Source organism: Lepidochelys kempii, chromosome 1, assembly GCF_965140265.1.
Source record: "Lepidochelys kempii isolate rLepKem1 chromosome 1, rLepKem1.hap2, whole genome shotgun sequence".
Lineage (NCBI taxonomy): Eukaryota > Metazoa > Chordata > Testudines > Cheloniidae > Lepidochelys > Lepidochelys kempii.
The window spans coordinates 22,810,394-22,882,482 of NC_133256.1; the positions used below are offsets into that span (position 1 = coordinate 22,810,394).

The following is a 72,089-nucleotide window of genomic DNA, read 5'->3' on the forward strand; positions in this document are numbered from 1 at the left end:
TTTTTCCACATCCTCTGTCACTAGGTTGCCTCGCTTATTCAGTAAGGGGCCCACACTTTCCTTGACTTTCTTCTTGTTGCCAACATACCTGAAGAAACCCTTCTTGTTACTCTTGACATCTCTTGCTAGCTGCAGCTCCAGGTGCGATTTGGCCCTCCTGATTTCATTCCTACATGCCCGAGCAATATTTTTACACTCTTTCCTGGTCATATGTCCAACCTTCCACTTCTTGTCAGCTTCTTTTTTATGTTTAAGATCCACTAGGATTTCACCGTTAAGCCAAGCTGGTCGCTTGCCATATTTACTATTCTTTCGACACATCGGGATGGTTTGTCCCTGTAACCTCAACAAGGATTCCTTGAAATACAGCCAGCTCTCCTGGACTCCTTTCCCCTTCATGTTAGTCCCCCAGGGGATCCTACCCATCCGTTCCCTGAGGGAGTCGAAGTCTGCTTTCCTGCTTTTCTCTCTTTGGAGTCTGTTTTTGAAGGTTTTTTGTTGAAGAATTGCCACTTTTAGGTCTGTAATCGAGTGACCAGAGGGATTGAAGTGTTCTCTGACTGGTTTTTGACTGGTTTTTGAAAGTTGGCCAATGAACATGACAGAGGGGCATTGCTGGCACATGATGGCATATATCACATTGGTAGATGTGCAGGTGAACGAGCCTCTGATAGTGTGGCTGATGTGATTAGGCCCCATGATGGTGTCCCCTGAATAGATATGTGGACACATTTGGCAACGGGCTTTGTTGCAAGGATAGGTTCCTGGGTTAGTGGTTCTGTTGTGTGGTTGCTGGTGAGTATTTGCTTAAGGTTGGGGGGCTGTCTGTAAGCAAGGACTGGCCTGTCTCCCAAGATCTGTGAGAGTGACGGGTCGTCCTTCAGAATAGGTTGTAGATCCTTGATGATGCGTTGGAGAGGTTTTAGTTGGGGGCTGAAGGTGACGGCTAGTGGCGTTCTGTTATTTTCTTTGTTAGGCCTGTCCTGTAGTAGGTGACTTCTGGGAACTCTTCTGGCTCTATCAATCTGTTTCTTCACTTCAGCAGGTGGGTATTGTAGTTGTAAGAATGCTTGATAGAGATCTTGTAGGTGTTTGCCTCTGTCTGAGGGGTTGGAGCAAATGCGGTTGTATCGCAGAGCTTGGCTGTAGACGATGGATCATGTGGTGTGGTCTGGATGAAAGCTGGAGGCATGTAGGTAAGTATAGTGGTCAGTAGGTTTCCGGTATAGGGTGGTGTTTATGTGACCATCGCTTATTAGCACCGTAGTGTCCAGGAAGTGGATCTCTTGTGTGGACTGGTCCAGGCTGAGGTTGATGGTGGGATGGAAATTGTTGAAATCATGGTGGAATTCCTCAAGGGCTTCTTTTCCATGGGTCCAGATGATGAAGATGTCGTCAATGTAGCACAAGTAGAGTAGGGGCATTAGGGGACGAGAGCTGAGGAAGCATTGTTCTAAGTCAGCCATAAAAATGTTGGCATACTGTGGGGCCATGCGGGTACCCATAGCAATGCCACTGATTTGAAGGTATACATTGTCCCCAAATATGAAATATTTATGGGTGAGGACAAAGTCACGAAGTTCAGCCACCAGGTTTGCCGTGACATTATCGGGGATATTGTTCCTGATGGCTTTTTTTGTAGTCCATCTTTGTGTGGAATGTTGGTGTAGAGGGCTTCTACATCCATAGTGGCTAGGATGGTGTTTTCAAGAAGATCACAGATGGATTGTAGTTTCCTCAGGAAGTCAGTGGTGTCTTGAAGATAGCTGGGAGTGCTGGGAGTGTAGGGCCTGAGGAGGGAGTCTACATAGCTAGACAATCCTGCTGTCAGGGTGCCAATGCCTGAGATGATGGGGTGCCCAGGATTTCCAGGTTTATGGATCTTGGGTAGAAGACCCCTGGTCGGGGTTCTAGGGGTGTGTCTGTGTGATTTGTTCTTGTGCTTTTTCAGTGAGTTTCTTGAGCAAATGCTGTAGTTTCTTTTGGTAACCCTCAATGGGATCAGAGGGTAATGGCTTGTAGAAAGTGGCACTGGAGAGCTGCCAAGCAGCCTCTTGTTCATATTCCGACCTAGTCATGATGACAACAGCACCTCCTTTGTCAGCCTTTTTCATTATGATGTCAGAGTTGTTTCTGAGGCCGTGGATGGCATTGTGTTCTGTACAGCTGAGGTTATGGGGCAAGTGATGCTGCTTTTCCACAGTTTCAGTCCGTGCACGTTGGCGGAAGCACTCTGTATAGAAGTCCAGTCTGTTGTTTCAACCTTCAGGAGGAGTCCACACAGAATCCTTCTTTTTGTAGTGTTGGTAGGAAGGTCTCTGTGGGTTAGTATGTTGTTCAGAGGTGTGCTGGAAATATTCCTATTCCTAAAACTATTTCCCCCATGTTTATTCCGCTGTTCCTCACACGTTCTTGTCAACTGCTGGAAATGACCCACCTTGATTATCACTACAAAAGGGTTTTTTTTTCTCCTGCTGGTAATAGCTCACCTTACCTGATCACTCTCATTACAGTGTGTATGGTAACACCCATTGGTTCATGTTCTCTGTGTATATAAAATCTCTCCACTGCATGCATCCAATGAAGTGAGCTGTAGCTCACGAAAGCTTATGCTCAAATAAATTTGTTAGTCTCTAAGGTGCCACAAGTACTCCTTTTCTTTTTGCACATACTGTTTTGTACTGCACACAGGAGGTCTATATTCACTGACATTCTACACTGGAAAAGATATCTGCAATAAATTCTATCAAAACATTAAATTGTAACAAAAGACAGTTTTGATTAGCATGTTGCTTATTTTGGCACAATGCTCAGGTGAGATGTCGCCTCAACTCATGCAGGAGAGGAATGGAGCCAAGAAAAAAGTATCTTATTTTTTTAAAAGTCACCTTTCCTACAAAAAATAAATAGATCGGATGAGTTATATGTGCACTTGATAAAAAAATTCCCATATCATGTAACCTTTCTTCCTAACCCCTATTTTAATTTTTGTTCCAATATTTTTTATTGGGATAAGAAGTGACCCATCCTCCAAAATATAAAAAGAGGCAACCATTTATATATAGAGGATTTAGAGTTCTCTCTCCAAATGGAAAATGACACAACACCAAGCATAGTGAATTAAGTCACTTAAGTCAAAACTTTCAAATGTAGATGTCTAAAGCTGGACACAATCCATATCTAGACTCCTGAATAAAATGGATTTCCAGAAGTGCTGAGCAATGTAACCTCTATGTTGCCCTTTCATAAGACACCACATCCACTAGTGCTCACATCCATTCTCATTAGTGTGAGGGAGTTTTACAGATATAAGAGTAGTGGAATGTAGCCCTGATTAATTAATGAGCAAAACAAATGCACCTCCACCAAAGGATGCATAAATCCTTCCAGTATGTGAGACTTGTTTTTTACTCCCCCTAAATGTTCACTGGTTCATTAGACACACAGGGCTAGATCCACAAAGACACTTAGGGGCACAGCGACACCGAGCATAACTTTTAACAGGTAATGGGCAGAATGAACTTCCCATCCTGTGCTGATCCCCCTCACAAAGGAAGTGGCAAGTTCCTTTCCACTGGACAGGATGTGGAGTCTCCACACTGGGGCCTAGACCTGCACTGCCAGTCCAGCACCTAGCCCAGCCGGCATCCCCACACCTTTCCAGATGAGCTCCTCCCTGTTAGACTCATAACCCACTCAACTGTGGCACCTCCAAAGCCTGGGCATGGTGGAGTTGGAGTAGTGGCTTCCTGGGCGCACTGCTGAGGTAGTCAGGCGGATCACTGCACTTGTGGTCAAAGCCCTGGTGCCGGCAGGTGCAGCCCGAAGCTGCAGCCATAATCTTACCCATACCAGGCATGGAAATGCTTCGCTGGCAGCCCACTCCTTGGATGGCACCAGCCTCATCCCCCATCACCACCAACCTGCCACCTTAGGCAGCTGCCTGTCTTCCTATAGCTAGAGCAACCTCTGCCTGCACTGTTTATGCAAGAGGCTGGGTGCGGAGCATGGCCTCCCTCATAACTTTAATCAGGGATGAAAGTAACGTAAAGAACTTACCGGTACGTGGGAGTCCTGAGCAGGGGGTGGGGCCTCAACCAGAAGGGGGCAGGGCTTCAACTGGAAGAGGCGGTGCCTTTAAATCCCCAGGCCCTTTAAATCTAGATTTAAAGGGCCTGGGGCTTCGGCTGCGATAGCAGCGGCTGGGAGCCCCGGGCCCTTTAAATCACCATGGGAGCCCCATGATAGCGGTAGGGCTCCGGCAGTGGGGCTCTGATAGTGATTTAAAGGGCCAGGGGCTCCACTGCGGTAGAGGTGGCCGGGAGCCCCAGGCCCCTTAAATCACCACCGGAGCCCCAGGGCTCCCAGCCGCTGCCGCTATCGGGCCCCAGGCCCTTTAAATTGCTGGCCTGGGAAAGCTGCCCCCTGCGGGTACGGTCGGTTGTGTACCAGCTCTTGCCAGTACGCCGTATACCATACCAGCTTACTTTCACCTCTGACTTTAATGTTCTGTGAGGTGTGGCTGAGGTTAGCTTAAATAAGAACTCACACAGTGCCACCTACTGGCTGAAGTGTAATACTGTTTAGCATTCCTCTACAAGGCCTGTAGTTACAATGCTTACCTGGGACGTGGGAAACCTCCAGTTCAAGTCCCCCCTCCACCTGATGGGGAGACGGGTTCTGAAGAGGGATGAGTGCCCTAGCCACTGGCTATGGTATACACTGATGTGGGGCTCCCCCAGCCTCTTCTGCTGAATCTGATGACCCAGGGGGTCCCTGCCTGTCCTTCTATGGTTTGATTCATGAACATTCTTGGTCAACAAACAGGACTGCATCAAAGAACTACCTGCCTCTGTGGCCCATTTCTCCTCCTAATGGGAACAACCCACAAAGCCCTGAGTACTGATTAACTGGTCAGACTGAAAAGCGGTAACATTATTGCCAGCCCCACAATTCCTGAAATCATGAGTCAGGCTTCCAAAAATCATGAGATTGGCTTAAAACTAGCAGCTTGTTTTAAATAATTAACTTTGGAGTCGTTTTATTTGCCTTCCAGTTTCTGCGCCTTTTCGGATTCACTTGCTTCAATTTTCAGGCTGGAAGGAGGGTTGCAGAGGCACAAGACACCCCCCAATTCCCACTGACCCTGGGTGCCGGAGCTGAGTAGCACAGCACCAAGATAGGATGGTGCAGATGGGGCCAGGGTGAACAAGCTGTGTGCTGATCTCTCACAATCATGATGCAGCTTCCATACGCTGGGCTGCCATTAAGATTCCTGTGCAGTTTAAGCTTTCCACAATGGGGCAATCCTTTGCGATGATGTAGAGTTGCCTAGAGTCTGAGGCTAGAACATTACCAGGTTTGTGATCCCTCTAGGAACTGGGCGGGGAGGGAGGGAGGATTTGTTCCCATCGTTTTCTTGAAATGAGGGATATTTTGTGTAAGGGCAAGTGCTTTTTTTTATCCCTTATTCCTTATCCTTTTCCTTATCAGCCTTCCCCCACAACTAAATTCAGTTAAGAGGTCCTGTCAGTGCTATGCGTCTAGTCCACCAGACTAGAAGCAAATACCTTTTGTCACAGGAAAGTATGCAAAGTAAAAGATCCTTTGTGTAGATACACTGTGTTGTCCAGCCTACCCCTTTCATCCTCATTCCAAAATTGCAACGCTGGAGCAAATAGTGCTTAAACTCGATTTCATAGTTGCCTGTTTTCAGACCCATGTCTGCTTTTCAGCATCCCTTGCAGTTGCTCAAAATAAGCTGAAGAGAGACAGCAAGAAGAGCGGGTGAGGGAGGAAAACAAGGATGGGAGGAGGTGAGAGTTGTCAGTGGTGATTGTCAGACAGAAGCATTTTTTCAACATCCCACTGATTAGCCATATCATGTCTATGCATCATTCAGGCCTAATTTTCCACCAGCTCAATGATTTGAAAAGAGAAACCATCCTGCGCATGCAGGTAAATAAACGTTGATGTATGAAATTGCATGTCTGCACAGGAACCTTTGAAAAGTTAGGCCTATGAGATTTGTCCCATGAGTCAGTGGCAGGACCAGGAATAGAACCCAGGAATCCTAATTCTCTCAGTCTCTGTTCAAATTAATGGGGAGTTTTCCCATTTACTTTAATGGAGACAAGATTTCATCCTCAGTCATCTGCTATAACCATGAGAAAATGCACTTGATTCTTAAACATCTATAAAATATAGCAAACACTGGCTAAATCCAACAAAGGAAACCAATTCTTATTGCTTAGAATGTGAAACAACCTGTTTATAGACAATGAGAGAACACCTCCATTCACAGTTTAATGTGGACAGAGGAAAACTTGTTAGACTAATGAATTTGATGGATATTCTAATGAGAAGGTTTGTAAAAACTTCTATTACGTTTCCTGCAATGAAGACACTGTGGGATTTAAAACCATTATGATTCTAATGTAACTTCGAATTGTTAATATTTCTTTGTATGCACTTAGCACCTGCTTCTGCTAACATGAGTTTCATCTTATTGAGGGAGGAATCTATTATATTTTACAACTGTAGGTTAGATTGTAGGCTTACTCGAGTGTAGAAATATTGCCATACAGACGTTTCCTAATTCTTCTTGGTTCACTACACACAAGACATGCACAGAGCAATTTTATTAGTAAAAAATACACTGAGCTAACATTTCAATGCCATTCTTAAGCTTTCATCGGAAGAATAGAGCAGCTGAATAATTTGTCTAGGGAGTTATCCACAGTAACTTCAAAAACATCCTGTCCCTGAGGGAAGAATCAAAAACTCTTTTCAGGTAACGGATACTGAATAGTTTGCCTTTTCTCTCACATCCCTCCTTAAGATTCACTGCGTCCATGAAAGCAACAATAATTATTATTTTAAAGAAGCGTTCTTAGAACTGAGACATGCAAGTAATTCACATGCCTATGATAAGAAACCATGTGATCCTAATGCTGTAACACTTGTCCTTCCCCACACTCTGTTTGTTACTCTCATTCATCATGCCACATCTGTAAGCTCTTTGAGGCAGGGCCCATAACTGTTCATTCATTTTGGAGTTACTTTCATTGCATGTATTTAGCATAGGGTTTACCATACTGGAGCAGACCGTTGTGTGCAGCATTGTGCCTCTAACAAAAGCCCACACATACCTAATGGATTGGCTAATGGTGTGCCATCAGTGCGAGAACTACTGACTTCCGGCAGGCAGAGATCTTCCGAGAGAATGACATATATTTGACAAAGCCCTGGCTGGGATTATTTAACTAGGAATTGGTCCTGCTTTGAGCAGGGGGTTGGACTAGATGACCTTCTGGGGTCCCTTCCAACCCTGATATTCTATGATTCTATGTGCTGCCCACGTGGGCTCACCGTGCATAAGCAGTGATTCATTTAAGTCCTTCTCCAGCCAGATCCTTAAAAACATCTACTGTTAAATAACGCATCACTTTGTCTATCTGCTTCTTGCCTCAGTCAGAATACTTGATGATTACTTTGTGTCTTCTGTCCAAAGTACCATATGGCTTATGCAAAGACAGCTCCATTGAAAGGCAGGCATCTCTGGAGTCAAGAGCAAAAAACCAACCACTTATATGCAATAGTCCAGAGAGGAAGGACAATTTTGATAATGGATACCCACCTAAACACCTACTTTTACCAAACATGTTATGGCAAAATTAGGGCCTGATCTGTGCATTTAGAGAGAGATTCATTCATATGCAGCTAGACAGAATAAGACTTATGAGCTTAATGAAGCTTAATTAAGCTCTTAATGAAGAGCTTAAGGGGTGCAAAGACCTTGTGTTTCACCCCTAATTTGCATATACAGTTACCACAATCATCTATGCCAGCAGGTCTCAAACTGGGGTCTGTGGACTCCAAGGGGTCCACGAGTCATGTCCGGCTCCAGCTGGTCATGTCTGGAGCTCCCACTGATCAGCTCCTCCCCCTCCCTCCCAGGGCCACCTGTTCAGCAGTGTGCAAAAGGCACTGGGAGGGAGTGGGAGGAGCAGGGACAGGGCACGCTTGGGGGCAGGGGCAGAAAGAGATGAGGAAGAGCATGGGCAGGTGTGGAGTGGGTCGGGAATAGGTAGGGTGAGTGTGGGTCTTGGGGGAAGGGGTGGAGTGGGGGTGGGGCCTGGGGCTGAGCAGCGGTTGAGCACCCCTGGGGAAAATTAGAAGCTGGCTTGGTGTGTCCTTGGAAATTTTGCTAGAGTTTGAGAACCACTGATCTATGCAAATCCAGTATTTGCATGCACATTTGTGCATCTAACTCAGAGGTGGGCAAACTACAGTCCTCGGGCCACATCCGACCCGTGGGACCATCCTGCCCGGCCCTTGAGCTCCCAGCCGGGGAGACTAGCTCCCGGCTCCTCCCCTGCTGTCCCTCCTCCCCCGCAGTGATGCCGCCGCACGGGCCGCGCTCTGGCCCGCTGCTCCTGCCAGACAGTGCGGCAGCGGCGTGGCTGGCTCTGGCTGAGTGGCGGGGCTAAGAGCTCCCGCCGCACTGAGTGGCACGGTAAGGGAGTGGGGCAGGGGGGTTGGATAAGGGGTGGGTGTCCCTTGGGGGTGCTGTCAGGGGCCGATGGTGTGGATAGGGTCAGGGCAGTCAGGGGACAGTGAGCAGGGGGGGTTAGATAGGGGGTGAGGTCCCGGGGGGCCTGTTAGGTGGTGGGGCTGTGGATAGGGCAGTCAGGGAGCGGGGTGGGGGTTGGATACGGGACAGAACTGCAGTAACTGTACCTACAAATTAGGTGTAAGAGTTTACAAAGTGAGAACTTTAAAGATCCTTGTAGAAGGCACTAGAAACAATAAACCAGGTAATCTGACCTGCTTTGTCCTCACTCAGGCTATTGGTATTACATCTAAAACACAGCATGAGATTATGAGAGGAAAAGATTGAGGAGTGAGCACCTTTGTTTCATGTTGATGATTATCAGTATTGCAGTTCATTATTGGAGAAAATTAAGGATGAGAATGCTCTTTGAACTTGAATGCTGTAGGTAAATTCACTGGATTCTGAAAACTTACAATTCACATTCATTGAAGGATATGATGCTCATCCTATCCCCTTCCCCTTAAATGAGCATTGTTTGGATATGAATTAGGTGTATAATTTGGCTTTCACCTGATGAAGAAAAATGGCTATGTCATTTTAAATTAGGAAGCTGATTTATAAAGAAAATACATTGATTTTAGTGGCTGAGGTTTTAAATGAACTGATTATTCAAAGGGGATTAATATGTGAACATAATTTGCTAGAGGATTTCCCTGAGGGAAAATATGAGAAAATGAGTCAGATGTGTTATGTTGATTAATGCAGCTGTTGGGTCATCATAATTCAGGCAATCAATTAAAGCAATGTAAAGGGGTCAACAGCAACTTCACAAACTTTACAGAATATAAATGGGAAAGTGAGACAGGAAGGAATAAATAAAATGCATTCACAGGAGGAACACATGCAAAGGTTTTATCACTGATTGGACCAGTAGCTTCTACTTTTATTGTAGACTGACAAGCCAAACAACTACTGATGTATTTCACAAACTTAACACACATAAGGTTGTTCAGAAGTGCTTATACTTCATAATGTGGGTCTTGGCCTGCAGGGGAATATTCATTGCAGTGTGTGATTATTGGCTATAACCTTTCTTCTAAGAAAGAAAGAAAGAAAGAAAGATTCCTAGCTATCAGCCATTATTGACTTTTATACAAGATGAAAGACATTATGATAAATGACATCTAAGCATCTATTACACACACACACACACCTCTGCCTTCAGTTTGTAAAATGGCCTCAAACCAGATACAATGGCAGAGTAAATTAAGAACAAACCGACATGGGAATGGAAATCAGCACTAATTTATTTAGAGGGGAAAAATGTAGTTCTCAGAGATTAAAGATAAGTTTTCAAGATAAAAAATCATATTGAAAAAACACCCTTATAACAGTTACTATTAACCTTAGATTAAAACTGAAAGGATTTCTCATATTGAATCTACTTTTCCACATTTACAACAATATTTGGCATTTTACTCAATCTGGACAATGAAACTAGACGGGGAGCTTCAACTTGATTTGTAGAGAGCATCTCTTCACATCAGCAGGGCACACCACGTCAGACACTTAGGTGTCCTCATTCCTCCCATCTCCTTGGCATTTCATTCCCGGCTAGTTTAGGTGGCTTCCCAATCAACTTCCTGGTTTCTGAGGATCGCTTTCTTAGGTACCTAACTCTGCCTATACATTATATGGGAAGCCTGGCTACCTAACTCGGCCTGAGTATTCTAGTAGATGGCAGATGGCCTGGTCGGTAGGTGTCACAATAGCAAGGGGTACATGTGAGGATCTGGGCCTAAGCGTCTAAGTCACTTTTGAAAATTAGCTGTCCAAGTCATTTAGGCCTTGCAGTACGGAGCCGGAGCTGCATCAAAGTGCTTCTAAAAATCTGGCCTAGGTGCCTCAAGTTTGGCACCCAAAATTTGTGTCTTTTAAAATCAGTTGCCACTTTGAAAACATCAGGCTTAAATTGCCATTTAAAACTCGTGATTTTCAGATTAATAGATTTTAAGGCCACCATGATCACTAGTCTGACCTCCTGCACAACACCAGCAATGGAATTCCTCCAAGGGATTCCTGCATCTCAACCTGTGGGTGAACTAGAGTCTCTCTCTCTCTCTCTCTCTCTCTCTGTCTCAATGGGCGAATCACTTTTCTGAGTAATGTTTTTCTAGCTAAAGGGGAGTGTATGCTTATAATTTGTGGCCAAAATATCAATCCTAAATGCTTATGTGAGGGATCAAAATCCCTGTTACACCTATGCGGAAGCCCAGATTTTCAGAAGGACAGAGCTCCTATTGAGTTCAGTGGATGTCCTGCACTTTTGAAAATCAGTCTATTTTTGTGTAAGTACCTAAATATGGATTTAGATCATTAATCCTAAGAAATGCTGGCCTGTGTCTCTTGAAATAACCTGCATTAAGCATAGGTTTTAGGCCTGATCCAAAGCACAATTATTTCAACTGAGTTTGGATCAGGCTTCTAGCTTCTCCTCTCACAAATACCACAAGTCTATATTAATCTTCTTCTTTTTTAGTACTGTTGATATGCCTTTACTCATTGCCTTACAATAAGAGCTCCAGAAACTTCTCTTTGTGTCCCTTATAATTATGCAGTGTGGTCTTTTCCCCATTTAAATAGAAATAATTTTTATCATGTCATTTTTCACTTTCCTCAAGGCCCTAATCTTTTCTTTATTCATTGTGACACATAGCTCCACTATGCTCCTGCTGACAACCCCATCTGTTTGACATATGCACGTATTCACACTTGAAATTGTTTTCTTAATAAGATTAGCTGTGTATGAATCTCCATTCTAAGATAATCTCTTATGTGTTCCCTAACATTTGAGAGACATTTTGCAATGAATTTGTCCTCATTTACCTTTTCTAATTTCCATTTTTTAAATCTTTTCCCCCTCATTTGCCTTATTAGGTGCTAAATCATATCCTAAATAGAGTTATTGTGAGCAGAGTAGGAGGCCAGCATGTGGTATAGTCATGATAGACTCCACTGATTTTGTGCTTGCAAATTGCTAGTGCAAAAATTGAGCAAAATTACATACGTGCAATCACTTGTGTGCGTGCAATTTAGGCGATTTATACACCAAGTATCTGATTTGCAGGTGCAATATGGTACCCAGATGTCTGTAACTTAAGTGCAAATAATTGTGAGCAAAATTGCATTCATACATTGAATACATACATACATGTGTAGTAAACATTAGTGCATTGTTGTATGTGTAAGTGCACATGTGTAAATATAGATCAAACATTAGTGCAATGTTGTATGTATATGTGTATTTATATATAGCAAACATTATATCATTAATCTAATATTAAATAAAACCTCAAAACACTCGTTGGCTTTCTCCTTCCATTTTAGTTTCTTCACTCCAATCTTTTACTGCACTTATTTCCTGTCTTTTTTTCAACCTGATTTCCTCTCTCTCTCTCTCTCTCTCGCTTTCTCTCTCTCTCTCTCATCATTCCCTCATTCTTTCTCTGTATGGGTTATCTCTCCTTCTTCTTTCGTGGGCTACAGCCTACTTCATCAGATGCATAGAATGGAACACATAGTAAGACTATATATATACATACAGAGAACATGAAAAGGTGGAAGTTGCCATACCAACTCAAAGAGGCTAATTAATTAAGATGAGCCATTATCAGCAGGAGGGAAAAAAAAACTTTTGTAGTGATAATCAAGATGGTCCATTTCAGACAGTTGACAAGAAGGCGTGAGGATACATAACATAGGGAAATAGATTCAATTTGTGTAATGACCCAGCCACTCCCAGTCACTATTCAAGCACAAGTTAATGGGGTATCTAGTTTGCAAATTAATTCCAGTTCAATTTGAAACTAGATACCATTAATTTGGGCTTGAATAGAGACTGGAACTGTCTGGGTCATTACACTCATTGAATCTATTTCCCCATGTTAAGTATCCTCACACCTTCTTGTCAACTGTCTGAAATGGGCCATCGTGATTATCACTACAGAAGTTTTTTCCTCCTGCTGATAATAGCTCATCTTAACTAATTAGCCTCTTAGAGTTGGTATGGCAACTTCCACCTTTTCATGTTCTCTGCATGTATATATATCTTCGTACTATATGTTCCATTCTATGCATCTGATGAAGTAGGCTGTAGCCCATGAAAGCTTATGCTCAAATAAATTTGTTAGTCTCTAAGGTGCCACAAGTATTCCTGTTCTTTTTGCGGATACTGCCTAACACGGCTGCTACTCTGAAACCTCTCCTTCTTCTGTATTTTTATGTTCCTCCTTCCTCTCCATCTGGATCCTATTTAAATCACTCCTCAATCTCTCCCTCCAGTATCTTTCAATCCCTTCTCTGAATCACCCCAGATCCTCAATTATCACTCCCCCAATCCTCCTTGTCACCCAGCTCTCACATACCACATCAGAGTTGAGGAATCTTCCTCTCTCCCTAGGATAGGACTGGGCTGCCAGAAGAAACTTGACTTCTCTTCTCCCCAGAACTTCTAAATCAGCACAGTGTCCCCTAGCACCAAGCTGCTCAGAGGAAATTGTACCAGCGACTTCTTGCCCAATAGCACTTTCTGCAGCACGCTGGGTTTTCTTGTGTGGTCTCCCATCCAACTACTGGGCAGACCCAACAATGCTTAGTGTATAGTATTGATGAGATCACGTCTCCAGGTGGCATGGCAACAGACTAATTGATTGACATATTTGTTTTTTGCCTGTGAAACAAAGGGAAATTCATGCTGCCTCCTCCTAGGGCATGGCACAGGGGTTGTACTCCCTAGGAGCTTAAGGAAGCCTCTCGGAGTGGCAATGCTACATGGAACTCACCTTGAGATGATGCCCTTCTCCACTGCCCCCTACTCGGGGCTTAACTGGCACAATCTGATCCCAAATGAACGACAAACCTCATACTAATGTCAGCCTCCCAAGACTGACGTGCAATAGCTGGCTTCTGTGAGCTGTGTGCACATCAGTTTTCTAATTGGATAAGCAGTGCCTGTCAATCAACTGACCTAACAAAACAATTTCATTTGATCTGTTAATTTTTCTCTTCCTCTTGGCATTCACTTCAGTGTGTTCTTCATTTGTATCCCCCCTTCATTCCAAACACAACAGATTCTGTTTACCTCTTATGTCTAAGTAGCTGCCCTCCAAAGGCACCTTGAGAAGTTGCATCATTTCACATAGTCATTTAGGCCTAAATTTTTGTCTGCTTTGACTCAGAATGACCTTAGCAAAGATCCTACTGAGAACAACCATCATGTTATGTACCATAATTTCTGAACTGGCCAAGAGGTCTTGGGTCGATGGTCAATTACTATGATATAGTCATAGATTTTAAGGGACCATTAGATCATCTTGTCTAATCTTTGGTATAACCTAGAACCATTGAATTTCATCCAGCTACCCCTGCATTGAGCCCAATAACTTGTGGATTATACACTTTTTAGTTATGTAGCATTAAAATAGTGCTCGATACATTGCAGGTGAGGAAAATCTAGGATCACCCAAGTTATCTATCTGTTGTTTTTCAATACCATGGATCACTGTGGTGCCTAAGTGCTGAGACAGACCTATTCTTCCTCCTTGTTAACCAGTTCAGTCCTTTTTTTTTTTTAAGGAGGAGGTTTCCCATAATCCTTCACTGCAAAGAGTTCTTTTTTTTTTATTTTATGAAAATAGACTCCCATTCCTTATTTACCTAACAATGGGCAGACCTTTCTACAACAATGGGACTGAACTACATTTCCCAGAATACTACAAAATGACTGTCAAGATGACTGCTAGATGAGGGGAGGGTTCACTCCATTGTCTTAATTATAAAAACCCCCAGCTTCATTCTGTGCCTTCATTATAGGGAGCTCCTAAATGCAAGGAGCTAAACAACCATGTAGCATTCACTGGCCATCCCATTGCAATGAACACCTAATCAGCTTACTGCAAACAACAAAATAAGGTACCCTTTCACAGTTAATATGTAGCTCAGTATCCGTCTCTGGGTTTAATAATATGTAACTGGCCTCTTAAGTGTGTACTTTTATTACCTTTTATATACATAATTGCCTGGAAAGATTGCCCTGTTAAACATCCTACTTTCCCCCAATATATTTCTTGTGTCAGAGTAGGGCCTTTATGCTTGAGCTGTAGGTCATGCAAAAATGAAAGAAAGTCAGCTAGGAAAAGAAAAAACAGAACTATACGCATTCTTTAGAGCATATACATTTCCCCATACCCACCGGCTGTGACCTGTGTTTTCGTCCCATACATCCCTCGCAGCCTACCCTATCCTGGTAGTCAATGGACACAATATTTCTAGCAAGACTTTAAATCCCATAATAAGAATACCGTGTTAGCCAGTCTGAGGGATGTCTTACATCCCCCTTATCTGAATGTAACTGATAAGCTACAATGAGCAGTTGCCTTTGGGAAACTTATGTCTTTAGCTTCTTCTAGTTGTCCTGCTTTCTTAGTGTATTTTATGGTAGGGCATTTCTTAGGGTTTGTCTACACTACCATGTGGGGTCAATCTAAGATACGCAACTTCAGGTATGTGACTAGCGTAGCTGAAGTCGATGTACTTAGATCTACTTAATGCAGTGTCTTCACTGCGGTAAGTCGACGGCTGATGCTCTTCCTTCAACTCAGCTTGTGCTTCTCTGGAGTTCCAGAGTTGATGGGAGAGCGCTCGGTGGTCGACTTATCATGTCTATACTAGACATGATAAATTGACCCCCGCTAGATTGATCGCTGCCTGCCGATGCGGCGGGTTGTGTAGACAAGCCCTAAGTGTATTATGTTAGATAGGCATTGACATCAGTGGCCTTTTATTGCAGACTGGATGATGGACTGTCATAAAGAGGCTTTCCTATGTGCTTTGTAAATCGAGTGTGACAATGGTGTTGATTGTCTTTGTAGAGCAGAAGGGCTAATGCAGAAGAGTAGGGTGAACTGGAGACAGGTCTAGTAGCAAAGGCCATAAACATACTGGATCAAAAGACACAAGGCTAACAAGGATGATGAAACTTCTTCACTGAATGGATGAGAGATGGAGATGAAAAAGTAAGCCTGACAGCAGGCTAAAATATATATTCATCAGAACTGCAAGCTATTCTGAGAAATCCTTAACAAAATAGCAGGTTTATTCAAGATAGCTAACAGTGAACAAAGTCCCCATGGAAATGGGGTAAAATGTAGTTCTTTATGCCCAGGATGATTCATATATTATAAAGCCAGAACTATCGTGATTATTTCGTCTGACCTACTACACAACATAGGCCAGAGGATTTCACCCAGTGATTCCCCCATCTAGCTCAGAAAATTTGAGTTTGAGCTACAGCATCTGTCATAAATATAAAGGGAAGGGTAAACCCCTTTGAAATCCCTCCTGGCCAGGGGAAAGCTCCTCTCACCTGTAAAGGGTTAAGAAGCTAAAGGTAACCTCGCTGGCACCTGACCAAAATGACCAATGAGGAGACAAGATACTTTCAAAAGCTGGGAGGAGGGAGAGAAACAAAGGGTCTGTGTCTGTCTGTAGTCGTCTTGGCCGGGGACAGAACAGGAATGGAGTCTTAGAACTTTTAGTAAGTAATCTAGCTAGGTACGTGTTAGATTATGATTTCTTTAAATGGCTGAGAAAAGAATTGTGCTGAATAGAATAACTATTTCTGTCTGTGTATCTTTTTTGTAACTTAAGGTTTTGCCTAGAGGGGTTCTCTATGTTTTTGAATCTAATTACCCTGTAAGATATCTACCATCCTGATTTTACAGGGGGGATTTCTTTATTTCTATTTACTTCTATTTTTTATTAAAAGTCTTCTTGTAAAACACTGAATGCTTTTTCATTGTTTTCAGATCCAAGGGTTTGGGTCTGTGGTCACCTATGCAAATTGGTGAGGCTTTTTATCCAACATTTCCCAGGAAAGGGGGAGTGCAAGTGTTGGGAGGATTGTTCATTGTTCTTAAGATCCAAGGGTCTGGGTCTGTAGTCACCTAGGCAAATTGGTGAGGCTTTTTACCAAACCTTGTCCAGGAAGTGGGGTGCAAGGTTTTGGGAAGTATTTTGGGGGGAAGGACGCGTCCAAACAGCTCTTCCCCAGTAACCAGTATTAGTTTGGTGGTGGTAGCGGCCAGTCCAAGGATAACGGGGGTAATATTTCGTACCTTGGGGAAGTTTTGACCTAAGCTGGTAAAGATAAGCTTAGGAGGTTTTTCATGCAGGTCCCCACATCTGTACCCTAGAGTTCAGAGTGGGGGAGGAACCGTGACAGCATCTTTTTAAGGCTACATCTACATTACTAGCTAAAGCTCATGTACACGAACTCATGCTAGCTTGACAAGGACGAGTGCTAATATAAATAGCAGAGTAGCCCCGGGCAGCGGCACTGGTAGAATAGGCTAGCCGTGCCAAGCCCAAACCTGCCAGAGTCTGGCGAGTACGTACTCTGCACAGCTAAATCATGCCTCTGCTGTTGCTGCTACACGGCTATTTATATTCACACTAGATCAATGAGAGCTAGAGCAAGTATGGGTACACAACTTCGGACTCACACCTGGAACTCGTAGTGTAGATGTAGCATTGGAAGTCATTTAAACCCAGCACTACTGTATTGCCCTTCTGCTGTATTTTTAAGGCACCCTGTCATTGTAGATTATGTTTCCAGAGGTTTCAAAGTCTTCCATTGTTTCCCGAGTTGACATTCGAGGTTGCCACAATGCTGCTTAACGACAAGCAATAGTTCATAGATACCGTATATTGAGCTAGTTGCTCAACCCAGTGAATTACCTGAGAGCGCTTTGGAGCAGCCTTCCAGTAAGAGAAAACTCCATGGGAAAAACATTTTAAGATTACAAGCTGATAGCTCTTTTTCCCCCTCAGGTATTGCTCCTCATGTTGGTCTTCTTGGAACTCCTACAGACTTCTTCCCATCCTGACAGTACTTATATACTACTAGTGACACTTCCTCCCTAGCCTTTAGGTTTGCCTGATACTTGAGGACTTTTGTAATTCTAGCTTCTCTTTTGTACATACTCACTGGACCCACCTGTCTTCTTGGTGTGCAATCCATGGTTGAGGCCTCATTCCCAAAGAAATGCCTCCCTGTGGTCATTAAAATTTGTGATGCTAGTGCAAGCCCAAAGAAGACATGCCCAAGTTAATCAGGAAGGTGTTTTTTTTTAAAAAAAAATGCAAATGTAACGCTTGAGAAATATCCTGGCTTGAAAGATCTAGATCCTCCAGCTTTCTGAAGACAAGCTAAAGTACACCCTACCCCACGCACAGCAACCTTCCTGTGAGCCTATAATTGAGGTTCCATGTCTAGGGGGAATGTAGCTCATATTCCATGTCCATTTAATTCATGGCCAACCAGGGTGCAAACAGTGATCACAGTTTTTTTGTTGGTGTGAAAACCAGCCCTCTGAGAATTGGAGGGAGACACCTCCCTCCGCCCCCCACACCCCAGCTCATCTCCTATAGGGAAACACACAACTGTTGGGAAATAACTTTCTGTCGCTGTTGAACTGCAGACAAGTCTACCAGGGCATGTTCATCAGATTAGCTTTGACACTGGGTAGTAGGCTGTGTAGCTCTGCTAGGATTAGCTCCTTATCTTTGTAAACTGATATTCCTATATTCAAAACATATAAAGAGTATGGACTTCAGCCCAGTCGTTAGGTGCTTTATGTGCTGCACTTGCAAATTAAATGTTTGTTGCTTTCCTCAGGTTAATATTCCCAAATTATTTGATGGCTTTAAAGCCTGATTTTGAGACTCACTCTAATCGTGCAGCAGTGTTGCCACATGTTGTGGTTTTATCACAAGTCTCACAATATTTACTGTTTTTCTTAAAGCCCCAGCTTCTGGAGTCATGTAATGCGGGAATCTCAGTTTTCATATTTTTTTTAAAATAAAATATCTAGCCCTCATGACTGCAAAAAGCTTGAAAATATAAAACCTAAAGGATTCAAAACCCAAAGGCCCTCAAATTTATTATTATTTTTTAAAAAACTCATGATTTTTTAGCCAATCTCATATTTGGAGAGAGTCAGCTCATTGGTTGACTCATTTTTTGTATGGTTGGGATGGGCAATAGTGCTGCAAGCACAATGTTGCATTCACGGTTAGGGACGGGGCCAGTTAAGAGCTACCTGATTTGCAAGTACAGGCAGTGTGTTACCCATCTGAGTTCCATGACTGCATGCTCCATTCAGATAGGCTCACGAAACTGCAGGTGCATTTATTTGTGGATGCAAAAATATGCCTGTAAAATCAGAAGCTGAATTGAGGCCATTTCAGAAATCTGGGACTTAAACTGCCTCTTTAAAATGGAAAAGATTAATTGGGGGCAGGAGGGAGGGGAAAGGGGAAGGAAAAGCTTCTTTCTCAACGATATAATACTTTTATTAATGCCAAACACTTAGCTTAAAAGATTAAGGGACAGGTTTTATATCTAGTGTGTTAAAACAAGTGAACAGTCAAAAGGAAACAATTCTAAAAATAAAATCATGAAGCAGAGATGTGTAGCATCAGAGTAGCTGAATTTGCATATGGTTATACAAGGATTCATGTACATTTATTTTGTTTGATTAATTTTAGAGAACATACATACTTTGTGTCCTGCCAGAAATGGTTTTTATTATTATTACCAGAAGAACCTTCTGTCATATACTTAAATGCAGGTGCACTAAATGTATTTGTATTAACTGTTTCCCAGCAATTGACATAAATTGCATTTCGCTGCATTAAAATATATTTGCCATTTCCATTTAATTCAGATGGACAAGTTTCTTTAAAAACCTGTGGGCAACCAAGCTACGGACAAAAAAAGAGGTCTAATTATATGTAGATTTAAACCAAAAGCAACGGGCTCCAGAAACAAAATATCAGCTGTCCAGTCAATTGAGGGTATGTACATGAAGGATGTGATGGGCAAACCATGTATTGTTGGGAATAAGCTGATTTCTGACTGGCAAAAGCTAAGGACAACTTTGTTCTCTGCAATCATAATGCATAAGAAGAATGAAGCCTGATTTTAAGAGGGGCCAAATGCCTGATGCTCCCATGGGAGTTTACCCCACCAATTCACTGGAGTCAGACAGGTGTAAGAGAGCCAAATTTGCCCCTCGGTGTGTACATTTCCTCCTCTGAAAAGTGGTGTTAATGATACTTAAGTGCTTCTCCATGCGTGTGTAGGAATCAGTTAGATCGCGGTTATACAGAACTCTAAAGATATAAAGCAACATAAAAATGCAAAATAACAATACCACTTTTGGCAGGGGGAAACTTGCAAAGTCTGGCACTAAAACATCAAAATGGTCCCAAAATTCTGAATAAAGAGAAATGTCTCTTTTTCAAGAGATTTCAAGCCTGATTCGCCAGTGTCTAGCAACTTGTATGCTCGTTTGTACTTGTGCAAAGATACTGTAAAAAGCTAACCGTGTGGTGCAAGTGGCATATTCTAATCTGTTATCATTTTAACCACGCTTTGCACAGATGCCAATAACTACACAATGTGCAAGGCAGGGGAGAATCATGCCCACCCATAATTTCTTATGGCAGGGCAAGGGCATGCCAGAAGTCCAGAGTGAAAGCCTTTTTGCCTCACAGTGCCCATGGAATTCAAAAGCTCACTCCCCAATACTAGAGAGGACAAGATAATACCAAATGTATCAGTAACACACAAGGAAATCCCATTAAGTCAGTGATTTAAACAATAAACTAAATTTCATACTCAATCCTGAAATGATCTAGTCACAACGTGATCACATTCATGATAAATTACAGAGCATTCTCTCTGGAGTGCTTACATCTTTTCAGCATGCGGCATCTCTGTTTACCCTGGTGGTATTTGCGCATTTCTTGTTTTATTGCAAGTGTCCTAGCAGTTACTCATCATCTAAGTAAAATAAAAACAGTGCACAGCCATCAGAAAAAAATCATAGAATCATAGAATATCAGGGTTGGAAGGGACCCCAGAAGGTCATCTAGTCCAACCCCCTGCTCAAAGCAGGACCAATTCCCAGTTAAATCATCCCAGCCAGGGCTTTGTCAAGCCTGACCTTAAAAACCTCTAAGGAAGGAGATTCTACCACCTCCCTAGGTAACACATTCCAGTGTTTCACCACCCTCTTAGTGAAAAAGTTTTTCCTAATATCCAATCTAAACCTCCCCAACTGCAACTTGAGACCATTACTCCTCGTTCTGTCATCTGCTACCATTGAGAACAGTCTAGAGCCATCCTCTTTGGAACCCCCTTTCAGGTAGTTGAAAGCAGCTATCAAATCCCCCCTCATTCTTCTCTTCTGCAGGCTAAACAATCCCAGCTCCCTCAGCCTCTCCTCATAAGTCATGTGTTCCAGACCCCTAATCATTTTTGTTGCCCTTCGCTGGACTCTCTCCAATTTGTCCACATCCTTCTTGTAGTGTGGGGCCCAAAACTGGACACAGTACTCCAGATGAGGCCTCACCAATGTCAAATAGAGGGGAACGATCACGTCCCTCGATCTGCTCGCTATGCCCCTACTTATACATCCCAAAATGCCATTGGCCTTCTTGGCAACAAGGGCACACTGCTGACTCATATTCAGCTTCTCGTCCACTGTCACCCCTAGGTCCTTTTCTGCAGAACTGCTGCCTAGCCATTTGGTCCCTAGTCTGTAGCTGTGCATTGGGTTCTTCCGTCCTAAGTGCAGGACCCTGCACTTATCCTTATTGAACCTCATCAGCTTTCTTTTGGCCCAATCCTCCAATTTGTCTAGGTCCTTCTGTATCCTATCCCTCCCCTCCAGTGTATCTACCACTCCTCCCAGTTTAGTATCATCCGCAAATTTGCTGAGAGTGCAATCCACACCATCCTCCAGATCATTTATGAAGATATTGAACAAAACCGGCCCCAGGACCGACCCTTGGGGCTCTCCACTTGATACTGGCTGCCAACTAGACATGGAGCCATTGATCACTACCCGTTGAGCCCGACAATCTAGCCAGCTTTCTACCCACCTTATAGTGCATTCATCCAGCCCATACTTCCTTAACTTGCTGACAAGAAAATCTGGAATGATTTTATCCTTACAGACCTTAAAGGGGCCTGATTCTTCACTGCACTGCAGTGTTTTATTCAGCATAACAAAGAGAAACTACTTACGACCACAGCACTGACTTACATGCAATCTATAGAGAGTCAGGGCAGAATTCGGCCCTGATAGGTGAGGTAATGGACCTGTATCTGTCCTAAATAGAAAGTCAGGCCTCAATCTTTGATTGATCAAAAAGCACACAGTAGAACTAAGGATGGGAGGTGGAGAGTTTACCAGACATTAATACAGTAAGTTACAGCAAAGAAACTAGTTTTTCAATGTTTTATTTTTGTTTCTTTTTAACAAGGAAATATTATGTCTAACTCTTTAGTCAGGCAAAGCTCTCCCACAGGCACTTCTGGGAGGAGGTTACATTTCTGTTGCAGGAACACTGATTGGAATCTGCTGTGGACAAGTGAAGATGAGGACAGCTAGGGCACACTGATACCTTCAAGACCAAGTTACAACACAGTTTAGCTCAACAATCTCATAAATATTAGTTTCTGGAAACGCAAGACATCAGGCGTCTCCTGTCCCATTGAGACATCTAGTTCCATACATAAAGCACTGAGGCTCAAAGTATTTAGGCACCCTAGTCCCAGGGAGTCTGGACCTGAGTGTCTAGGGGGCTTGTCTTCACTGCATTAACTCAAGGTATAACTTGAGTGATGATTACCTGACTCCTGTTCACATACAGAAACCTCTAGCTGTTGTGTAGCAGTGCTTTAAGCTCAAGCTAGCTGGCCTATCAGATGTAGGTTGAAGCTTGAGTGCTGTTGATGCTCAAGCTAGTAATGCAGTGGGGATGCAGCCACAGGCCACAGCTTGAGGTAGCACAACTCATCAGCTGCTAATCCAATCAGCGTGTAGCTTGTTATTTCGCGGTGTGGCCATTGTCGCTCAAGCTAGAAGAGCTGCAGTGAAGTAACTCGAGCCAGCTGTTGCAGTGAAAACAAGCCCTAGTTTTATCTACAATCTAAGACATCAGAGAACCATGTAGTTATGCAATAGGGTAGTAGCCATCATGCTTCACACTAATAATGCTTAGCACTTATACAGCTGTTTTCATCTCCAAAGCGCTATGCAGACGATAACCTGCGCAAAAGCCCTGTGAGGTAGGCAAATTCTATTAACTCTATTTGACAGATGGGGAAGCTGAGGAAGAAAGTTTAAGTGACTGGACCCAGGCCACAGCAGGAGCCTGTGTCGGAGGTTGGATTTGACTTCAGCACTTTGATGTGCACGACGCCTGTCCCTACATACAGACAGCACAGGTACAAGCAAGACTGGCACTATTTTGTTTTAAAAAGCTGTGACTGTCGCCTTGTTTCTTACTCTAAAATACTGTGACAGAAATATATTTACAATCTGAGGCTTTAAACCAAATTACCAGCAAGCTGTCATTGGTCACAGCCCTGGATCTATTCTGCAGTTCATATAGAGTAATAAGAGATGGCTCGGTCACAGACCAAAATGTAAGACCTGTTGACTCAATATTCGTTCATAATTTAAGGACACTTTGTTTTGCCCCATACAAGACCTAAGCACAGGCCTCTGTGTGTCCGACCCATTCACCTCCACCTTGGCATTCAGTTGAATTATTCTTATTCATATTACAGTAGTGTCTCACTGGCTCAGGTGAAATTGGGACCCCATTGTGCTAAGCACAATGTCCTAACCAAATTTTAAAATCACTTGCCTGAGCATTTCTTGCTCACTCATTTAATCAGGGATTAGGAACACCACCATGTGACTTATCTGACCAATCATAACAAACCAAGACAATTTGTATGGTTACTATTAAAGTGAACTATTCACAGTCAAGCCAAAGAGTCAAAAAATCATTGAATAATTTTAAATAACATATACATTTGAAAAAATTGCAGTCTGCTCATGGATATTCTGTGAGCAGAAAAACAGGTGTTTTGGATAAATTATTCATCGTTAACTATTTGCTCAGCTCTAGTATCCAGGAATAGTCTGGGAGTCCCTTAGGATTTAAAGCAAGCTGAGCAACTGACAATATTAGAAGAATTCAGGTGTGGTTTTATAATATCTGGTTCAATGGGCTGCATTAGATCGCTCTCACTAGCAATTATGTGTTTCACCAGGCATCTGGAAGCTTCGTCTATATTTATGTTTTCCTGCAGGTGAAAGAGAGAGAGACATTAATTAGCCAAACAGTAGACACTCCATGTTGCATATCTTCTATATTCTAAGGTCAATTCTGGACAAAATCTAGCGTTTACTTTCCTATAAAAGCAGACTTTAAAAACTGACAGGATTTAATAATATTTTGTACAGATTACATTAATTAGTCATTATATACACTGTCATTCAAATATCTATTGAATAACACACAGCAATACCATTTAGCCTACGAAAACCACTGGTCATTTGTATAGCTCATGAAAGCTCATGCTCAAATAAATTTGTTAGTATCTAAGGTGCCAAAAGTCCTCCTTTTTTTTTTGCGGATACAGACTAACACGGCTGTTACTCTGACACTAGAAGGGAGTTTCAAAAATGGGTAAATAGCCATATTTTTGCACCTGCATAAGTAGCCTGATTTTCAAAAGTGTTGAGTACTCAGCAGTCATTACTGCCCTCTGTAGCTTTTGTGTTTTAAAATCTTGTACATTTTTTCAGTTGATTTTTCTGCCTGATGCACAAAACGATATGTGATGAACAAGATCTCTGACTACACAGATACAGAACTGAGTTTCTGCTAATACAAGTAAGCTCTAGTGAAATATTTGGGTTCATTGTTTTGTTTGTTATAGATACAGAGTTAGCACCTATTTAATTCCCAGAAGGCAATATCACTTTTAGTCCAGCTTCAGAGATAGAGATCCCCATCCCAAGGAGTTAGGCTCAGAAGCCCGGCATATCTTTATACATTTGCCTTCACTTCTTCAGTTCTCCTGCTCCCCTTGTAGCCAATGGCAACACTCCATAGAGGCAATGGAACCAGGTCTCATCCCTTTGTACTATAATAAAGAGCTGAAATCTAGGGAGCAGATCAGTCTTTTAATTGGTTCCTGGGTTTTAAAGGATTTCCCTCTCTCTCTCACACACACACACATACACACGACTGTGCTTAAATATTTAAATGTTGACCTCTAAATAATATCCCTTGATTGTAAACAAACAAATCATAACACAAGACGTTTACAAATCTAACAGCCAGTATGGAACTGGGAATCAATATGCACCAGCTGCAACCTCAGAACTACAGTGCATCTCTGATTTTCTGACACCAGACTCCCAAATTCCTCAGCCATGCAACAAGTCATTTTCAGGGCACTGTGAAATTTAATTAGAAGACATAGCCAACAAGAAAAAGATCTCAAAGCGCTGGTTAGAAAAAAGAAGATGAAATAGAATGTCTCTCTCTCTCTCTCTCACACACACACAGACTTACACTTCTGCCACATTGTATTTGATGTCCTTAATAAAGTGACTAACATTCCATCTATCCCCCATGCTGCCTCCCTTCTGGAGAGGCAGGGCGGAGTTCTAAGGAATACTTCGTCAACTATCTGAAAATTACCTAAACTCTAGTAATATTTAAAAACAGTAAACAAAAGGCCTCATTGTTAGAGGCTTGAAATAAGCTTCCTAAGGGGATGATAGAAGGGAAGGAAACACTGGAAATGAGCAAGAGGGAGGTGTGAACTGCAATTTAAACCATAGAACTATACGAGCCAGGCCTGGCCTTCACTTAAATATTTTGCCAGCATAGCTCCATCAGTTAGGAGTGTGGGGGGAAAAAATCATACCCCAGGTGACAAATATCCTGGCAAAAGTCCTGGTATAGATGCCGTTAGACTGGCAAAAAAGGCCTTTTGCTGACATAGCAAAGAACTCTTTTGCTGGAATAAGATGCATCTCCACTATGAGTACACAAGGTCAACAGAATCTGCCTGTGGTCTCAACCTTTCATGGATTCCTTCTGTGGCCTTAGGCAAATTATTTAAAGGGAGTAACCTCCCTACCTCAGTTTCCCATTCTGTAAAAACAGGCGAAGACTTGCTTTTTGCCACCACAGGCATGAAGTGAGGGTTAAGTAATTAATATTTGACAGTTCTTTGAGGATGACCACATTCCTGTGCTGCCTACTGGACAGAAATGCTTAGTGAGTATGTTTCTGGATGAGTGGGGGACTGATTGAACCATCACTTACACTGGCTTTACAGAGGTGACACACAGGCTTGTCTACATGTAGCGTTCCACTGTGGTAACTCAAGGTTTTATTTTAAACCCAATTTGATAGATTGGTATAACAGGCTGCATGTGTAACGCTGACAGACCCCAGTTGCTGATGGGCAGGATTGAACCTGTGACCTCTGGAGCTTAGTGCATGAGCTAAAAGCCAACTGGCTCTTAGCTATGGCTGCAGAGCAGACTTTTTTTCCTCTCTCTCTCTAAGTGGTCTCAGTGCCACTAGATGGGACACAACACCACACACAGAAGGTGTGTGGGTTACACATGGACATGAGTTTCAGATTAAATCAGTTATTTCACCTTAGGTTAAATCAATTAGGAACACATGTCTACACTTTGAGCTGCAGAGGGGGGGTGACTCCCGGCTCGAGGAGACATACTTACACTAGCTCCCATTGAGCTAGCATGCTAAAAATAGAGTGTCACCACAGTGATGAAGCAGTGGGAGGAACTAGCTGCCCAGAGTACGTACCTAGCGTCTCAGACATCGATGTCTTTGGAAAAACTCCCATGGACTTCGTGGAACAGACCCTAAGCTGGAGGATAAACAAACCTGCAAATCTTGGTATTATATAGGTGGTGGTCCCTTATTTTATAGCTTGTACATATGCTCCAGACAGGTGGTGTATATTTTAGAGAGGTTTCATTATAACAATATGTGCCTAATTTTATTTCAAACATTCCATTCACACACCATCTGCCCCCATACAGCCTTTGGTCTTTTGTATCTCTGAATTCAAGCAAGGCATAAATAAATACCCTGCTATTACATTTGGTGGCCTTATGAAGAGAATGAGTCTTTGGTTTTTATCATTTAATTTTTTAAATATAATTTTCTAAACATCTTTATTAACATTTTGGTTACCACAAAATATCTTTTAAGCCACTCTCTTTAAGTAACCCACAAGTGTATCGGTGGCCCTATCTGAGCATTTCATAAACATTAATGAATTTATCCTCATGTCACATCTGTGAAGTAGGGAGGTATTACCTATCCCCATTGTACAGGTGAGAACTGAGGCACAGGGAGGTTAAGTGACATGCCCAAGGTCACACAGGAAGTCTGTAGCAATGCCAGGAAGTGACTCCAGTGCTCCCAAGTCCCAGTTCAGTTCCTTAACCACTTGCTACCTTATGTTTATATCACCTTTTGTTGTGACCCTAATCTCATGGTGTCTGGCCCGCATCTTAGGGCCGTAGATTGATCTCTGCTGTATTACTGCTGTTGCTCTGGTCTGCCTAATGAAATATTGATTTCCACCCCCAGCCCCAATGTGCTCCTCAACGAAATCAATAGCCCACTAGACTGCAAAGCAGCTGGAGACAAAAGAAGATGATCTGCTATCCCAACACGGGCACTCAGAGGTTCATGGATTTTAGAGGGTTGGATGTTCTGAAAAATCAGGGGAAGGGTGTGTTCAAGGAAGCAAAAGAAAAGATAAGTAAGAGAGAGAACACACAGTAAGATGGTGGTGATGGATAGGTTAGAATAATCAAACATGCCAGTAGTGCTGGTACTGAAACAGCTCACAGTATAATAAGAAATAACATTGATTGACTTCTAAAATAGACAAAAAACATAGGAGGAGCAACTGACAGACTGAAATGGTGTCTTTCCATTCTCCTCCTTTACCATTCCCTTACTGAGTGCCTTTGTTCTGTACAATACAGGCCACAGGAATCCCACTGCTGAATGCAATTCAAACAAAGAACTATCGAAACACTCAGTCCACCCTCGGCTTTTCCTTATGTTTTATTCACCTTAATTTACATGCTGAGTAGGCTCTTCCCTTCATTCTAAAGGGCGCAACACAGAACCCATCTCTGGGATAGTGCCACTTCAGATCATCACGGACCTGGCTCCACTGTGGGGGATGCTACTCTCCAGTTGGGATTGCTGCCGCTCCTATTTTAGCCTCCTCTGAAGTCACCTTTATGGACGTCCAAAGAATACGGAAGTTCTAGCTCTCTAAGATACTTCTATGGCCCCATCACCATAGCAGCTGGCACCTCACAATCTTTAATGTGTTTAATCTCACAACCCCCCCAGTGAGCTATGGAAGTACTATTATCTCCATTGACCAGGTGAGCTACTCATCACAGGGAACTTAAATGACTTGTCTACAGTCTAAGGTTCACACAAGAACTCATTGGCAGAACGGAACTGACCACAGGTTTTCCAAGTCCCAGGCTAGCACCCTACATATTCCATTCTTCTCTACTTTGCCAGGAAAGAATATAACAGTAAAGATTAGCACTTGATAGTCTTTATTTCTAATGTTACAAATAACAAGGAGGAAAAAAAATTTGGAACCACCATTGAACAGCAGAAGGGAGCAGTAAAGGGCATATACCAAATTTGAATTTGCTTTGCAGTACACCTTTAACTATATATCCATAAAGGAAGGAATAGCTCCTCTATTTGTGTGCTGCTTTCCGTGGTTTTTACATGAGTTTCAACTTTTTAGCCAATTGCTATGGGAAATAATGTCACTGTCTAGAAATGTAACATTAAACAAATGAGAAAATAAACACTTTATTGAAAAGGTCTCCAAGCACTGCACAGTCTCAGTGTGCTACTTAGTATTTCTGACTGGCTTCCACCCCTTATCTGTTGTCTCATTTGAACACAAATGCAAACCATTAACATCGAGAGCATTCAGTTTTAATATCTGAAATAAATCCCCTTGGACTAGACTGGCTTTTATTTCTTTACTAATGAAAAAGGACCGTTGTTAGTTTTATGAGCCTTTCACACTTCCAATGAAACATCTTATTCTTTGCAATGTGGAGAGCTTGGATTTATCGCCCAGGTTGCCCCCGGTGCAAAATTACTCCTAGATTTCTATTGTCAAGTTGCATCTTTCTATGACTGCAAAGGTGTTGCTTCTGAAATCGGCAGGGATCTATAAATGAGAGTCAGACACATGCAGGTGTAGTTGACCCCACTTGGGTCTGGCCTTTGGACTTTCAGAGGTAAGAGTACAAGCCTCTATTGCTTGAGCGAAAAAAAACAGAGAGGAAAATACCTCCCTCTAACTGCAAGCAGTAGCAGATGCATAAACCTCCAGACACTAGATGGGGGCACGGACCCACACAGATGCTCATCTATTGCGAGTTATACAGGCAATGGCTTTCGAAGCATTTTCAGGTTTCAGAGTAGCAGCCGTGTTAGTCTGTATCCGCAAAAAGAACAGGAGTACTTGTGGCACCTCAGAGACTAACAAATGTATTTGAAAAAAGAAAAGGAGTACTTGTGGCACCTTAGAGACTAACCAATTTATTTGAGCATAAGCTTTCATGAGCTACAGCTCACTTCATCAAATGCATTCAGTGGAAAATACAGTGGGGAGATTTATATACATAGAGAACATGAAACAATGGGTGTTACCATACACACTGTAACGAGAGTGATCAGGTAAGGTGAGCTATTACCAGCAGGAGAGCAGGGGGGAAAATACCTTTTGTAGTGATAATCAAGGTGGGCCATTTCCAGCAGTTGACAAGAATGTGTGAGGAACAGTGTGTGTGTGTGGGGCGGGGAATAAATATGGGAAAATAGTTTTACTTTGTATAATGACCCATCCACTCTCAGTCTTTATTCAAACCTAAGTTAATTGTATCCAGTTTGCAAATTAATTCCAATTCAGCAGTCTCTCGTTGGAGTCTGTTTTTGAAGTTTTTGTTGTTGAAGAATTGCCACTTTTAGGTCTGTAATTGAGTGACCAAAGAGATTGAAGTGTTCTCCGACTGGTTTTTGAACGTTATAATTCTTGACGTCTGATTTGTGTCCATTTATTCTTTTACGGAGAGACTGTCCAGTTTGCTCAATGTACATTGCAGAGGGGCATTGCTGGCACATGATGACATATATCACATTGGTAGATGTGCAGGTGAACAAGCCTCTGATAGCGTGGCTGATGTGATTAGGCCCTATGATGGTGTCCCCTGAATAGATATGTGGATACAGTTGCTAACGGGCTTTGTTGCAATGATGGGTTAGTGGTTCTGTTGTGTGGTGTGTGGTTGCTGGTGAGTATTTGCTTAAGGTTGGGGGGCTGTCTGTAGGCAAGGACTGGCCTGCCTCCCAAGATCTGTGAGAGTGATGGGTCATCCTTCAGGATAGGTTGTATATCCTTGATGATGCGTTGGAGAGGTTTGAGTTGGGGGCTGAAGGTGATGGCTAGTGGCGTTCTGTTATTTTCTTTGTTGGGCCTGTCCTGTAGTAGGTAACTTCTGGGTACTCTTCTGGATCTGTCAATCTGTTTTTTCCCTTCAGCAGGTGGGTATTGTAGTTGTAAGAACTCTTGATAGAGATCTTGTAGGTGTTTGTCTCTGTCTGAGGGGTTGGAGCAAATGCGGTTGTATCGTAGAGCTTGGCTGTAGACAATGGATCGTGTGGTGTAGTCTGGATGAACGCTGGAGGCATGTATTTAGGCATAGCGGTCAGTAAGTTTCCGGTAGAGGGTGGTGTTTATGTGACCATCGCTTATTAGCACCGTAGTGTCCAGGAAGTGGATCTCTTGTGTGGACTGGTCCAGGCTGAGGTTGATGGTGGGATGGAAATTGTTGAAATCATGGTGGAATTCCTCAAGGGCTTCTTTTCCATGGGTCCAGATGATGAAGATATCATCAATGTAGCGCAAGTAGAGTAGGGGCATTAGGGGACGAGAACTGTGGAAGCATTGTTCTAAGTCAGCCATAAAAATGTTGGCATACTGTGGGGCCATGCGGGTACCCATAGCAGTGCCACTGATTTGAAGGTATATATTGTCCCCAAATGTGAAATAGTTATGGGTGAGGACAAAGTCACAAAGTTCAGCCACCAGGTTTGCCGTGACATTATCGGGGATACTGCTCCTGATGGCTTGTAGTCCATCTTTCTGTGGAATGTTGGTGTAGAGGGCTTCTACATCCATAGTGGCCAGGATGGCCTTTTCAGGAAGATCACCGATGGATTATAGTTTCCTCAGGAAGTCACAGGTGTCTCGAAGATAGCTGGGAGTGCTGGTAGTGTAGGGCCTGAGGAGGGAGTCTACATAGCCAGACAATCCTGCTGTCATGGTGCCAATGCCTGAGATGATGGGGCGTCCAGGATTTCCAGGTTTATGGATATTGGGTAGCAGCAAATACTCACCAGCAACCACACACCACACAACAGAACCACTAACCCAGGAACCTATCCTTGCAACAAAGCCCGTTCCAACTATATCCACATATCTATTCAGGGGACACCATCATAGGGCCTAATCACATCAGCCACACTACCAGAGGCTCGTTCACCTGCACATCTACCAATATGATATATGCCATCATGTGCCAGCAATGCCCCTCTGCAATGTACATTGAGCAAACTGGACAGTCTCTCCATAAAAGAATAAATGGACACAAATCAGACGTCAAGAATTATAACGTTCAAAAACCAGTCGGAGAACACTTCAATCTCCTTGGTCACTCAATTACAGACCTAAAAGTGGCAATTCTTCAACAAAGAAACTTCAAAAACAGACTCCAACGAGAGACTGCTGAATTGGAATTAATTTGCAAACTGGATACAATTAACTTAGGTTTGAATAAAGACTGGGAGTGGATGGGTCATTACACAAAGTAAAACTATTTCCCCATGTTTATTCCCCCCCCCACACACACACACTGTTCCTCAGACATTCTTGTCAACTGCTGGAAATGGCCCACATTGATAATCACTACAAAAGGTGTCTTCCCCGCTGCTCTCCTACTGGTAATAGCTCACCTTACCTGATCACTCTCCTTACAGTGTGTATGGTAACACCCATTGTTTCATGTTCTCTATGTATATAAATCTCCCCACTGTATTTTCCACTGAATGCATTTGATGAAGTGAGCTGTAGCTCACGAAAGCTTATGCTCAAATAAATTTGTTAGTCTCTAAGGTGCCACAAGTACTCCTTTTCTTTTTCAGCATTTTCACATGCCAGTCCTGTATGGCTCCAGAACACAGGGAGTGAAGACATGGCTTCGAAACCATTTTTGCCTACAGTATCCCCACCGAACACTAGAACAGACTGACAGACTCACTGGATATCTTAGGACAAAAATTAATTAAGTAATACTAGCCAGATATTATGTATATATGTGTGGTGGTGCGGCAGAGGAGGTAATCAAACTAGAATTAGAGCAGTTCTGTGCAAAACAGCACACACAAAACTTTAGCAACTTGCAACACATTTTCAAGTGATTTCCAAGCCAAGACTTAAAAGTATATCTAGTTTTGTCTGACCTGTCTTGTTTCCACATACAAATCACGTCCGTTTTCATTGGGAAGGGACAATGAGGCTGAAATTATTGCCCTGGCAGGCACAGTTTAAAGCTCCTCTATTTGAACAGGCAATAGAGGTGATGTGTATGTGTGTGCTGAAAGTCATGGATCTCTGTCTGATAGCAAAGCACAGAGGAAGTTTTCAGCTTTATTGGTCACATGAGGGCTATTTAAATGGTGTGTGGTAGGAAGGAGAAGTCTTGCTGCTTTGGACAATGCATCTTTTGCAACTGCGATGACATTGTAGCTTAAATTTATGACAGGATTACCTAAAAAATCAGGGGCGGAGTTAGACTGAAATCTACACAACTAAATAAAATATTGAGAGGTAAGCATACATCAAAGAGCAACCAGGTCCTCAAGTGAGAATGTAGCAATAAGTATAAATTATGACTGTTTTGCACTGTGTTCTTACACAGCAAGGCAACCTGTCAGAGTGAATCCCCAAGTCCTTTCAGTGCCCTGAAGACTGGAATGGATTAAATATTTTGTTTAAAAATATCAAAGAACCAAAACAATATGAGTACATTCTGTGTCCCCAAATGTTTTGTTTTTAAGATCATTAAGCTAAGAAAAAAATAGCACTAAGGAACGATACAACAATATCCTATGGTATAATTCTCCAACAGTTTCAAATGGAAGTTTTAATCCCCTGGCAGCCTGAAAAATGATCGGTATGTATATAACACATAGCCTTCTGCAATATATCCAGAACTAAAGGGGGCATTTTTATAAATAATCACCTTTCTTTTTCCTAAAGGTATGAATCATATTCTCTCTGCTTTGAAAGCTATAACAATTCCAAGCATGTTTCCAAAAAAACCTCTGGAGAGCTAATTACACCAGAATTGAGCAAAAAAGAGTCATTACCTGTTTGAACTGCGAGCTGCTGTATGATGGATTCTCAGTCAGTAGTATTCTACTTCAGAAAAGAGTTTCTATTCTCGATGTAAAATGTAGGTGGCTTTTTATTTCCCCTACTCCTGAATTCAATGATTTAATTTGCCCCAGGCTGAAAAAGACTAGAGCCTTTCCTGGTTTTAAAGTAATTGTAATCATACCGTTTTAAAAAAAAGTTACACCATGGCTTTTAGTTCAGAACTAAGACCAAATTGGGAATCAATTCTGATCTCACTTACACCAGTTACATACTGGTGTGACTCCACTGATTTAACCCTACCGCCTTGAGTTAAACCCCCTAACTCCCCCACCTCCCCTTGTTCAGCTGCTGTTTCCTAATGTCTCTTTTGTCTTTGTTTTTTGAATGCATGTGATGTGTTGTGTAGCCTCTCTCCTTTTGCCATTGTTATTGTGCAGAAGCCTGTGTAAGACATCTTTACCCATCTCTTGAATCTAACCCAAACCATTTTTATTGTTAACGCTTAAATAACGCTTCTTTTTCATGTTTTTATTCTCTTGGTTTCCATTCTAGCCTGGAAGCGGATGTGTCAAAATACCATAAGAAACTAGATGCTATTGAACCACCAGCAGGAGTGAAACAGTGGACTCCAATGGCCAGATCCTCAGCTAGGGTAAGCTAGCAGAGCTCCATTTACTTCAATGGAGCTACACAAACTTACACCAGCTGAGTATCTAGCCCTAAGTATGCAAGAAATTTTAGCACTGGAAAAATACTTCTAACTTTGGCCAAACTGATTTCCTTAAAGCAGTGGTTCTCAACCAGCGGCACAGATACCTCTGGGGGTACGCAGAGGTCTTCCAGGGGATACATCAGCTCATCTAGATATTTGCCTAGTTTTACAGGCTGCATAAAAAGCACTGGCAAAGTCAGTACAACTAAAATTTCGTACAGACATTGACTTATTTATACTGCTCTAAATACTATACATTGAAATGTAAGTACAATATTTATATTCCAATTGATTTATTTTATAATTACATGGTACAAATGAGAAAGGAAGCAATTTTTCATTAATAGTGTGCTGCGACACTTTTTTATTTATATGTCTGATTTTGTAAGGAAATAGTTTTTAAGTAACATGAAACTTGGGGGCACACAAGAGAAATCACACTCCTGAAAGGAGTACAGGAGTCTGGAAAGGTTGAGAGCCACTGCCTTGAAGCAGCCGACTGGACCTAGTTTTATGATCTACTTATTAACAAGATAAAGACTATGGAGTACTTTTGAATACACAGATAGTTCAGTAAATAGCAGTGCTAACAACAGCCCAAGACTCGGATAGTGCTTCATGCCTTTCAAATAGTTCATGCCTTTACCACAAGACCAAACTCGATATGTGGGGACCCGACAGCTCAGATCTTTCAGACTGAATACTTACAACGATGGGCATATTAGAAGTGCCATAGTTTACAGATTTCAGAGTATCAGCCGTGTTAGTCTGTATTCGCAAAAAGAAAAGGAGTACTTGTGGCACCTTAGAGACCAATAAATGTATTTGAGCATAAGCTTTCGTGAGCTACAGCTCCCTTAAATAAATTTGTTAGTCTCTATAGTTTACAGAAAGGCTGTCTCTTCTCTGCGTGGGAATGAACGAGCTCATGGCATCTTTCCTAAGAGGAGCTCTGGTGTCCATTGCCAATGTGCTGCCTTCCTCACACGGTTGTGCAGCATGCTGTGCATCAGATACACACCTTAGCAGTGGCTGCATTTCAGAGCTTCTAAAGTGCTTTGAGATCCTTTGAGATGAAAGGTTCAATAGAGATATACATTCTCTTTAAAAGGTTTTATTGTTTTTTAAAAGCGCTTCCGTTGACCCTTCATTAATTCAGCAGAGATAAGAGCTTTGCAAGGTACACATTGCAACTGAGTAACCCATTTTAGTAGTTAATGTCTCTGCATTCGGAGAATGCTTCTCACACATTTGGTTTATTAAAAAAGAAATGTAATTACCTTAGCTGATGTTTCAAACCATCCCACAAACCCATTTTCCTTGCAGAACTGTTCCATCTTGAGACCGTTGTTCATAAGCACATCTTTTCCCTGGTCACATTTGTTTGCTAAGAGAACTGTCGCCACGGGTTTGCCATTTGGGAGAATCAATTTAGAGTCCAGATCCTCTTTCCATTTTGTCACTGCTTCAAATGTCGCTGGTCTTGTAACGTCAAAGACAATAAACGCTCCCATGGCTTCTCTGTAATAGACCCTTGTCATGTTTCCAAATCTTTCCTGACCTGTGATGATGAAGATGTGACAGGAAAAAAATCATTTGAATCATCATTTCCAGACTGAGGCAACAGTTCACATGCCCGTGTGTTATCTGGCAGAACATTATCTAGCCTGGAGTTTAATGCTGTAAATCTGGAAAGCTACAATTCATCTAAACAATCATACACATTGATAGCCTCATTTGTGTGAAAATGCCAGTGAGTGTAGAGAGCAGAAAGCATTTAATAGGGCTAGAGTCTAAGGAAATGTAATAACTTTATCATAAGCTTAAATATTAGTAGTGCTAGAATCCTATTAAGCCAGTAGGTTTCCAGGTCTATGGAAAAATACCAAGGATCTTAGCAGGCTTTACAGATATTAATACATCTCACAAGGCATATAAAGGTTATCCCCATTTTACAGATGGGAAAACAAAAGTACTAGAGAAGCTAAGGGCAAAATTCTAGATTTGCAATTATAAAATGCACTGTGTGGCGTAGAGCAGCTATGGTTAGGCAAAGGGCTGCATGGTTCACGTGGGCCCCGGGAGCAACATGCTCCACAGTAAAGTCCCTGATTACTGTTCCAAGAAAGAGCAATATGCAATTTGCACCTCATGACAATAGGAGCATATGTGCAAGACTAATGCCTGGCCATGCTGCCAAATTGCTTGCTAACATGCATTTGGAGCTCTGGAGTGCTACTGTTATAATAGCCAAGTGCCGTGGGTCCACAGTACCTGTGCTATGCTTTTAGACCGTCTCTTGGAAGAACCAAGGGGATTCACTCATCCTTCAGGGTAGACTAACAACCTCACTGCCTCCTAGACTGAGATACTGGGCTCCCGGATTCCTTGTTCACACTGTGAGCTCTGTCCAGTGAGTCCAGCTGAGAGAGACTCTCAGCTGGACTGAGACTTGTACCTTCTTCGCCTGCACCCCAGGCAGTATTTACAGTGACACCCCAAACTCAAAACAGAGTAGGGTTTGTTAGTCAGGTGGAGCACAGCATTGCAAGTGCTTAGGTTAGCAGAGAGAAATAAGGATTCAAGTATAGTCCATTCTGGTCAGCTTATAGCAATTCACCATCCAAGATGTGGTAAATTCCATTTGCAGACTCTGAAGTTCTCTAGTTGGTAATCCACCTCATCAAGAGGCAGTCACTAGAATTCTTCCATAGACCTAGCACTGTCTACACTGGGGATTAGGCTGGCTCAACTATGCTGCTCAGGAGGAGTGGATTTTTCACACCCCTGAGTGACAGTAAAGCTGACCATTTTCTAGAGTAGACCAGACCTTAGTCACTTCCAAAGTCAGAGAGCCCAAGCTTCTTCCAGAGCTCACATTTATCCTGCCTCATTCCACCCAGTCCTTTGTTCTAGAGCTGGGATCTGTATGTAGCTTCCCTGATGAAAGGTGAAGAAATCTTCCTCCCTCTGGGTCACTGGTTAGTTGTTCGCATTGTCTTCTCAGATTTCCCATTGCTATGGGTTGGCCTCAGCCAGCCTTTTTTTTAATGACACATTCACTCCACTCAGACAGCTAAGTGACACCCCCGCACCCCCCACCTCTCCTGGCAGAATGAAGTTTGTTTTCAAGGCCTGCTACTACCCCACCCCGGATAGGAATGTATGGGGGGGGGAAACTGAGGCACAAGTAGGTTTCATAAAAACATTACAAAAAAGTCCTGCTTCGTCACACCAGAGCCCTGCCTAGCACACAGAGGAATGCTCAATCTAATCTGCCCTGCTCCTGTTGCATGCATCTGAGGGTGGCATGGGAGGGCACGGAGCCTCCCTGGCCCTTTGCTCCTACATAAGACAAGGCAGACTTTTTGCACGAAGGGATTTGGTGAGGTCACACAGTGAGGTTAGGTGCAGAGTACGGCAACGCTGCAGTGGAAGGTGTGATTTCCAGCTCACGTAGGTGCACACACACTAGCGTTGATCGAGCTAGCACACTAAAAATAGCAGGAGAGCCATGGCGTAGGGGCAGCGGCTCAGCCTCGCCACCCAAATACGCACCAAATATCTCGGACAGGATTGTACTTCAGTGCCTACTAGCCATGCTTCTGCACCGGCACTGTTTTTAGCACACTAGAGCAATCAAGGGTTAAATGGTTTCTTCTACCTGGGCTGGAAATGACACCCCCAGCTGCAGTGGAGACATACCCTGAACCTGAATCATAGAGTTGGAAATAGAACCCAGGAGTCCTGGCTCCTGGAACACGTACTCTCATCATTAGGCCCCATTGCCTTTCCATTCTGTCTTCCATGTCTGGCACATGGAATGCTGAGAATGTGTATTACGCAGACCGTCCCCCAGAGTTGTGATATTTAGCTTTTGTTTTCGAGGTTAACATTCAGACTAACAAGGAGATAGTCATCCACATGATACAGAAGCCAAGAGTGAACTTCCGTCTTTTCTAAATTAGTCTTGGTTTCATATACCTGAAACAAACACTGCTCTGCATTGATGAAACAGGACTAGGACATGTCATTGCTGGAAAACATACGGTCATGTTGAACTATTATTATGGCCATGTTTTATAACAGTGTCTTATGATCTCTCTCAATGGGCTAATCAGATGAGTGGCTAAGTCATGTGTTATTCAATAATCTACTTGTGGGGAAGATTTTTTTCCAGACAAATGTTCATTTCTGTCCAATAGCCTAGGATCGACAACAGCAACAGATATAAATAATGTTCGTGTGTCATGGCTCAGTAACACTTCCTGCTTTTCGTGGAAGGCTCTCAAGGGGTTGACATTGGTGATAAGCATGAAATAAAAACTAGATCAGCAAACTTGTGCCTCACAGAGTCATTCTGATGGGAGTAATGATTGTATCCATTTTACAGATGGGTATACTGAGGCCCAGCTACCTTCAGCAACTTGCTAATGATCACACTGCAAGTCAATGGCAGAGCTGGGAATAGACTGCACCAATACACCAGGCTCCTGGTCTCTTGCTCTCCAAGGGCCAGTCCTTGCTTTCCTTCACATGGAAGTAGTCTCCCTGCCTTCTATGGTCTCTACTTAGTTGAGTAAAGACTTCTCAGACTGCAGTTCTGGCCATGAGGGGAGTGCATGCCAGATAATGCCCCTTGGCGCTAAGTTAGCAGGATGAGACAGAGGAGAATGATTTAGAGGACCCCTGGTTCCACCCTGCTCCCTGCAGTCACCAGCCAGCGTAATTAGCTGGGAGCACAGGGGGGCGGTAACTTCCTTCTTCCCCAAGCAAGGGGGACAGGGAGGGGCTGTGCCTCCATGGCACAGTTCCTTCCTAGGTCTCCTCCTAGGGCAGTGCAGCTATCCCCCACCTCTTACTCTGGGCTGAGCCTGTTTAGCCCTGATCAGTGCAGTATATAAATAACATACGTGCAGTCCCAGTAGGACCTTGCAAATCCACAGATCTTACTCACCCCCAGTGCTGGCCTCTTTCCACCTTCCAGTGAGGATTTCACAGCAAGGTGCTGCAGGGAGGGAGGCCCCGCGTTACTAAATTACTTTTGCAAAATATACTGCAGAACCTTGACTCGTTTACCAGGGAAAAGCTAATAACGCAAACTGGACCACGCTCGCCAAAGTGAATGAATGTCCATTGATGCATCAAAGGGTAAATAAGGTCTCATTGATCTTTAACATTGGGGCGTTTACCGTGCCCTTCACAATGATCCTCTCCAGTCCTTGCATTGGGCCGCTCACCACTATGGCCCTTCCCTGACTAGCTCAGTCAGTGCCCACTACGCCGTTTGCAAAGAGGAGCCTTTCCTCTCCTCTGGCACAGCCTTGTGTGTGGCATTCCTCTCTCATTCCACCAGCCTCACTAACCTGACGGGACAAAGAATCGACGCTGGCAGAGCGCCTCCAACTAGCGAACGGAGCAAGGGTCAGAAATGGAAGACTAAAAAGTTGTCCTGCAAAGAAGGGAGGGTGGGACAAAAAAATCTGGACTTAGGATGTTTTTTTCTGCAAGATAAAGAAAGCCTGGGAGGTTTTCGGTTTTGTCTCAAAGTCTTATTTTCTGCTTGTTTTTTAACGTTAGAAATTCCCGGGAAACTCTCTGATTGCAGAACTAGTGGAAGGACAATGTCATGGTAACCTAGTGTGTGAAAGCTGAGCAAATGAGAAGGGGAAGAAATTTCAGTCAAGGTTGCCTAAAATTTTTGTATAATTGTGAATGGGAAAGGAGGTGCCCCACAAGCTACACGTGTGTATTAAGATGTGATCCTCATTAAGGAAAAATGATCCCTTGAATTAATGTTTGTATGGTGCTTTGAAGTGCTGTTATAGCTAGAGTGCCAGCCAAATTCCTTTACTCCAAGGATTTTGACCTACACCAACTAGTACCTTACTCTGCAGATATACCTAATCCCAATCTGTGGGATTACTCGTAGAATACAGTCCCATTCATTGTGAGTGTGGGTAGCAGAACCTGGCTTTACAAGCAGGGAGTTAAACACAGACAGTACAGTTACTGGGTTAGCAAACAGACCAGTCATTATGCACTCAACAGTATCTCAAACACAGCCTTGAACATTAGAACCTCTTTTACTGCAAGAGGGAGTGTTGATCAAGACACCAGGATTATCTCCTGATTGTCACAGGATCTTCGGTTTCCTCCTTTACAGGGATGGGCAGAAAGTGGCTGGGGTGTAACTTGTCATCAGAAGCAGCAGAAATTTAAGGAATAGTTGTTTTGTTTGGCTCATGGGTACAACAGTGCATCTCTTTCCAGATCACACAATTTATTTATTTATGGCCAGATTCAGACTATCTTCACTCATGTATTTTACTCTACAAGTGAGCCCCAATGAGCTCCTGGTACTGGAGTAAGGTCATCTACAACCTGAGCAATCAGGATCAGAATACAACCTTACTCCACAAATGGTACCATTGGTCTCAGTGGAACCACTAGTGAGGAGTAAGGTATCATTTGACACAAGTAAAGATAAAGGGCACCAAAATCTGGGCTTTATTGATTTATAAAAATGCACCCTATATAATCTCACTAGCAACACATCATAATTTATACTGCAACCATCAACATGTAGCTGACCACAGTCATACTTTAAAAACTGCGTCTGTATCTGCTCAGAGTCTGAAAAATATAAACCAAAAGTTAAAACAAATCCTCTCTGCTCCACAATTCTACTGCCTATCTGGCTAGAGTCTATGGAAGAGTCAGGCAGGCTTTGCACCGTGCCCTTAAGGCCATCACGTGAGCTACCAGCAGTAGAGGAAATTAATTCCAGGATTGAGAGCCCTCCACTGAAGACACCTTGCCAACCGCTCCCAGACATTTAAATCTATGTCAAATGGTATAGTTGATTTTGGCTGCAACAGAAGATCCTGAAGAGAGAGGTGACTTCTTGGGGAGACAGTCATGGGCGGAGTGTATACCGCCGGCTCAAGGAGGCTAGCCCCCAACCCCGCCCCCTTCTGCCAGAGGCCCTGCCCCTTTCACCCGAGCCTAGAGCCCCCGCCCCCCATGGCTGCCAGCCCCTGCCTGAAGCTAGCGCCCCCAGCCCCAGAGCGCCAGGAGGACAGATGGTGAGGCTCCAGCTCCTCCCAGCCCTGGAGCGCTGGGAGGATGGGTGGCACAGCTACAACCCCCTCAGCCCTGGAGTGCTGGGAGGGCAAGCGGCAGGGATCCAGCCCCCCAGCCCCGGAGAGCAGGGAGGAAAGGTGGCGCATGCAGCCTCAGCCCCAGCCCGAGATGGAGCCATGGTAAGGGGAACTAGAAAGAGCCAGAGAGGGAAGCAGGAGGGGGCCTGGGAGCAGAGCATGGGTAGGGCCACGCCTGGCTATTTGGGAAGGCACAGCCTTCCCCAGCCTGTGATACCCGCTGCCCATGGAGATAGTACCCAAACACACAGTGCTTTATAAGTCACTAACACCCTTTTCCATTGCACCTGGAAGAGAAGAGGAAGTCAGATACTGAAGGGCAGCTATTTCCCTGAAGCCAGTTGTCAGCACTCCCATATTACGTGATTTGAGCTTCAGTTGGCTCACCCTCATTCAAGCCCCTATATCAAAAGCCCTTGGAAATCAGGGCCACTACACCACCCAGTTTTGGTGGTGGTGGTGGTGTAGGAGTAGATGTAAAACTGACTGTTGTCCACATATTAATGAAACTGCAGCCCAAACTACCTCACTTCCCTCTCTCCTTATCCAGCTGCCTCATCTGTATGAGGAACAGGGGGGATAGAGGATACACTGGGAGGGAAGGTTTGCTCCCAGGTGCAGTGTAGACCTGCCCAGTGGGTCAGTGAAGGATGGCATTAAAGTAGAACTTCACACCAGTGAGGCAGTGTGGAAATAGGATGTGCTCATATATGGGAACGCTAAGGATGTCTAGGGGATAGTGTGGTATATTCTCAAAAATGACCATAGTTCGCTTGGTTGTAACTCCTGAGAGCTTCTCAATAGAGATCCTGTAACCTGAATGACGTGTATGTCCCCAGAGATGTTTGTCTCTTTGGTACCTAAGATACATGTGTAGGCCTAGACTGGGCACCCCTGACTCACGCTGTTGAGCATTTACTCCCAGCAATAGTCACCAGTGGGAGTGAGTGGTCACCAGTGCAAGGTAGGGTTGCACATTCTAGCCTGTGATATTTGTGTCCCCTGTGCTGTGCAGTCTTGCAAGGAATCTGTCAGACAACAATATGCAGACTGCCCTGCAACAGACAGGTTTGGGTTCATCTTTGTCTGCAGGATAAATACTTTTTCAGAGAATTTCCATGGCTAGGAGATTGTGGAAGGTTAAAAGCTCAGTCACAGCTGAACTGATCTTTCCTCCAAAGCCACCTCCACTCACCCCATTCTCCGTCACTGGTGCCACTATCCTGCTTCTCAACCAGGCCTGGGAGCTGAGAGTCATCTTTGACTCCTCCCACTATCTCCCCACCACAATTCCAGGCCATATAGAAACACCGCTGCTTCTTCCGCCATAGCATTTCTAAAATCTAACCCTTTTCTTCAGCCCACACAGCTCATTCAGGCCATGATCTCCTGTGTTGATTATGGCAACCTTCTACTTTCTGGCTTCCTTCATATCAGGTATAAAGCTTTTCATCGTCCCCTTCGGAGCCTATCACAATTCTGCTCCTCCTTATTTGTCCATTCTTGCCTCTTATAACATCACCCCATGACCCTTTTTACTCCGTCAATGATGCCGGCCTTAAACACCCATTCATCCGCTCTTCCCACAAAGCTCTTTCACATGAAATACCCTTCTTTAACTGAGCCCTAAAACTACTCTCCCAAATCCCTTCCCAAGAGCAACTTGGAAATACATTACAGGCAGAGCTAGTAGTGCTGCCTACAGTTAAGGTTTCCTGACAGTTTCCATGCTAAGACCCTGTTTTCAATTGTCTATGTTTTTGCCAAACTTTAACAGTTTGGGCTAAAATTCCATATACAAGGTGTCTGCATCAGGCTGAATTTTCTTGTCAAGTTTCAGCAAAAATGGTTCAGCCATTTGCGAAAACAAGATTAGGGACTAATATGTTGTTTTGTCCGTGTTATGGTAAATTTTCAAATCACTTCACTGAGAAGTCTCATGCTAGGTCATGGACATTCATTCAGCCTGAGAAATGCCCATCCCTTACATTAGAATACTGGGGGGGGGGATGCAGTTGTAGTGTGTAGGAACCGGGTATCACCCCTTTAAATTGTTTGTGAGCTCTCTGTGTTCAGGAGTTGGGTAGTATCCAATTCTTATACACTACAACAGTGGCCACATTTTCAAAGCCTTTGAAAGTTCACTTGTAAATTTGGGTATTGGGCCTCCCCCAGTGAACAAGCTACTGGAAAGTCAGTGGGCTAGGGAGAGAATTTTAAAGGGCCACTGACTGAATGTATCAGGCTTTCCTGGCTCAGTTCCTGTCACCTTGTGAGAGGCAAAAGGGTCCCACTGATCTGAAGACTCATCTCCCCTTGAAAATAAAATGGTTAGTGATGAAGGGAAATAGGAATCCCCTCCCATGGACTCTAGGGTGATGTGAGAATTCCACCCACAGCTTAAAAATAGTTGAGCCCAAACTCCCTTTTTTGCCCATATTCTCTGGTGACTGGGAGGGAGAGGGCAGGACATCTCCTTCCACCTCCACTTTCAAGTATAAATCAAAACAAAAAATCCAGTCCAAAACCAGGCCCAGATCCATCTGCCTGCCCACCAAGAGCTACAGGAGATTAAATGTATTCTTCTGTTCCCATGGTTTAAGTAACCTCCAACCTTTGCTGGGAGAATGGACAGGGTCAAGAGCTTTCTTTCTTCAGGGAGCTCTGACACCTCCATGCCCCCTCCATCCCCACTCCCATCCCAGTGAATAGCTTTCAGTCTGGGACTTGTTTCCACTTTCCACCTCAAAATGGCCTTTCTCTGGTTATGGGGAAGACCCTTCACCGTTTAAATCAGTGGGAATTTTGCCATTGGCTTCAGTGGGGGCAGGACTGGACCCTAAACTGTCATGCAGTGGATTTAGTCTCTGCCATCAACTGAGGCTTGGGCAGCTTGGAAATCAGGCTGCAAGTATCGTGTGCTGGCCCAGGCTCACAGATGATGACAGATCACTCTAAAACCACAGACAGTCTCTGTGAAAAAAGAAACACATTTAAGGACATGGGGCTTTTTCTTTATGACTGCAGAGCTGTAATTTCAAGGGAGCTTAGCTGTGAAATCACTGTGACTATCTTCTTTGTGCATATGACCCAAAATGTTTGGCATCCCACTAAGGGCACGATCTACTGAGGACGTAATGTGCTCAGCATTAATGAAAGGCTCGTTTGCTCATGAGAGATCCTAACGTTGTTATAGACTTCACAGCTTTTTAAACATTTGAATAGTATCTGTGCAAATGCATCTGTCTCTGAAGGTGAAAATGGCACGGATGGGAAACAAACCCATTTTTAATACTATGCTGCTGTCTTCCATATGAGGGGCAGACATGGGCAAAAAGTAACAGGAGTTGATCCAAGCTAGGAAAATGCAAGCCAATATATGGGAGAAAGAAATAATCCAACATGCATGTGCTCAGTGGGACAAGAAAACCTGGAAGCCATAATTCTGAAAGAGACCTAGGGAGTGATAGTGAACAGCAAATTAGACACAAGTTTGCAGTATAATACATTGTGGCTTCAAAACAGTTCTGGACTGTATTTGCCAAGCACACCACTGCAAACCAAGTAGATAATAGTGTCTGTCTCCAAGGCTCTGATTCAAACTATGCCTGGTATTTTTGGTTTAAGGTTTAGGCACCATCTTCCAAAAGTATACTGACAAATTGGAGGGAGCTCAGAAAAGAACAACAAAAAGATAAGGGGGATGCAGGGACTGAAAGATTAACAGAGCTAATTATCTATCTTTTCGCTAATCAATAACTAAAGGAGGATTGGATAACAGACTACAACTATCTGAAGGGTGTGAAATCCAAGTTGCAAGAGTAGTTATGTAGGGACATACTCTGAAATATAACTACGAGTAATAGGGCGAGGTTAAGATAGGGGAAAGGTAGGCTGTGTATTAGGAAAAACTTCCTGGAGTATTGGTTTGTGGAATAGCCTCCCCCTGTATGTGCTGGAAGCACAGTTGCTTGGAATTTTTAGAACTTGCCTTGATTAAAACATTAAATTCATAGATTTTTTTAAGGCCAAAATGGACCATTATGCTCATTTAGTCTGAGCTCCTGTAGAAAACAGGCTGTACAGCTTCACCCAGTAATTCCTGCATCAAGCCCATAACTTTGCAAGAACTTATTTTTGGGAAAGGCATCAGTCTTAACTTAAAGATGTCAAGTGACGGAGAATCCACCTCATCCCTTGTTAAATTGATCTAATAGTTAATGACCCTCCCTGTTTAAAGTTTGTGCTTTATTTCTAGTCTAAATTTAATACATTTCAGCTTCCAGTCATTAGATCTCATTGTGCCTTTTTTCTGCTGCAAAAAGAATAATAAGAAAATATACTGTGGGGGATAATACTGCAGTGGCAGGGGATGGCACTGAATGAGCTAGTTTTGTCTGTTCCATCTCTTACGTCTATGTCTCAGTGAGCTATACTGTGTGCAAACTCCTAGCTGGAAAGTATTAATTCATTCTAGAAATAATGCAGTCACAAGGGGCTCTAATCTCTGGCGGTGCTGTAATAGCACTTGCCAATGCTCAGCACCACTCAGAATCAAGCCCCATGCTACTTTTACTGCGGAGCAAATTATGGGCTCACCCCTGCGATTTACTACCATGTGTAGCTCCACTGAAATGGACAATTGATCTATTCATGCAAGTAAGCTCTACGTTTGGTAGTACAGTGCAGTGCGCAGCGGCCGCCAAAGAAGCAAACAGGATGTTAGGATTCATTAAAAAAGGGATAGAGAATAAGACAGAGACTATCTTATTGCCCTTATATAAATCCATGGTAAGCCCACGTCTTGAATACTACATACATATGTGGTTCCTTCATCTCAAAAAAAAGATACACTGACATTAGAAAAGGTTCAGAAAAGGGCGACTAAAATGATTAAGGGTTTGGAATGGGTCCCATATGAGGAGAGATTAAAGAGGCTAGGACTTTTCAGCTTGGAAAAGAGGAGACTGAGGCGGGATATGATAGAGGTATATAAAATCATGAGTGGTGTGGAGAAAGTGAAAAAGCAAAAGTTATTTACTTGTTCCCATAATATAAGAACTAGGGGCCACCAAATAAAATTAATGGGTAGCAAGTTTAAAACAAATAAAAGGAAGTTCTTCTTCACTCAGCGCACAGTCAACCTGTGGAACTCCTTGCCTGAGGAGGCTGTGAAGGTCTATAAAGAGAACTGGATAAATTCATGGAGGTTAAGTCCATTAATGGCTGTTAGCCAGGATGAGTAAGGAATGGTGTCCCTAGCCTCCGTTTGTCAGAGGGTGGAGATGGATGGCAGGAGAGAGATCACTTGATCATTACCTGTTAGGTTCACTCCCTCTGGGGCACCTGGCATTGGCCACTGTCAGTAGACAGGATACTGGGCTGGATGGACCTTTGGTCTGACCCAGCATGGCTGTTCTTATGTTCTTATGTTCTTATTCAGTGACCATTGAAGTGGGGAACATATAAGAACTCAGACTGATAAATCTGCAGGATCATCTGCTTTTAATGTGGCCCTAATACAAAGCCAAGCCGATCCATTTGTTTTGTAGGATAAAGGGCATTGCTTCCTCTGCAAAGCTAAGCATTACCTTATAAAGATATTTTCCAAAATGAGACCCAAAACAGCTCTGGAATTTCACTTGTCCCCTCTTATACTTCGGATATTTGTATTTTGCTCGCAGTAGCTCTTGACAGTCAGAGTAAAAGAAACAAAACAAACCCCTGCTTCTGTTCATTGCCTGTCGCAATCAAATTTATTTCCCTCTGATTTTAAGCAACTTGTTTTTCACACCATCCAGCTGCCTTACTCATGGTAGCTTTAAAACCAGAATTGTGCTGATTTGAATTTAAAGTGTTGCTTACAGAAGTTATTTTCTATTTTACATTGGTCAACAATTAAAACTCCTTGGAAGCCAGACACTAGAACTCACGAAAGCTCATGCTCAAATAAATTGGTTAGTCTCTAAGGTGCCACAAGTCCTCCTTTTCTTTTTGAGAACTCAGATGGTAACTTCTGTTTGTTATTGAGCACTGTACTGACCTTCATTGGGATTCTTGGAGTTTAGCAATCCAGTTTAAGTTTAGGAAGTCACTTGATCAATGCACACAAACATAGTACTGTAATTCTCTCTGTCATGTGTGATCACTCAGAGATTGTGCTAGTCATTGAATACTACTGCTTGGTGTAATTGCTTTCAAACCTACTGCTGCCTGACTGAAAGCTACATCATATGATCCAATAGCACATGATTAGCAGTTTAATATAGTCTCTGGGACAAGGCAGGCAAAAGAAGTTTTTAAAAACTGTGAGTGCATGTCTCATTAGAGATGCTGCATCTGTTTTTAAGGATTTAAATAGTTTTAATATTGTGCATAGACCATTTTCTTGGTGGTGTTAGTAGTTTTGATAGTACAGTGCTAAATTCAGAGCTCAGATATGAGCTAGCTCGTCTGTCTATGCCAAATACACAAGTGTATCAAATCCCTTTATTCAAAAAGAATGCTAAGAAGTTTCTTATTTCACTGGCCTCAGTAGGTGTAATTCTAGGGTAAGTCAATAAACCTAAAATACAGGTCAGAAGTCAGAATGTAAGTAGAGCAGATAAAATTTTCTCTGCAGTTCCTTACTTGTAAAGGTAACTTCTTAATTCATTTGAATGAAAAAGGCCTTCCTTTGTGCTATAGTAGTATAAAAATTCTGAGTTATAGTAGTAGTATTTAAGGTACCTCTCTTATATAGACTAAATAAAAATTGGTACTGGCATCATACTAAATACGCTGTTGAGACATATTTACATTTTGCACACTGAACCCCAATTAATGGTTATAAAGAGAGACTGTGAAAATGAAAACTCATCATTTTAATTAGAAGCAAAATATAAAACAATGCAAAAAAAAAATCTTTCCCCAAATATCTATTGCAATGATGTGGAATTATTCTGTTTTAAAAATGGAAATAAAACGGGCATGATAGGATGTTGTTCTTTTTTTATTATTTTTCTCATGATGCAGAGGAATTTACCAAATTTTCCTGTATATTACCGTAAAATGTCTAGGAAATATTAGTAAACCAGTTATTGACAAGTGAGATTATTCCTCAAATACAAATAGGGATTTTTTTAAAAAAAGAGTGTGAATAACTCTATTAGATTGTACCCATGGGGAGGGGGGGGGACAGAAAGGAAAAAATGGAAGAAGTTTGCTAAAATAACCCAACAATAGCTTTTCCTTGGTTAATAACTACAAAAATCACATTAACAATCCTGATGAGCCTTTTCTTCCTCCAGAAAATGCACAACGAGGAGACCATTTTTCCCCACTCCCACCAAAAAAAGAAAAAACAAACAAACAAACAAAAAAACACAAACCCCCAAACCACTTAGGGTTGTCAGGCAAGGTGGATGAGAACAATTTGAATGAAAGGGGGAAAAAATCATAAAAGTGATGAGAGACTCCATCAGTGTGCCCCTGTCACAGTGTGCAGGTAGAAGATGAGTGAGACTAGACAGAACTGCCTTAGCACTGAATCCCCAAGGGGAGGGTGTACCCTCCCTCCCCCACCCTTGGGGGAGCTCTGAAGTTTTGATCTAACCTGAGGTGTTCTCTCCTAGGTCTCCTCCATCATTTGTAAAGCATCTGTAGTTCCCAGTTCAAGGCTTGATGCTGTTTTGGGTTAATACTTAGTGCATCACTAGACAGATATGGGGGAAAGGGAACGGGACCCCTCCCTCTATCACTTCCCTTCCCCTCTGTACTAACCAGCAATATCCCAGAGCTGCAGCCGCACCACCGTCTCAGCATCCCAGTTGAGCACCTTCAAGGCAAAGTCCACCCCAATGGTGGCCCGGTAGTGGGGAGAGAAGTTCTGGTGTACGTAGCGCTTGATGATGCTGGTTTTGCCTACACCGAGGTCCCCAATCACCAGTAGCTTGTAGAGATGCTCTTTCTGACTAGACTTCTGCATCTTCCCTGCTGCTGCTGCTGCTCCCTGATTGCATGCTCTGCTGGTGGGATCCTGCCAGGCTGAGGGGGAGAGTAGGAGTGAGGAGCCAGGGAGGGAAGAAGTGAAAGGAGGTGGAGGCTCTCTCCCCTATCACAGAAGCAGCAACGCCCAGATCCAGCAGCCAGCCCAGCTAGAGGATGAAAGAAACATGAGAGCAAATCAAGCAGGAAAAGTCTCCCAACAAAGTTTGTTGGGTTTTTTTTGGCAGAGTTTAGTGTGAGGTGTGTCTGTGGGATAAGTAATAGTGCGGGGACTAAAGGGTTTGCATGGAAGATAATGCAATAGACAACCCTGGCCAAGTTTCACTGCTTGTTGCACAGAGAGTCCCTCATGTGTGAATTAGATTTAAGGCAGTTTTTAAGAACACTCGTCCTTTAATAATGGATATTTTCCCCTCTGTGTGTTTCAACAAGCACGCAACATACCAGGCATTAAAAAAGAAGAAGTAGAAGAAAAAGAAATAGCCTTTCAGATCATCACAGCTTAGCAAAGACCTGGTGTACACTTAAAAGTTTTACCGATATACCTATGGTTAGGGATCGAGGGTTTTTTTAGCATAATTGTTATATCAGTAAAAGCCTTTGTGTGGATGAAGTTATTCCAGTACAAAGGTGACTTATTCCCTTTCCCATATAGGAATAGTTACACCAATATAAAGCATCTTTATATCAATATCACTGCATCCACATTAGAAGATTTGTACCATTTTAACTATATTGGAATAGTTAAAATTGTATACCGTTTAAGGGTGGACAAGCTCATAGCTGCTGAATGCAGCACACAACTGATTTAGTGTTTATCTTCCTGCTCATAGAACTGGAATCTAAAATGAAACATGATGCACACCAGTTCCAGCAGAATTTTCCTGGAATGCTGATAAACTGCACTCATGAGAAAGAGAACAGTATTGCAGAATATGGACGTGGGTGGTCATTGCTCTGTTTGCCAAAATCAAAAGCCCCAACCCTGCAAAAACATATATGTATGCTTAACTTTATACAGTGTGAGTGGTCCCATTTGCCTAGGCTAGGGGACCTAGGCTTTCATTTTGAGAGCTATCATGGTAATGAATGTAAATCAGAAGTTAGGAATTGTAGAAAATTGATAAGGGAAGCCAAGGGACACAAGAAGAACTCTATGCCCAGCAGTGTTAAGGACAATAGGAAAGAGTGTTTTAAATATATTAAGAACAAAAAGAATCCTAGTCCATTAGTAGATGAAAAGGGTAGAATTATCAATAATAATGCAGAAAATTCAGAAGTGTTCTGTAAATATTTTTGTTCTGTATTAGGAGAAAAACAGATGATATAGTCTTATTATATGGTGATGATAACACTCTTTCCATTCCACTAGTATCTCTGGAGGATGTTAAACAGAAACTACTAAAGTCAGACATTTTTAAATAAGCAGGTCCAGATAACTTACATCTAAGAGTTTTATAAGAGCTGCTGAGGAATTCATTGTTAATACTGATTTTCAATAAGTCTGTGAGCACTTGGAAAGTTCCAGAAGACTACAAGAAAGCTAATGTTGTACCAATATTTAAAAAGGGTAAATGGGATGACCCGGGTAATTATAAGCCTGTCAGCCTGACATGGATCCCAAGCAAGATAATGGAGCATCTGATATGTGACTCAATTAACAAAGAATTAAAGGAGGGTAATGTAATTAATGCAAATCAACATGGTCTTATGGAAAATACATCTTGTTGAAGTAACTTGATATATTTTTTGATGAGATTACAAGATTCATTGATAAAGGTAATAGTGTTGATGTAATATACTTAGACTTCTGTAAGGCATTTGACTTGGTACCGCACAACATTTTGATTCAAAAACTAGAATGATATAAAATTAATATTGCAGTCTATAAGTACCTATATGGAGAGAAACTATTTAATAATGGGGTCTTTAGTCTAGCAGAGAAAGGTAGAACACAATCCAATGGCTGAAAGTTGAAGCTAGACAAACTCAGACTGGAAATAAGATGTACATTTTTAATGATGAGAGTAATTAATGATTGGAACAACTTGTCAATGGTCTTGGATTTTCCATCACTGATGATTTTTAAATATGGTAATGGATGTAAGAACACTTAAATAGGAAGCAGATTGATAGAGAATATTTATAAATATTTAAATGGAAAAAAAATTGAAGTTATTTCCATTTTGCCAAGTTTGAAACTAATCCATCCATTTCAATTTTTTTACATTTTTTCATAGAAGTTTTTATCCAATGATTATTTATTTAAATGATTAGTGATTTCTTTCATTTATTAAGATACAGGTTTTCAGTAAACAAAACATTCCAATAACCATTTCAATATGGTTTTTTATAAAAACTTCTGTACAAATTCCTTCCTTAGAGGTTTTTAAGGTCAGGCTTGACAAAGCCCTGGCTGGGATGATTTAACTGGGAATTGGTCCTGCTTTGAGCAGGGGGTTGGACTAGATGACCTTCTGGGGTCCCTTCCAACCCTGATATTCTATGATTCTATGAAATGTAATTAAAAAGTTTTGCAAAAAGTTTTGTGAAAATGGAAAATTTAAAAAAAGTCAATAGTTTTTTCTTGAAATTCTTTTATTTTAAAGACAAAATAAACCCTTTCTTTCAAAAAATTTCAATCAGCTCTTGTTTGGAGCCCTTCTATGTGGAATGATGACACTGATAGGCTACGGTTTTGTCATGGAGGTTGCAGAAGGCACAGAATCTGTGACTTCCAAGGACCTCTGTGACTTCAGCCCTGGCCACTGGGAGCTGAAGGGTCTCACTGCCTCCCGCAGTAGCAGGGAGCTGTGATGTACCCCTGCCATCTGAGGCAGTGGGCCCCCAAGCTCTCAGCCGCCATGGGCAGCAGGGCTACTCCACAGTCCCAGCTGCTGCTGCAGGCAAGGGGGGATCCCCACAGCTCCCTCCAGCCATGCCGACAGGGGGACCCCCGGAGCTTCCCAGCCACCATGGGATAGGGGGACTCCCACAGCACCCCACTGCCACCACAGGGCAGGGGGACCCCCTCAGTACCCTGCTGCCGCCGTGGGGCAGGGGGACCCCGGCAGCTCCCTGCCACCGCTGTGGGGCAGGGGGACTTCGGCAGCTCTCCACCGCAGCAGTGGCAGGGGGATCCCTGCAGCTCCCTGCTGCCTCAGCAGGACAGGGTGACCCCCGCAGCTCTCCTGACACCATGCAGGCAGAAGGGGACCCCGCAGCTCCCAGCTCACTCCGTGGCAGCAGGGGGACCCCTTCAGCTCCCCACTGCGGTGGTGGCAGGGGGATTCCTGCAGCTCTCTACCTCTGGGAAGGGGATGGGGGAGCCTGCAGCTTCCTTCCACCACTGGTGGCAGGGAGGACCCTGGATCTCTGAGCCCCCACTGGTGATGGGGGGCATAGAGCTCCCTGACACCCCGCAGCTGCCCAGTCCCTTCCCATTTTATCGTGGATATTTTTAATAAAAGTCAGGAACAGGTCATGGGCTTCTGTGAATTTTTCTTTATTGCCCATGACCTGTCTGTGACTTTTACTTAATATGTCCATGACAAAATGGGAAGGGACTGGGTAATCTGCTTCGCCTTACTGACAGGGTATGCCTATACTGTATATTGGAGGTGTGATTGAGCACGTGGGGCAGGGGTGTGGCATAACTCTCTTTAATTGGGCTAGCTCGCTAAAAACAGCAGTGAAGACATAGCAGCCAGGAACATGGCATTAGCTTTACAAGCCCGCCTGGGGATGTCCCTGTGCTGCCTTGGCTTCATTGCTATTTTTTGTGAGCTATCTCAATCAGAGCTTGCTTGGATATGCCTTCATGTGCTGGGCTCACACCTCTCCACCATGTTTTGGACACACCCAGAGTCTAAATAGCTGCTATGTTGACCGTAGCCAGCCAGACTGAAATGACAACAATTTAGGGGAAAAGTCAACAAACTCCATCCAAACAGTTGTTAACTCTGGCCGGATCCTGTGTTGTCAAACCACACATTGAATTTACATTGTTACCTTTGGGTATACAACATGTGACTCATTCCTGCATATCTCTAGAACACAAATAAATTGCATTTATACATCATTTACCCACCAAGGATCTCCAACTGCTCACTACACACCTGTGAGAAAGGATGTATTAGTGACCCTATTTCACAGATGAGAAAACTGACGCAAAGAGTGGTTAGGAACATAGGAAATATAGGAATTGACATATTGGAGTAGACCCAACATCCATCTAGTCCAGTATCTTATCTCTGAAGGTGGCCAGTACTAATGGCCAAAGGTGCAAGAAACTCCACAGTAGGTAGGTGTAGGATAATTTGCCACTTATTAATGTCTCATCCCAATTCCTAATAGTTAGAGTTTGGCTTAAACCCTGAAGCATGAGATTTTATATCCCTTTCAAAATTCTTGTTAATTAGCTATTGTAATGCTGGATATTCCTGTTAGTCATAAAAATGTCCAATCTCTCTTTGAATCTTGCTAAACTCTTGCCATCAGAGACCTCTTAAAATAATAGACTCAAAAATTATAGAATCTTAGGACTGGAAGGGACTTTAAGAGATCTTCTAATCCAGTCCCCTTTACTTTTGGCACAACCAAAATATTATCTAGATTATCTAGATTAGTGGTTCTCAAAGCCAGTCCACTGCTTGTTCAGGGAAAGCCCTGGCGCACCGAACTGGTTTGTTTACCTGCTGCATCCGCAGGTTCTCACTGGCCGCGATTCACCGCTCCAGGCCAATGGGGGCTCCGGGAAGCGGCATGGGCCAAGGGACCTCTGACAGGTGTTTGTCTAACCTGCTTTTAAAAATCCCCAATGATGGAGATTCCACAACCTCCCTCGGCAATTTATGCCAGTGCTTAACCACCCTGAGAGTTAGGAAGATTTTTCTAATGTCCAACCTAAATTGCTCTTGCTGCAATTTAAGCCCATTGCTTCTTGTCATATCCTCAGAGGTTAAAGAGATTTTTTTTTCTCCTTCCTCCTTGTACCTTTTAAGTACAGTAACTCCTCACTTAAAGTCGTCCTGGTTAACGTTGTTTCATTGTTAGGTTGCTGATCACTTAGGGAACATGCTTGTTTAAAGTTGTGCAGTGCTCCCTTATAAAGTTGTTTGGCAGCCGCCTGCTTTGTCCGCTGCTTGCAAGAAGAGCATCTGTTGGAGCGAGCTGGTGGGGGCTTGGAACTAGGGTGGACCAGCAGCCCCCTATCAGCTCCCCGCTCCCCTAAGTTCCCTGTGTGGCAGCTGGCCAGCAGGCTATCAATTGCTGGCAGTTCAGCTGTCCCTCCCACCACTGCCATGTGCTGCTCCTGCCTTCTGCCTTCTGCCTTGGAGCCGCTCTCCAGATTCTCCCACTTGCTATGCAGGGGAGAGAGGGAAAAGGGAGGCTAATGTCAGGGTGTCCCCCTCCCCCCTGATCCTGCCCCCCGCTTACCCCATCTCCATAGAGCAGGGAGGGGACACGACTGGGTTCAGGAGGGAGGGAGCTTGCTGGCAGCAGCTGCTGTCTCAACTTGCTGATCTACTTAAAAAGGCAATGTACATAGAGTGGGATCAGCATACTTAAAGGGGCAATGCGCATGTCTCTCTCTCACATAGGGTGTGTGTCTCTGTCTCTGTCTGCCATGCTGTCTCCCCTCCCTCCATTTGTGCTGCCTTGTAGAGTGTGAGGCTACATTAACAACAATGTGTTAACCCATGTGGGCTCATCCGACTGCTAGTTCATCATTTAGCAGTAAGGCATTCCCTGGGAAATATCCCACCTTCTTCCACCCTCTGACTTCACCATCTCAACCAAGCTTCGCAATCATCATTGCTGTGTACAGTATTAAATTGTTTGTTTAAAACTTATACTGTGTGTATATTTATATATATAATATAGTCTGTCTAGTGAAAAAAATTTCCCTGGGGAAACCCCCCCGCCCCCCATTTACATTAATTCTTATGGGGAAATTGGATTTGCTTAAACTTCGTTTCACTTAAAGTCACATTTTTCAGGAACATAACTACAATGTTAAGGGAGAAGTTACTGTACTTGAAAACTGTTATCATGTCCCCTCTCAGTCTTCTCTTCTCCAAACAAAAGAAACCCAATTTTTTCAATCTTCCCTCATAGGTCCTGTTTTCTAGATCAGGGGTTCTCAAACTTCATTGCACCGCAACCCCTTTCTGACAATGAAAATTACTATATGACCCCAGGAGAGTCATATAGAAGCCTGAGCCTGTCCAAGCCCCACTGCCCCAAGCTGGGGGGGACCAAAGCCAAAGGACTTCAGCCCTGGGCAGGGGGCCTGTAACCTGAGCCCCCCTCCCCCTTGCCCGGGGCTGAAGCCTTCAGGCTTTGACTTCAGCCCCAGACAGTTGGGGTAGGACTTCAGCTTCAGCCCTGGGCACTGCGGCTCCATCCCTGGGCCCCACCAAATCTAATGCCAGCCCTGGAAACCCCTTAAAATGGGGTTGCAACCCACTTTAGGGTCCCAACCCACAGTTTGAGAACTGCTGTTCTAGACGTTTAATCATTTTTGTTGCTCTTCTCTGGATTTTCTCCAATTTGTCCACATCTTTCCTGAAATGGCACCCAGAACTGGACACAATGCTCCAGCTGAGGCCTAATCAGCATGGAGTAGAGCAGAAGAATTACTTCTTGTGTCTTGCTTACAACTCCTGCTAATACATCCCAGAATGATGTTTGCTTTTTTGCAACAGTGTTACACTGTTGACTCATATTCAGCTTTTCATCAACTATGACCTTTTCTGCAGTACTCCTTCCTAGGCAGTCAGTTCCCATTTTGTATGTGTGCACCTGATTGTTCCTTCCTAAATGGAGTACTTTGTATTTGTCGTTATTGAATTTAATCCTATTTACTTCAGACCAGATCATTTTGAATTTTAATCATATTCTCCAAAGCACTTGCAACCCCTCCCAGCTTGGTATTGTCTGCAAATGTTATAAGTGTACTCTCTATGCCATTATCTAAATCATTGATGAAGATACTGATATTGATGAAGAGATTACCATCATGTGGCAATGAGTTAAATATAAACTTACCCAGGGTCACCCAGAAAGTTGATGATGGGGGTAGAGATATAGGCCCCTGTTCAGAAATCTACATAAGCATGTGCCCCCAATTTTAAGCATGCAAGTACCCCCATAGACTTCAGTGGGACAATTTGCATATTTAAAGTTAAACATTTGCTTAAGTGCCTTGGGGTATGTCTGCCCAACAAAGAAAAACCCCCAGCTGTCCCATGCCAGCTGTCTCGGGGTCACGGGGCTCAGGCTGCAGGCTGTTTCATTGCTGTGTAGGCTTTCGGGCTGGCACCCAGACTCTAGGACCCTGTGGGGTGGAGGGTCCCAGAGCTCATGCTGCAGCCGAAGCCTGGATGTCTACATGGCAATGAAACAGCCCCGTAGGCCAAACCCCACAAGCCTGAGTCAGCTGGTACAGGCCAGCCTTGAGTTTTTCTTTGTTGTGTACACATTCCCTTGGAGGCCAGGTACTTGACTGGAGGCCATAGTCCAGATCTCCTACCTCCCAGCTAGCCACAAGGCAATCTTTTCTCTCTATTGGTGGTGGGTGACCTTATTCTATACATCTTAACTAGTCCATCAGTCTATTTCTATGAGAGCCAGGGAATAAGCATACTGTAAACAAAATGTCAAATTATTTGGTACTTTAATGTTCATCCTTTAATAATCTGTGTATCCTCTAACAAATACATATAGACTAATTATTTTAATGTCAATGCAAATAATTTTTAAAATGACAACGTGCATATGTGACAATAATAGTTTCTCATATTATTTTACCTTTGTAATCCAAGTACTTGCATCCCCCATTCTCCACGCATATTTATTGTCATCTCTTGCTATGCTACGTCTATTTTAGGTATAAAATCCTTGTGGCGGGAATTTATCACTTTTAGTGGCCTGGTAGGTGCTCCGTACATGCCAGGCATTCTATAAATAACAATAACAGAAAACTGCAACAAATTAGCGGTAGTAGCTTGAGGGCAGACGTGTAACCCTGTCTACAGTAGTGTTTTTTAGGATCTCTGTCACTACAGCTCCGACATCAGTGCCAGGGATCGTAGTCTTTGGGCCAGGGACCATGGGTGAAGTTCTGATCTCATTGAAGTCAGTAGTAATTGGGGCCCAGGATTTCGTCACAGCTTTGTACAGCATTTAACACAGTAGGGCCTCAAACCTCAGTGAGGTCTTTGGTTACTACTGCAATACAAGTAAATAATATTTTCCTGGGTGTTGCAATGGCTTTATGCAAAGGTAGTTGGGTTTCCATAGCTTTAGTCAAAGAGGCTGATTGGGACTATGAGAAATGCATGTACTTAATTCATAAGCACTTAACTATCTAGGTTTTTATACAACATCCATCAGTGCAGTTTCTGATTGATTGCTTCACATGTCTTAGACGGAATGGACTGTGCTAACTCAGTCAGACAGTATACAACCAAATTTGCATTATATAGAACAGAGAAGGAAGTAAAATAAAAAAAGATTTACATAAAACTCAAATGACACAGGACTATTTTGTACTCTAGATTTTTCTCTTTAAAAGGAATATGAATTATAGAAAAGAAATTTTAAGCCTAGGCTTCTGCCAAACTCTGAGATCATAGATTATTTCTTATGCTGTGTCTTGATATCTGTAGCTTGCTAAATAAGAGAGAGACAGTTCACCTTTCATTAACAAATCATCTCCTTCATTTGTCATGCCACATTCACTGACTCTCTTATGGGGGTGCTAACACATAACAGAAACATCTTTTTACCAAGAAATATGCTGTTTTAGGGAAAGCTGTACATTTCCTTCGAATTTTCTCCTTAAGACAAGAAAGATTTCATCAGTTTGGATCTCTATCTATTTCTAAAGTTCTTCTGATGAAGACATTCCTTGGGGTGAATTGACTGTTGACTCATCAAACACACCTGTAATGGAATGCCTGTTGACTTACCAAACACAGCTATAGAGCTCCATTGATTAAATTATTATATGTCTAAGTTATAATTAACTTGCAGACAAACATTTTATCAGAAAAGACATTTGCATTAATATGCAAACAATCTCTTGCGCAATCCAGAGAAGCTATTAATTTGTTCCTGTGGTCAAGTGTCAAAGGTTATTATTCTGACTTAGGTTATAATTTCAACATGCATTGGTTCGAAGACATTGAAATTCCAGTCCATATGATGGTTGAAATTATGTTATCAGAGGTGTGGCTTGCATGGGTTTCCTCCCCTGAATTATGTTCTAACTCTGTTACTAAAACAGGCTATAGACAGTTTTTCAGAAACACCCCTACCCACAATGCTTGGGAACATTTTTCTAGCACAGGTAAGTCACAGTATAGAGAAGGACTTAAAGTGACTTAACACAGTAGCTTGGGTCCTGATCCTGCAGTGAACAGCTTGTGGGTCAAAATCCTGCCCCTGCATGGAACTAATTGACATCAGTGGGACTATGTGCAGGGGATCTGCCCACACAGAGCCAAAAATCAGGTGGAAATAGATTCCAAATTTTAAAATCCATTCGTGCATTAATAATCCTATTTCAAAAACAAGAATTAATAGCTCCCTGACACAAAAACTCATTTTGATGAGAGGACCTCACTTAGCTACTCGTATCATGCCATAAAGCAAACACTTGTATTAAGGACCATGATCCACTTTACTTTCTACATGAGTTAGAGCAGTACATCAGCAAGACACTACCCTTAAGTTAAAATCATGCTTTTTTTTTTTCTGAATACAAGATTATATCAGCATTAAATATCTCCTCTTTTCCGAATGCTGAATTATTTATGAAATTCATAGGTTGTTCCATGTCTGAAGAGCATGGTCCTTTTTTCTAAATTATCACAACACTCAATTGCTCTTGAAAGAATTTCATGCAGTTGGCTTTTCTGAAATGAAATGGGTAGAATTAAGAAGCTACAGTTTAGTCACTGGTCAGATAATATGGTGATGATTGCCATAGAAAAGCCAATCAATTAATCAATCAATAGTGAGTCAACAACGTACATGCCAGTAAAGGGGTGTTATGAAAGGACTGGAAACTGCTCATATGCACCAATATGCCCTACCAGAACTTCTCCAAAGCTACTGTCTTTTTTCCTCCAGCATCTCAGCTTTCTTTCTAGCTCTCATGGTTGCAAAGAAAACCTCAAGAATATGAACTGATTGTAAGTGATGCAGAGATGTTCAGTGAGTCTGCACAAAGCTCTGAGGTGCCCCGTTCTTCTCAGTGAGGGGTTAACTCAGATCCCTAGTGATGGCCATTTATATACCAACATTTTTGTATTCCTTATGTAAGAATGGAGAAGCAGGACCACAGATCTTCACAATTTATAGTGAGTGATGACTAAGGCTGCATGTCTGTCACGGAGATCACAGATTCCATGACTTTCCGTGACCTCCGTGATTTCTGCAGTGGCTGGTGCAGCTGGCTCCGGGGCTGCCCGAGCAACTCAGGCAGCCTCTGGGCCAGCGCACTGGCTGCTACTGGGGCAGTCTCGGGCCACCATGTTCTGTTCCCCGCCCCCCACCCCCCGCACTGCAGCAGCAGTAGTTTGGATGTGGGACGGGGCTCAGGGCTGGGGCAGAGGGTGTGGAGGGGTGGCACTTACCTTGGAGGGGGCTCCCCAGAAGTAGCCAGCATGTCCCTGCAGCTCCTAGGAGGAGGGGCCGGGGGGTCTGCGTGCTGCCCCTGCCTGTAGGCACTACCTCCGCAGCTCCCATTGTTTCATCCCCTGTCACCCATTCCCAGCTACTGGCAAACAGAGGATAGGGACAGCATCCCTGTCCATCCTGGATAATAGCCATTGATGGAACTATCCTCCATTAACTTATCTAGTTCTTTTTTGATCCCTGTTATAGTCTTGGCCTTCACAATATCCTCTGACAAGGAGTTCCACAGGTTGACTGTGCATTGTGTGAAAAAATACTTCCTTTTCTTTGTTTTAAATCTTCTGCCTATTAATTTCATTTGGTGACCCCTAGTTCTTGTGTAATGAAAAGGAATAAATAACACTTCCTTATTTACTTTCTCCACACCAGTCATAATTGTATAGACCTCTATCATATCCCCCCTTAGTCGTCTCTTTTCCAAGATGAAAAGTCCAGTCTTATTAAGCTCTCCTCATATGGCAACCATTCCATACCCCTAATAATTTTTGTTGCCCTTTTCTGAACCTTTTTCAATTCCAATATATCTTTTTTGAGATGTTCACATCTCAAAACCACATCTGCATGCAGTATTCAAGATGTGTACATACCATGGATTTATATAGAGGCAATATGAAATTTTCTGTCTTATTATCTATCCCTTTCTTAATGATTCCCAACATTCTGTTCACATTTTTGACTGCCGCTGCACACTGAGTGAATGTTTTCAGAGAGCTATCGACAATGACTCCAAGATCTCTTTCTTGAGTGGTAACAGCTAATTTAGACCCCATCATTTTATATGTATAGTTGGGATTATGTTTTCCAGTGTGCATTACTTTGCATTACTTTACAGAAACTGGGAGCAGTACAGCATCATCCTTCATTCCCGACCACAGCTTGTTCCTTCTTTAAGCCCAGCCTTGTCATGTCTTTGTGTACGATGTCCTGCCATCTAGTCAGTGGTCCTCTTCTAGCTCTGATGACCTAGGTAGTGTCTTCATTATTTTCTTTGCCATTCTATCATCTGTTTGTCTTCTGCAGTGTCCTCACCATTGAAATCTTTTTGTATGTAGCCAGTCCTATACCCTGATTTCACATCCTACTCTTTTTCTAACTTTGTCATTTGTCCTAAAATCTTCGCACTTTACACCAGACATTTTTTGAAGAACTTCCATCTCTACTGCCTACAGCTGTCTGATGTTTGTTTCACTTAATGCAGCTGAGTGACCATCCCTCATGCTGGGATACAACAGTGTAGAGGCGAGTTCTCCAGGTGGTGGATAGGGATGGCCTGTATTGGGAAACCCAAAGGCAGCACACCAAATATTATGAAATACAGTGCCATGAACTAACATTATCTAGGCAAAGGACAACTCTGAGTTCCAACTGAAGCAATCCAGGCTCACAAGAAAATGGAGGGCAAGCAGACTAGCATGGAACCACTCATACCTGTTCCTAGTAGGCCAACAGGCTGCAACATGGTAGAGTTCATGATTTTAAGGAAGGTAGGAGGGAAAACAGCAAAATAAAGACAATGGATTTAAAGAAGGCAGACTTTAGCAAACTCAGGGAGTTGATAGGTAAGATCCCATGGGAACCAAGTCTAAGGGAAAAAACAATTGAAGACAGTTGGCAGTTTTTCAAAGAGACAGTATTAAGGGTGCAAGATCAAACTATCCCATTGCATAGGAAAGATAGGAAAGATGGCAAGAGACCACCCTGGCTTAACCAGGAGATCTTCAATGATCTAAAAATCAAAAAAGAGTCCTACAAAAAGTGGAAACTAGGTCAAATTACAAATGATGAATATAAACAAATAGCAGAAGTATGTAGGGACAAAATTAAAAACGCCCAGGCACAAAACAAGCTCAAACTATCTAGAGACATAAAGAGTAACAAGAAAGCATTCTACACATACATTAGAAGCAAGAGGAAGACCAAGGACAGGGTAGGCCTATTACTCAATGAGGGGGGGGGAAACAATTACAGAAAATGTGGAAATTGCAGAGGTGCTTAATGACTTCTTTGTTTCGGTTTTCACCAAGAAGGTTGGCAGTGATTGAATGTCTAACATAGTGACTGCCAGTGAAAATGAGGTAGGATCAGAGGCTAAAATAGGGAAAGAACAAGTTAAAAATTGCTTAGACAAGTTAGATGTCTTCAAGTCACCAGGGCCTGATGAGATACATCCTAGAATACTCAAGGAGCTGACTGAGGAGATATCTGAGCCATTTGTGATTATCTTTGAAAAGTCATGGACGATGGAAGAGATTCCAGAAGACTGGAAAAGGGCAAATATAGTTCCCATCTATACAAAGCGAAATAAGGACAACCTGGGAAATTACAGACCAGTCAGTGTAACTTCTGTACCCGGAAAGATAATAGAGCAAATAAATAAAATAAGCAATCAATTTGCAAACATCTAGAAGATAATACAGTGATAAGTAACAGTCAGCATGGATTTGTCAAGAACAAGTTGTGTCAAACTAACATGATAGCTTTCTTTGACAGGATAAGAAGCCTTGTGGATAGGGGGGAAGTAGTACATGTGGTCTATCTTGACTTTAGTAAAGCTTTTGATACTGTCTCCCATAACCTTCTCATAAACAACTAGGGAAATGCAACCTAGATGGAGTTGCTATAAGATGGGTGCATAACAGGTTGGAAAACCATTCTCAGACAGTAGTTATCAGTGGTTCACAGTCATGCTGGTAGGGCATAATGAATGGGAAATGACTGCCTAGGAAGGAGTACTGCGGAAAGGGATCTGGAGGGTCATTGTGGACCTCAAGTTAAATATAAGTGAACAGTGTAACACTGTTGCAAAAAAAGCAAACATCATTCTGGGATGAATTAGCAGGAGTGTTGTAAGCAAGACACGAGAAGTAATTCTTCCGCTTTACTTCACACTGATTAGGCCTCAACTGGAGTATTGTGTCCAGTTCTGGGCCCCACATTTCAGGAAAGATGTGGACAAATTGGAGAGACTCCAGAGAAAAGTAACAAAAATGATTAAAGGTCTAGAAAACATGATCTATGAGGGAAGATTGAAAAAATTGGGTTTGTTTAGTCTGGAAAAGAGAAGACTAAGAGAGCACATAATAACAGTTTTAAAGTTACAAGGAGGAGGGAAAAAAATTGTTCTTCTTAACCTCTGAGGATAGGACAAGAAGCAATGGGCTTACATTGCAGCAAGGGAGGTTTGGGTTAGACATTAGAAAAAATTCCTAACTATCAGGCTGGTTAAGCACTGGAATAAATTGCCCAGGGAGGCTGTGGAATCTCCATCACTGGAGATTTTTAAGATCGAGTTAGACAAACACCGGTCAGGGATGGTCTAGATAATACTTAGTCCTTCTTTGAGTGGAGGGGACTGGACTATATGACCTCTTGAGGTCCCTTCTAGTCATTTGATTCTATGATTCTATGGCATTCCCATGAGCTGGATAGGGTAGACAGGCCTAGCAAGCCGTTACATCCAAAACTCATTTGTTATAGAAACAGTACAACAAGCCAAACTGATTTATGTCCTAAAAACAGACAAGTCCTCTGAAAAAATTTGAGATTGCGAAGTCAAGCACTCCAAAGCTTGTGTCACGTGTTATGACACAGTCTTTAAATGCATGCTCATATTCTATTTTTTTCCGCAAGACTCATGCCTCATTCAGTGAATGAGTATTCAGTCTTCCTTTTGTTCCTCCTCATTCAGTGTGTGGCCCCAGGCTTTATTTAATATAATAGGGAGACTGATTCTAGTGAAATCACAAGACTTGGTAAACTGTAAATGAGATTTTTCAAAGGCTTAGAACACTGTCAAATGTGGGTGGTTTGGCAAAAGGTACATGCTTGACATAAAGGTCACACCCTTGTCAAATGTCAGGCTCCAGCTCCAATGCTTGGGTGTGCTTGCGCATCTCAAGGAAAAGGTCACCAGCATTTTAACATTTGTTCTCTGAAATGGCTGAATTGTTTTAGCTGAAACTTATTAAAATAATTTTGTCTGAGGCAGACACCCAAATTATAACCCAAATTGATAAAGTTTGGCAAAACTATAAGCAACTGATAACAGGGTCATATAATGGGAACTGTCGGGCAACCTTAAGTACAGGTACCGCTACCAGTTCTGCCTACACTACATAAACAATCCTAAATTTCCAGTGCTATGCAGCACAGTGTAGCACGATACAGAGGTCAAGCTAATGTTGTTATCAGTCTTCTTTAATTAGTATTTGTCTTGCTACCCAAAGGCCCCAATCCTCCCTCCGCTCTCACTCACACACACACACTGCTCCCTCACACACATGTAATGTGTTTAAAACACAGAACAATATCTAATAACCTGCAGCTAACCTATCTAAGAGACCTACTACAAACAGCAAATGATTGAGAGCTTACATCCTATTAGAAAGATAATTAGACGTGAATGGTCAAACGTGGTTAAAATGGGCCAAATTCTGAGAGATGCTGAGCACTGTGCATCACACCTATCAACGGAGGTTCCTGTATCATTGCCCATCACTGTAGTATGAATGTCTCCAAAGAGGGAAAGAGACATTACAATGATTTCCTTTTCTCTTCCTTCCTTGGATCCACTTATCAGGATTTGGGCCAGTGTAAACCCCAGATCTGATCCACTTGTAAATGGAAAGAAAGTTGAAGGTGCGCTGCACTGTAATTTAGAGCTAGTGCATTTTAATGCACACCTAGCAAAGCATGGAAGTGGTCCAAGTGAAAAGTAATAAAGGGAAGGACATCTGTCATGGATAAATCTAATAACAAGAATGCAATATGACTGTGAGAAGAATGAAATGTCTTGTCCCTGGGGCTAGTAAAGCACTAACTATCACACAGTACACAGTTATTCTGAAAAGTACAGATTCAGATGAAGGCAGATTCAATTAGCTGGATGCAAGTGTAATTGCTGAAGTGAGTCTAGTGAACCAATCAAGCTAGTTTCAGCCTCACTAATATGAAGCTACAAGCAAAAATTTGGACCAGACATCTAACAAACAGTGTCTTCATTTTAGCCCCCACCAAGGCTTCAGAGTTACTATTAGACACAGATGTAAGCTGCAGCTGCCCTCCAGATAGATATGTCTGAAATCAGCTGGCAAAGCTTCTGATGGATCAGTGCCCAAATCATGACCCACCACCACAATTAGCACACATATCTCATCAGAGAGACCACAGCCAGATTGGGCATGTGGATTGAAGAATCCTCTCACCCCTAGAGAGGGGCCCCTCTAGAAAACACTGGAGGCTCACTGGTAAAGATTGTACCGCCACCATTCATGTTACGTGGAAAACATCAGCCTCTAGAGTTGTCAGTCCAGCAGTACCATCACTTGCAAACAAATGTAAATGTAAAGGAGCAGATCCTCAGCTAGCGTGTACGGGCACAACTTCCTGGACTTTGATGGAACTACACTGATGTTCACAAGTTGAGAATTTGGCCACCAAAGTGAAGAAACTAAAAACAAACAAAACTCCTCCTCTCCCCCATCACAATATTAAAAGGGAGTACAGTTTATATGCTCCATTCTTCAGACATGGCTTTGAAAACCTAGGGTTATTCTTCTGCCCAACAGGAAAAGACCTGCAGCAATCGACTCTGTTTAAGGAACATCCAGCAAAATGATTTGGGTCATTTGCTTTAGGAATTAGACTGGTTGCTCACTTCTACAGGAAATTGTACAATATATTTATACAGCTCTGTCAGATACAATCTTCTTTGCTTCATTTATGTGTAAGCAGAGTTAGGATGAGCTCCTCCCTGACATCTGGTGGTGAGGTGTGGCAAGTTGTGGAAAAGAACTTCAGGGGCCGATATCATTTGCATAGGCACACCCACCCTGCCTAGAATTAGGCCATAGCTGCCCAAATGGTCACTTTGGCTGTTGTGGGATCCCCAGGGTCTCTGTTATTGGGGCAGGAAGAATAAATTGTTATTACCCTGATTATGGGAACTGTGCTTGGAACTGTACTTGGCCTTTTGTTATGATGGAGGGACTCACCATCATTAAGCAGCACTCGCTAGGCAAAACTCTGTGAATTGAGAGAGGCTTGAGGCAGGTATTAGTACCTGGTGGTGTGGGCCTGAAACACCAATTGCATCTCTGTCTCTCTCCACGGTGGAATGTCAAAGCTAATTTGGGGTCTGTTAAGAGTCTTGCTACAGGTACTGCGCTGAATTCACTTTGGCCTTATGGTGCACCAGCATTAAGGCTCCCACTACTATGAGCTGAAATCACTGAGCACTGTGTCAAGTACTGGGGAGCCGAAAGATCTAGAGTGCAGTGGTGCTGTTCGTGGCTAGGCTGGCGGAGCGTTCATGAGACGGCGAGCTGTGCAGTGCGGAGCCATTCGGAGCGGAGCCATTCGTGAGACGGTGGAGCGTTTGTGAGACGGTGAGCGGAGCTGTGCAGAGTGGAGCTGTTCGGAGCGGAGCCGTTCGTGAGACGGTGAGCTGAGCCAAGCTGTGCAGAGCGGAGCAGAGCCGTTCGTGAGACGGCGGAGTGGAGCCCTGTGGGGCAGTCAGCTTCACGTAAGGTGCCCCTTACCTCTTTCCCCCCCATGCACAGGCACATTTTTAGCCAGACTGGGGGAGTAACACTCTGCAGATGAACTTTTGAACTCCTGGGCTGGACTTTTTGGACTTTGGGTGATTTGTGGATTGCTGGACTCAAGAGACGTTTGGGTTCTGGGACTCAAGAACCCGAGGGAAAGGATGTGGCCCAATTTACTGGGGTGGGTCTTTGCTCATGCTTTGGTTAATGAACACTAGTTGTGGTGTTTCCCCAATTTAATGCTGATGTCGTTTACCTCATGTTATTAAAGATTGTCTGCTACACCGAGACTCTGCGCTTGCGAGAGGGGAAGTATTGCCTCTTTGAGGCGCCCAGGGGGTGTGTAAGATTTTCCCAGGTCACTGGGTGGGGGCTCAAGCCAGTTTTGCATTTGCTTTGATGAGAGGGAACCCCTGTGTACTGAACCCGGCCCTTGCTGCTATCAACTTAGCCTGGCAGAAGGGTTACATGTGCCCTCCTGCTATTGTCTCACCACACAAGGGATTGTCTGCACAGTGAAGCCCCGCAAGGAGCTGTACTGTATATTAATAGCCTGTCTTATAACAGCCATCACAAGAAAACTGATCAGGGGTCTTGGTCCTATGATCCATTCATGGAAGATGCAAAGTACTCTCAGCTCCTTTCAGAGCCAGTGGGATTTGAGGCCACTTGGAACTTCAGAAGATAAGCTTGGAAACTTACAGGACATGGGCAATGAGTTGCATACATCATATTACTGATGCAATGTGTGTAAGGGTAGTTCCCATTGACAGCCAAGTCGTAGTAATACTTTTCTCCAATATCAGATCATTTTTATTTTGAATAGAAAGAAACACAGTCATCCAGAATGAGAGGCTTAATTGGGGTACTCTCGCTCACAGGTACTGGGGTGCAAAAGTACCAAACCTGTGGGGGAGGAAGAAAGAATTTTCCTTCACTGCATAATGGAATTTCTTGGCCTTCCTTTGTAGCTCCAACTGTTTGTTAGGAGGATGTGGGGCGTAATCCATATGACTGATGGCTCTGTGGGTATGCTTATGCTAAACAATCTGTTCGACACTGTATTTAGCTGTGATGCTCAGAGTATGTTTCCCAGACCTGAAGAAGAACTCTGTTTAAGCTCGCAAGCTTGTCTCTTTCACCAACAGAAGTTGGTCCAATAAAAGTTATTATCTCGCTCACCTTCTTTGCTCTGTGGGTGGCAACATGTGGGCTCAGTAAATCAGTACATGCTGGGCCATATGTCTGTGTGGGCCACCCCCTTTGACAAATGCCACATGCAGAGATGGTTTCGATGGAACCAGCTGCAGCTGTCTGTGCAGAAGTCTAACCTGTCCCTCTGCTGTTTCAGAATCTGCGCTTCCCATTCTAGCACTTCTCCATATCAGGCCAGAAGCAGGATTTGTAAGATTGTCAACAGTCAATGTGAGAAATCATGAGCAACTCGTATATCAGGGCTTTGTGGGAGATCCAACTGCTGCTACCTCCTCCAGAGAAAAGAAGATCCCTGCTTAGGAGCAGAGGCAGGGAGAGTTGGGAGGAGGAAAATAACTTTTCAGGCCTTTTCTCAGGCCATGGTCTGATGTAGCTGCACTGGTTAAAATAAACCTCCAGTGTAGATGTGCACCAATGTAAACCGTGACAAGTTGGTGACATCAGGTTTACACTGGTGCAGTGCATCCAACCTGATGCATGAGAAACAATCCCTCCAAGGAAACATGAAATTGCTGCCCAGCATACAGTGAGGGAATGCATTGTCCTTTGTGGCCCAGCAGAAAAGTGGACATAGATCAATTTCCTAAGGTACGTTGCTAGCTCTGGCTTTACTCAGTGCTATAGGCTTCAAGTAGAAGTGATGGAACATTCATTGGATGTTAAAGGGAAGCGCTCCACCAACAGGCCATGGTATTAAGGGCCAAATGTCCTCAAGACTGACAATTAATGGACAAGTCCCCAGACCCTCCACATAGGAATAATTAAACTCTTAATCGTGTCTAACTCTTGAACATCATTGCTGGCCAAAGTTGGTGAAAACCTATTACTAAACTCTTGTAGACTTTGCCATTTACCTAAAGAATTTAGTAATTACTTTCCAGGATCAATTTCACAGCATTCTGGAGTGGCCTGAAGATATATGACTGCGTGAGGCCATACGCTTAGGTACAAACTACTGAGCTGAATTCTGTTGTCCCTGGTGGTTTATCAGCGGGCTTTCACAGAACTTCCCCTATTCTCTGTCCCCCTCTGTAGTGGGGTGGTTACCCGCTCCGGCCCTGACAGGGCTGAGGCTGGCCCTGGGAGAGGGCTGGGGCTGTGGGGAAAACCCCAGGCTGATTAAGGGAGCAGCCGCAGCTGTGGCCAGCTCAATCAGGCCCAGCTGGCCCCTATAAGAGGCTGTGAGCCAGGAGCCTAGTCAGTCTCTCTCTGCCTGCAGAGGGAGAAGGGTCTGGCTGTAAGGTGCTGGGCAGGACACCTAGATTGGAGCAGGGCTGGGGAAGGGCCAGAGGAGCTGGGAGCTCCGGCCTGGAAAGCCTCAGGCTGCAGGGCCTGACTATGGGCAAAATAGGTGCAGGGTTGCAGAGGGGCAGCCCAGGGGTAGGTGGAGGTAGCAGGTCCAAAACCCCCTTGCCTGCAATGAGTGGCGTATACACTGCAGTCTGCCCCCAATACAAGGAGCTAAGTGGGGACTGGTAGGAACCCAGACTGAGGTGAGGTGGGGTTAGAGGGTGGGGGTTCCCCTTGGTGGGGAGACCCAGAACCTGAGAGTGTGGGGGTACTGCCACAGGGGCAGCACCACAGAGAAAGGGGCACCGGGTCCTGGGAGGGACATGGGGGCTGGCGTTAAGGGGGATCACCGGCCTGCAGAGGGCGCTCTGATGGCTGGATGAGCTAATTTATAATGACTACCAGCAGGAGGTGCTGCCCGGTGAGTCCAAACCTTTACACCCTCCAAATGATAAACTGAACTTAGGGGCAAGTCCAATCTTGACTAAACTCGTGTTGGTTGAAGTTACTGGCATAAAAAATTCCTGGAGGCAGAAGTATTCACATTAGAGGGTGAGACATTTATAAATTCTTGAACAGATCTGATTCCCTGCCGTAGATGGCAGTGATGCAAACACACAATCTCACCTCTTCAGTACCTGCTGGAGGTTCTCTTATCTATAACTCTTGACGCCCATTGCCAGAGCCTCTCTGGAGCCATGGAGCAAAAGAGAAGACAAAAGCAGAATAATTCATATTGTACTTGCCTAAACCCATGCCGTTAACTAGCACTAACAGTCAAACCACAGATAACCAAAGCTTAAGGAATAGCAATCTCCTCTCCATGGAGCCCAGTTATATTTGGTAAAATTTTCAAAAACACCTACATGATTTATAAGCCTAAGTTTTGCTCCTAGGTGCTTTTGGGAATGTTACACATTACCTGAAGGGATAGAGGAAAGCTTGAGAACATAAAGGACAATGAATCAGAACATCAGCAATCCCAGCAAGGAGCACTGGTAAACTCCTGAGGACGGTAACAACATCCTCTTGATTGCTAATGAATTTTTTTTTTTTTTTTTTTTTTTTACAAGTAGAAATGGCAGTGTTAGGAGTGGTAGTGACAATGTAGGATTCAGGCCTGTATTTTTGCCTGAGATAGAATTTTGGGTCTTGCTTGCCAGTTTGATTTTTTTTTTTTTTTTACATTCGTACTAATATATGTGAACAAAGGAATCCTTACTAATATGTGTAAACAAAGGACAAAAACACTGGGTAAGTTGTTTCTGTCTAGCCAGATGGGTTTGTTCGTATAATGGAACAGATAAGAGTAGTTAATGTGTTACTGGGCATGGTGGGAGTATAATATACGTGCACAACTTGAAGACTGCCTCAACCCCTATCTCAAGGCAAGGTCAAGCAACCAGTCGGGAGAGGAAAGGGGGGTTTGTGGGGAAGGTAAAACACTAAAAGGCTAAAGAAATGCCTGCCCCTGACCGTAGCACAGCCTCACCCCTCCCTTGGGATACAAAAGAGGTGGGATGAAGACCCTAGACTCACGACTCCCCAAAATGGAACATGACTATAAATAGGAAGGGGTGGGACTGAGGGCATGAACTTCAGGTATAATTATGCCTGAGGAGGAGGTGGGGACAGACACTGGGAAACGAGGCTTTGCAGCATCAGAGTTATGGACACGCTTGCTGGAAACTAACCCCAATAAACATTGCTTTGCCTGCACTTCGGACTTCTGGTCTTCTGCTTTCTGTCTGTGTGACAAGAACCACGGGAGAGGCTGAAGGGAAAGCCCTCTAACAGGCTGCAGTGGTAAGCTGTGGAAAGCCCAGCAGATCCCAGGTGATCCATGTGAATCCAATGCCTTCCATGGAGCTCCAGCTAGGCTCCATAATCTATTTTGGATAGAGTAGGGCATGCAAGCCCTACCACATCAGTGACAGACTAGTCAGGGAAGATCTCTGCAAATGAGGTCCTGGTGGAGGTTTCCTTGCTGTGAGTCCTGTCAGACGCTTTCCAGCAGGAGGGAGTGATGTAGCCTATGGATATGAGATGTTCAAGTTTAAAGGAAGACATTAATGCAAAGAAAACAATAGCAAAAATAAAGATAATACCGCTGTGTACATCACTGCATTCCTCTTCAAAGTCCTTGTGAAGGATTCATGAATCATTGCCAGTGCTTCTCCTGACAAATCCTGCCAGAAGCTAGAAAACATAAATCTCCATCATGGAAGCTTCTGCTTTTAAAAAGATGTTTTCTTCTTGATTACATTAAAGAGGCTTAATTGTGACAATAGCCACCTACAAATATCAACAGAAGTTGTGCAAAGACAAACATTGCTGGCAATTTGCAAGTAAATTCAGTGCCAGAAACCCAGGTTCTGCCACTCTTAATTCACAAGGATCAATGCGTTACTATACAAGTCATCCCACTGAAGTCAATGGCATTACTCCGGGGATACGGTTCTACACATTGTGAGGAAGGGTAATCTGACCCAGTGTAATGATGGACAAAAAATGGTAAAAGTTTTCTAAGAAAAAAAACCCCACTTCTTTTTTTAATGGAAAATCAAAATTTGGAAAATTTCACCCAGCTCCAGCCCAGAGTGCAGCAGAAGCTTTCCAGTATTACTCACTGTTCAAAGGCCTAGTTGGATCCATCACCCACCACTCGCTCCAAGTGGTTACTATGCCTTCATTCTCTCCTGATAAGAAAGCAGATTGCTAATATTTAGATGTAAAATCAGAATATGCAAGAGAGACTGTCATAAATATAAAGGGAAGGGTTATCACCTTTAAAATCCCTCCTGGCCAGAGGAAAAATCCTTTCACCTGTAAAGGGTTAAGAAGCTAAAGGTAACCTCACTGGCACCTGACCAAAATGACCAATGAGGAGACAAGATACTTTCAAAAGCTGGGAGGAGGGAGAAAAACAAAGGGTCTGTGTCTGTCTGTGTGATGCTTTTGCCGGGGACAGAACAGGAATGGAGTCTTAGAACTTAGTAAGTAATCTAGCTAGATATGCGTTAGATTATTATTTCTTTAAATGGCTGAGAAAATAGTTGTGCTGAATAGAATGAATATTCCTGTCTGTGTGTCTTTTTTGTAACTTAAGGTTTTGCCTAGAGGGATTCTCTATGTTTTGAATCTAATTACCCTGTAAGGTATTTACCACCCTGATTTAATAGAGGTGATTCTTTTTACTGTTTCTTCTATTGAAATGTTTCTTTTCAAGAACTGAATGCTTTTTTAATTGTTCTAAGATCCAAGGGTTTGGGTCTGTGGTCACCTATGCAAATTGGTGAGGATTTTTACCAAACCTTCCCCAGGAAGTGGGGTGCAAGGGTTGGGAGGATTTTTGGGGGGAAAGACGTTTCCAAATAATGCTTTCCTAATAAAAATAAACCCAGATAAATGTTTGGTG

General features: G+C 43.1%; 1 protein-coding gene across 1 annotated transcript; it reads right to left on the reverse strand.

The window, feature by feature from the left end:
- Positions 1–23,636: 23,636 nt before the first annotated feature.
- On the reverse strand, positions 23,637–48,891 carry RAB38 (RAB38, member RAS oncogene family). The gene is made up of 3 exons (XM_073317758.1): positions 48,687–48,891; positions 35,043–35,323; positions 23,637–23,789 (listed from the first exon to the last, which is right to left on the reverse strand). Exons 1-3 carry the CDS (start codon positions 48,889–48,891, stop codon positions 23,637–23,639), a joined length of 639 nt encoding a protein of 212 aa, XP_073173859.1.
- Between the last annotated feature and the right edge of the window lie 23,198 nt (positions 48,892–72,089).

What these genes read in the sequence shown, in the direction of transcription:
- RAB38 (XM_073317758.1), bottom strand. Translation starts at nt 48,891, where the DNA reads ATGCAGAAGTCTAGTCAGAAAGAGCATCTCTACAAGCTACTGGTGATT. An exon ending in GCAGCTCTGGGATATTGCTG is followed by an intron (nt 35,324 to 48,686) that starts GTTAGTACAGAG and finishes TCATCATCACAG; the next exon opens with GTCAGGAAAGATTTGGAAAC. An exon ending in GGTTTGAAACATCAGCTAAG is followed by an intron (nt 23,790 to 35,042) that starts GTAATTACATTT and finishes TTTCACCTGCAG; the next exon opens with GAAAACATAAATATAGACGA.